Source organism: Triticum aestivum, chromosome 3B (assembly GCF_018294505.1).
Source record: "Triticum aestivum cultivar Chinese Spring chromosome 3B, IWGSC CS RefSeq v2.1, whole genome shotgun sequence".
NCBI classification, from domain to species: domain Eukaryota; kingdom Viridiplantae; phylum Streptophyta; class Magnoliopsida; order Poales; family Poaceae; genus Triticum; species Triticum aestivum.
This window is the reverse complement of record NC_057801.1, coordinates 15,266,321-15,338,409: the sequence shown is the minus strand read 5'-3', so window position 1 is coordinate 15,338,409 and position 72,089 is coordinate 15,266,321. Positions and strand designations below refer to the sequence as shown.

The following is a 72,089-nucleotide window of genomic DNA, read 5'->3' as shown; positions in this document are numbered from 1 at the left end:
TAGTACCGCTCAACCAGGCGGCAGTAAAAAATTACTGCCGCGTGGGGACAGTAGTACCATGCTCCTACCAGCGGTAGTACCGTGACTGGCCGCGGTAGTACCGTGGCCTGTCGCGGTAGTACCGTGAGCTCAAGGCACCGAGAGTTTCAAACAAGAGAGGAACAAGCCTTTGCACGGAAACTTTCACACACAAGAAATCACAAGGAGAACAGCAGGAAATCACCAAGTGACGCAGTCTCTCGAGAAGAGAGGGCGGTGGCCGAAGCCACCTATGTTTGAGTTGGATGGTATGGCACCGCGAAGAATTATCCTTGGGCCCATGACCAAAACTCGTCTTTGAAGCACAAGTACCATCAAAAATGGCTAATGTGAAAGATATGATCTATTTATGCATAATGGGGGGAGGGAAAGTTCATTGAGGGAACAACACTCCCCCGATGTCCATGCCTACACCTAAACGAGACAACAAGTTGAGTGTGGTGGGGGGTGCACGGTTTCAAGTCACATTGCTCAAATCAATGATATTTAGCTCATGCCTTAACTCGCGAAATCTTGCTTCATCCAAGGGCTTCGTGAAAATATCTGCAAGGTTATCGTGAGTGTTGACATACTTGAGCTCGATCTTCCCTCGCCTAATGTGATCCCGGATGAAGTGATACCGAATCTCAATGTGCTTCGTCTTGAAGTGTTGCACCGGGTTGAGAGAAATCTTGATGGCACTTTCATTGTCACACCAAAGAGGCACTTTGTTACAAATGACACCGTACTCCTTTAAAGTTTGCCTCATCCATAGGAGTTGAGCACAACAACTACTGGCCGCCACATACTCCGCTTCGGTGGACGAGAGAGACACACAACTTTGCTTCTTGGAAGACCAACTTACCAAAGAGCAACCAATAAATTGGCACCCTCCGGAAGTGGACTTCCTATCCACTTTGTCTCCCGCCCAATCGGAATCCGTGAACCCTTCAAGCTTGAAGTTTGCTCCTCTTGGGTACCATAGGCCAAAGTTTGGGGTATGAGCCAAATATCGAAAGATTCGCTTGACCGCCACATAGTGACTTTCCTTTGGTGCGGCTTGGAAACGTGCACACATCCCCACACTCAACATGATATCCGGTCTAGATGCACAAAGGTAAAGCAAGGAGCCAATCATGGAGCGATATACCTTTTGATCCACCGCTTTACCATTGGGATCGATGTCAAGTTGGCACTTGGTAGGCATTGGTGTAGAAGCCGGCTTGACATCACTTAGCTTGAATCTTTTAAGCATGTCTTGAGTGTATTTGGCTTGGTTGATGAAGGTTCCTTCTCTTCTTTGTTTGATGTCGAAACCAAGGAAAAACTTCAACTCTCCCATCGAGGACATTTTAAACTTGGAGGTCATGAGAGCGGCAAATTCTTCATTGAAAGTTTTGTTAGGAGAACCAAAGATAATATCATCAACATATAGTTGGCATACAAACAACTCCCCGTTGACCTTCTTAGTAAAAAGAGTGGGGTCGATTTGTCCTACTTCAAATCCACGATCTTGTAGCAACTCGGTAAGGTGATCATACCACGCACGTGGGGCTTGTTTAAGGCCATAGAGTGCCTTATCGAGTTGATACACATGGTCCGGAAAGTAGGGGTGCTCGAACCCGGGGGGTTGCTTGACATAGACCAACTCATTAATGGGACCATTAAGAAAAGCACTTTTCACATCCATTTATTGCAACTTAAAGTTGTGATGAGAAGCATATGCGATCAACAAACGAATGGATTCAAGACGAGCAACGGGAGCAAAGGTTTCACCGTAGTCGATACCCTTGACTTGGGAGTAGCCTTGTGCTACCAATCTCGCCTTGTTGCGAATGATGTTTCCATGAGCATCTTGCTTGTTCTTGAAGATCCACTTGATCGATTGTAGCAAAACACGAGTTCGTCCGTCCCAGCACCCTGCGATGCCGTTTCCAGCAAAAAAGAAAAATTGTTGTCGCCATCCTCACAAGTTCTTTGTCACTATGGCAGCAAATTCGAACGCCTGTTCTAGCAAAACAAGAGTTGGTTCCAGCAAAAAGGAAAAATGGCCGTCCCTATCCTCACCGGTCGTTGCTCATTGCAACAAATTGGGGCAGCGGTTGCTGTCGCCGTAGCCGGTTGCAGCATCGCTGACCACCATCTCCAGCGCGCGTGGACGTCCTTTTCAGCACCCGCTCCGCATAAGCCATCCTCGCAGCCGCCCCAAAGTCGTGACCATGCAATGGTAGCAGCACGCCCCCCCCTCCCGCGTCACGCGCAACCGTGAGGATGGAGGACCTGCAGGCCATGACCTCCTCCACTTGCCGCGCGCGGTGGTGGGTGCCTCTAGAAGTAGGCGCATGTTTGCGGGGCAGGTTGGTGCGCCGATGGACGAGGTCATCGGCGGCGAGAAGGTGATTTGGGATGCCATGGGGAAGAAGATGCGGGGGTACGAGTGGCCAAGAGCGCTCGGTGCGAGAGGATAAGAAAACTTAAGCGGTGCTATGTGTGGGCCCTTGCGAGAGTGGGACATGACCGGTGGAACGTTTCAGCCGACGCACCGACTGGAAACGTTTCCCTATGAATGCACGCACGCATAACCACCGTATGAGCACATCTGAAAGACTGAGCCACATACACCTTCATAGTCAACGAAATCGTCTTCTCCAAATGAACACACATGATTGGAAGATCTAAAATAAATTCAGAAAAATGCAACCACCAATGTGATGTCTAGGACTTGATGCCTGGTTGGTTGATTTCACCACAAGAAACCTGACCATGTGATCTCAGTTCGCTGCCACCCAAGTAAGATAATGAAAATGAATCATGGGTCTACAACTCTTCATTCATATATTAATATTAAGAAAGGTGCTCATTCTGTAAACACTCTTATATTTTTTTACGGAGGGAGTACTATACATTGATGTATAGTTTTGTTATTCCATATGAACAAGAGACGATGCCCTCTGTATATCGCACACAAATAGACAAACAAAATACACAATATAGAGAGGAAACATCGCGGAAAATAGACGAGCACTAGGAAAAACGATACAAACCAGACAACTGCGATGAAATAAAATTAACACACGTACGTCCGCTTGTAGTAATAATTGATTTTGTAGCAGATGGAGATGCTTATTCGGTGGGTTCTGTAGCCGTCGTGTCAATCCATAACGGGTCACCCCCCGTGCCAGTGGAGACCGCGGAGGCGACCCTGGCCACGGCGACCGCAACCTTGCAGAAAAGGGAGACCTTGCTGATGCTGGATGACAACCCAGTGTCCCATGTCGTCGGCACGCTCTGCGGCGTGCCCACCTCCCATGTCCCCGGCGCGCTCTGCGGCATGCCCACCTCCCATGTCGTCGGCGTTCCCACCGCACATGCCGTCGGCGCGCTCACCTGCGCGACCTGAGAGCGTTTGTAGCAAGCTTCCATCATGCACGCCACATGCGTGTACGCATGCTGGCCGCCGCCGTCGAGGTAGCTGTAGCACCAAAACCTGTCGCGGCGCCCGCCCTGCCCTTGCCGGCACAACCCGCAGCTACCATGGGCAGGCGCCTCCCTGAGGAGGTCGAACACGCCGTCGTGCTGGACCACGCGCTCCGCCAGGTTGGCGCACTGCGGGTGGAGGCCGATCTGGCGGTGGCCGTCGTGGAACATGAAGCCGAGCACCTGGTCTCCGCAGGCGCCGCAGAAGCTGCCGCGGCCGGCCAGGGTGCCGCCGGGAGGGCTGTAGCGGAAGTCGAAGGTGCAGCCCTTGAAGAAAGGATGCGTGAGCGTCAGGTCCTCCACCTTGAAGGGGACGCAGCACACGTGAAGGTCGAAGTCGCACGGGTCGCACCGGTACCTGCGGTCGTCCTCGCCGTAATGCCGGCAGCCGTCGCACTGGAACAGCGCGCCGCCGGTGGCGTACAGCGTGAGCACGTGGCCTGGGTGGGACGGGTGGGTTATCCGTAACGGAGGACCCGTAGGGGGCGTCACCATGGTTGTCTTTGGAGCTCCCTCTCTCCCAAAGGAACTGGCAAGGCGCTTTGCCTTGCAAAGCTAACAAGAGAGCGACATGTATTTGTAGAAGAAATCTTTTGCAAATTAGCAGGTCGAGTACGAGTTGGCATGACCCTGTCAAATGTCTTTTGCTTCACCCATGAAACGCCAGCTTTGTTGCCAGTTCCTCAAAAATAAAATACCTTCACACTCAATTTTTTATACGAGTGACAGGTTCGCTACAAGTTGACATGTCCGCGACAACAATAGAAAAAACTTCGATTCCACTGCGAAAAGTCCTGGCTGTCATTTAAGACTTTTCTGCTTGCATTTTCCTGATCTAGCCTGCGTGTGTTTTTTTAAAAAAGGAGGATGACCCCCGGCCTCTGCATCTGCATCTGGGAGATGCATACGGCCACTTTATTGATTGTTCTCGAGGACCGTACAAAGTATTACAACAATATGCCTGAATCCACCATCTTGGCAACATATGCCGCCACTCATATCCAATATGATGAAGGGGTGCTAGCTGGGCCACTACTCTAACCACTCACCTAAGCCTAACATCAAAAGCCGGAAGCCGAAACTCATTCTGAAGCCCAGCCGAGCCACATACCGGGTGTGGGGCACAATCCGGTCAGACGCACTCGTGTGTCGTCGCCGCCATCTTACACATGTCTTCAGATCATATTGAGACTTCTACCTTGTCTGGCCACTCAGCCATCGACGTCACCATGACGCCGGACAGCAACCTCCTCCTGCGCGAGCCCATCTCCACGCATCGGACGTCGAGTCTCCACAGCGCCATGCCATCGATCTCCGCTGCCATCAATGTGTGAGATGAAGCACCGCTCCACCATCCCTCCAGCCAGCACTTGCTCCAAAACGATGCCCCCAGAAGGGAAAACGATAGAACGCCATCCTCATTCGATCCGGAATACCCAGATCTAGGGTTTCCCCCTGAGCACCCCGAGCCTGATGGCGCAGACTATCGACGATGCCTCGACCATCGGCAGTAGCTCCACCAGACGAGCGTCGCCTACGTCGCTGCAGCCTCCAGAATGCATGTGTCGACACCGAACCGCCACCACGTCCACCGCCGCTTGAGCAGCCCCCGAGCAACACCTTCAGGAAGGAGCACGCCACCGTGGTGTCGTCGTCGCTTGCAACAGGGAGGTCTGAGGTTTTCACCTGAGCTCCTGGGAGGGGTGGAAGGAAGGAGGTCCTCTCTGAAGCCTCCATCGAGGGAAGCAACACCCAAAGGCATTGTCATCGGAGTGACCGCCACGCCGGCCAAGAGATTCCCCCGGAACCCTTCCAGCCACCGGATCTGCAAGGCCAGCACCCAAGAACGGCGACCGAAGCCACCAAGGGCCGGATCCGCTGCAGATCGGGGTCGAGGACGAACATCGCCATGGCCACCAACATCTAGGGAGGAACCGCCGCCGCAGCCGAAGCCCACCACCTCCCCGCCATCCACATGGCCAGGGAAGTGGCCCACCTGTCCATGCCGGTGCCGCCCGCCGCCAAGCTGCGCCGCGTGTCACCAGCCAGGGCCGCCGCCATGGATCCGAGGCTCCCCGCCCGAGGAGGAGACGCTTGGATCCCCGCCGCTACCTTCACCAGTACCACGCGGTGGCGCCGGTGAATACCTCGGGCGGCGGCGGAGAAGGGGGACGCGCAGGGAGGAGCAGGTCGGGGCGATTAGGGTTTGCCCCCGAGTCTCCTCAGAGGAGGCGGCGCGGGGGGGGGGGGGGGGGGCGCTCTTTTGTATCACTGCGTGTTGATTGGTTCGGAAGCAAGAATGCTTACCCGCAAAAAAATAAAAAAGGAAGCAAGAATGCTAAACTTACGGATGAAACCTACGGATCACACTCTCCACCGCAGTAATCTCTTCCTCTGAATTTCACTATGTGTTCTCCTTCTCCCATCATTTTCAATCACAAAAGGGCGTGTCACCTGTAAGTTAATTTTTTAAGAATCATCTGCAGCTGTAGCATTGTTGATTTTGGAAGGGTCCCGTATATGCTTCACAGCTTCACAAGCTTTCTCTATCCCTATCGGATATATATGTGCTTGGTCTTTTTTCCATTTGGATATTTTATGTCCAACAGTGGCAAGTTGAGTACGAGTTGGCATGTTCCGTGCTATACAACTTGCCAACAAACATTTTGATATTTTGATACACCGTTTCTTCATCATTCACGACATTTCCAATGAATATTTTATTTGTTGTCAAAATTTGACATGGGAGCAACTACTTGGTCCGTTCCAAGGTTTTTTCATTTTATTCAGCCTACTTGGTGCGCGTCAACTCCCAAGACAAAAACTGCATTTGGCACAACAATTTGCCATACGTTGTGGCTACTCTTACATAGTTGTAGTGACTTCCAATTTACCTCTTGTTTCTTCAGTGACCTCTGTTAGTTTAGAGCATTTATAGATGGATATATCAAATCCAGCACCTTATATCTTCGCAGACGCGTTGGCAGACAGTGACCGGTCAATTCTCAAATCGTCGTGTGTTCCTCATATCGGTATCCTAAATTCATATTATGCATGAAACGTGAAAGAAACTAAGTAGATGATCAAAGACATTCCGGAACATAGAATAGACGGACATAGAAAAGAACGCATATCCACATAATCTGGATCATATTCGAGTAGGGTGCGCACACTAATTTGGTCTATATGGAACAGCCAAAATGATGTGATTTTTAACAGACAAATTGTCATAATTTTTTTTGCAGGTTATATACAGAGCAACTGGCTGGAATTTGTACGTGTGGTCGTTACTCAGCCATGCGGAAGCTAAGGAGCATATGGCTTTTGGGTGCAACAATTGAGAGACGGTAGCATGCGATATTTACAACCAATTTGGATGGTGGTCCAACAATAGGATATGTGTGCGGTCATCCGATCCTATTTATGCCGATTGTGGCGGTTTTTGTTTCATTACTGTTCTTTTTGAGACCTTGTACCGAACTACATACTTGTTGACCTGTCGCTTTAATAATATCGATGCATGCATCATTCTGATGCAGAGGCTAGAGACAATCCTCTTGTTATAATAAAACAAAAAAAACATGATCTGGACCAAAAGACAGAGTTTAAACATCATAGTTGAACCGACGGATATAGATCTAAACTACAATTACTAAAAATGCAAATGGGTTGAGGAGCGACGGTATGATGCTGGGGCTGCCTTCACCATGGGTGGTTGTGTACCATGTCGGAGTGGTGTTTACTTTCGTCCTAAACACTGCCTTGTTGATCAAACGATGTGGAAGCATGTCATTCCTTATAGGCGATAATTTGCCGATAAACCCAAGCGTGGCAGTTGAAGATAAGGTGGTTACCTAGATCTCAAAATAAGGCTAGTGATAGCCTAGCTACCTTTGGTAGAGGCCAGGGTAGAACTATGACCTGGCTAGGTTCCGGGCCGCCTGAGACCTTGGTTATCTCGCATGATGATTTTAATCCTGTGACTTTTGAGTAATACAAGTATTTATCCCGCAAAAAAATCCCACACGTGGCAGTTGAAGATAAGGTGGTTACAATCCTCATGTGCCCTAGTTGGACATTGAAAAAAAATCAATATTCTCTGCCACTCACCGTGACGATGATGAAGCATATCTTCTGTGTTTAACGATCCATGACATAAGCCATGAAAATACCTTGATTCTCATCTTGCAACAAATCCAAACCCAATTTAATAGAGATTGGAAAATATAGGTTGGAGTATCAGAGAATAAAAGTGTTTAGCACAACAGAAATCATCACCTCCCAGCCACTTCCACACATCGGGTAGTCCTAGGGAACGATCCTGTTTCAACAAAACATCCTCCAAGCAGTGGAATTTTTTCTTGATACTTGTTTTTGGGTTTTTTGCAGGGCAATCTGGTGGGCCCACACTCCCCACCTCGCTGCCCGAGTCAAGGTTTCGTGGGGGGCACAAGGGCCCCCTCTGTTGGCTCATGTGGTGGCTGGCTTCTTCCCGATGCAAAACTTTGTAAAAGTGTTTTTTCAATGAAACAGAATTTTTTTTCTGTAAAGTATAAAATCAAGAAGAAAACAACAATTGACACTAGGCACTAGATTAACAGGTTACCCAGATAAATCGACAAAAAGTTGTGGCAAGGTGATGCAATAATGATATAAAAGTAGCATCATGCACATAGCAAAAATTATAGATATGTTTGAGACTTACCATGGGGCGCACCTTGAGGTTTGTCGTTGACGACCGACCTAGTCATAGACACATGTTTGTCATGGCGGTTTGGAGGAGCTTGACCAAAGCCAGAGTGTAGTTGATGTCGATATTCTCGACATTGGCGAGCACCCCAAAAGTGGTGGCGACGGAGCAGGGGTCTGATGCGGTGCTTCGGGCAGACAAGATGGAGATCCCTTTCCGCAAGATTGCACTCTGTTTCTAGGCTCGGCACCACGGTAACCTCGGTGTGGGTGGTGGTGTGGACAAGGCCAAAGGTAGCCTGTGAGGTTTTTGGTGTGTAGCTCCCTGTTGCGAGATTGCCCTCTATTTCTGGGCTCGGCACAACATTAACCTTGGTGTGGGTGGCGGTGCCGACAAGGCTGAAGGTGGGATGCGAGTTATTTTGGGCGGCGATCCTTCCTACGAGAGAACGGTGCAAGCGACGTTAGCTTCTTCATGGTTGAATTCCTCAACGTCCATGTCACCCGTCGTTCCACCCTTGGCGAGGGCGGGAGCTTTGGATTCCGCCTCTAAGGGGGCATCCTTTTTCTTCGACCTTGTAGTTAAGGCATTTTCCTTCGATGCTTCCACATGTGTCGACGCTCTTTGGCTATTACCAATTAGCACTTACATGGTTTGGGTGACTTCTCACACGACAAGGACTCCCCACGGTCGGCATGAATGATGATAGTCAAGAACAAAGTATCGACATGGGGTGTGTATGATGGCCTTATTTTGAAGTTCGCTGAACACGTGACACATCAATGTTTTTATAATAGGGCCGGTCGCCCCATCGGAGCATGATCTACGTCCAATGAGAAAAGTCATCGATGGTGATGCTTGGCGCATGGCTTACTAGGTCCCTCGAACTCCGGTTCCCAACCTCCTGTTGAGCCAGGCTTAGGGAAGGCGTGAAAAAGTGCGGCCACCAGTTTTTTTTCTACTTTGAAAATGGTTGTGAAATAAAAAATCATGGTTTTCAAAATGTTCAAACATCTTAAAAACATCATGGAATTGAAAGATCGCGAATTAAAAAAAATCATGAATTCAGAGAAAAAACAATAAAGTGTCACAAATTCCAAAAACATTTATGAATCTAAAACAAATCAAATTTTTAAAAAGGCCAACATGTATGAAAAGATTTTGAATTAAAAAAATGTTCATGAAATTATAGAGAGTTTGTGACTTTGAAAATTATTCATTAATTTTCAGAAGTTCAAGGCTTTTACAAGGTCCACGAAAAGAACGTGAATTTAAAAACTTAGTCCATGAGTATTAAAAATAAGAGAAATCGAAAAGCATAAAAATTACTCGAATAACAAAAATGTTCAGAAATTTTGAAAAAAAATAAAAAAATGGAAAAGGTCGCCGGTGTGCAAAAGGTTCATGGATTTAAAAAACATTGCTGAATATGAATCCAAAAATACAAGAAAGAAAAGAGTATGTGAAACATGAAAACAAACTTTTAGGAACTTAAGAGAAGTTCATGAATTTGTAAAAGTTCAAGCACTTGACATAAAGGTAAAAAAATATGGGGAAAATTGTGAACTTGAGCAAAGTTCACGAATTTGGAAACACTTCACGCATTTTTTTTAAAAATAATAATTTTTAAAAAGCTCAAGAAATATGGAAAATAGTTTCAGGAATCTGAGAAAAGTTCAAAAATATAACAAAAGTACACGTGTTTGAAAAATGTTTGTGAATTTGGAAAAACAATCAAGAATTTGTAAAACGTACGAATTCCAAAAATAAAGAGCATGAAAACCAAAACAAGAAACATAAAGACAAAATTGAAAAACCGAAAGAAAACTAGATAGCAAACAGACAGAAAAACACATAAAGAACCAGCCACCAAAAAAATGGTAGATAAACCGCACCAATGTACACTGCTAAGTGCGCCGGCCCGATTCGATCGGGTGTGCGCACCCCATACGGATTAACCTCTATTTGTCATCTGTAACATGAAATAGGGATTTGGGGCGACTATTCCTCACTGATTCAAGATGTAGTGCACGCGTTAAGCAACCTCCAAAATCGGCCGGCGCAAAGAGGGCCACATGCCTTGAGAATCTCTAAATAATATAAGTATATTATAAATAATATTACATTTTTATTTCTTTTTTAACTTTTGCTGACATTCCTAAATAATATAAGTACATTATAAACCCACTTTACGTACCAAATTGAGAAATGTTAATTCCACATTTGTTAAATTTTAATCGTGTATAAAATGTTTCTAATGTGCATGCAATGTGTACAATGTTTGTTTTAAAAAGTAGACATCAAAACATATATTTAAAAATAATCATGTATTTAAAAATGTTAAACGTGTATAAAAGAATGAAAAATCATTTATGCAAAAAAGTAGACATCAAGACAAGTAAAGAAAAAAAATAGTCATGTATTTAGAAAATATTAAGCATGACCAAAATATTCCTAATGTATGCAAAAAAAGTATAATTGTGAATCATGTATGAAATAAAAATAAGTTAATCATGTACTCCATCCATCTCATAATAAGATCTTCTTACATCCAATATGTGAGTATATTTGATCTAACAATATCTTATATTATGGGACGGAGGAAGTATCCAAAAAAAGTTCAAAGTGAAAATAAAATATGTACTGATGTGCAGAAAAAATATACAATGTGTATGCAAAAAGGTAGGCATCAATAACATAAGTATTAAATATGTTAATCATGTATTTAAAAAACTGAGATGTGTATATAAATAATATTCCTGAAATAGAAAAAAAATCTACAATTGTATGCAACCAACAAGACATTAAAAATATTTTTTAAAATGTTAATCATGTGTTCCCTAAGTTTTACTTATATTATGGGACGGGGGGAGTTTGGATAATCTTAAACATGTGTACAAACAATGCAAAATGTGTATGAAGAAAATATGACAAAAAATACATGTTTTAAATATGTTAATCTATATAAGAAAAAATGTTGAACGTGTACAACAAAAATATTTTATGTGTTTGAATGAAATACTAAATGTGTATAAAAAAGATCATGTTCTAGGGATGAAGAGACCAAGAAAACTGATGAAAACCAAAAAAGAAACAAGGAAAACGGTCAAAAATCAGTGAAAACTAAAAAATGAAAGAAAAATAAAACAAAAGCAAACAAAAACCAGTAAAAAATAAAAATCAAAGAAAAAATAAAACCTGTGATAAAAGATAGAAAATCGAAATATAACAAAGAACAAACCCGAATAAATCCTAGAAAAGCAAAACAAGACTAAGAAAACCCAACTATAGCAGTGAAAATATGACTAAGAAAACCCACACTGAAAAAAATCTGAATAACCGGATAAAAAAGAAAAAAGTCAGAAAAGCACGCTTACTGCTATATGATAGAGCTAGGTCGGTCACGCCAGGCCTGAGGATAGGGGAGCGTACATCTCACTATAAACGCGATGTAGCTCCCCTTTTCGAACAAAATACGAACGTCGCTCAAGCTATAGTGAATTCATAAAAATTATCCGGGCTGGGACCCCAAACCCTATTTGGCGATTAAGGCGTGAAACAAAGGCTAATCTATGCGGGACGCACCAAAGGCGTAGCCAGGTTTGACGAACGCCCCAGGCCAGCTTCATGCTACATTGATGAACAGTGGTAAAAAAGTGTGTACCGTGGCTACAGTCATCAAAGGGAAGTGTTGCCACGCTCCGGACCAAGGCCCCTGTTGCCAGGGCCTGGCAACGTCGCTGGGACGCACACCCTTAACCGAAACGGGTCCGCCCACTTAGCACTATACACGTGGTAGGATTTTCCAAGCGATTTTATTGTAGTTGGTTCTTTTTTGTGTGATTTTCTTTTCTTTTTTTTCTCTGTTTTTTTATTTTTCATTCTTCTCCTTTTCCCCTTTTTTCTTCCTTTTATTTTTTGTTGACTCTTTCTTTTCAAATTCGCAATTTTTTAATTATTTATTTTTTAAATCAGCCTTTTCGAGTTTGCTTTGTAAATTGAATAAAGTTTTTTGAAATTCGTGAACTACTCTAAAGACCTAGAATTTTTTCGAAAATTGTGAACTTTTCTCAAATTCTAGAAACTTTTCCCCAAATTTATTTCTTGTTTCTCCAAATTCATCAGGGTTTTAAAAATCCACGAACCTTTTTCAAATTTGTGAACAAATTTTTATTCAAGATTTCTTTTTTCCTTCTCTTCTTGGCTTTTGGTTTTTCTAGTTATTTTTTAAATTTATGAAGTAAACTTTTCAGATTCATGAACAAATTTCAAAGTCGCAAACTCTTAATAATTAATTAACATTTTCCAAATCGATGAAATTTTCCAAATTCATGAAATATTTTTGAATTAGAACATTTTTCATATATGTTGGTGTTTCAAAAATATATCATTTGTTCTATATTCTTGAATTTTTTTGAATCACTGAAGCCTTTTCAAATTTACACCCTTTTGCAAATCGATGTTTTTTAATCCATGAACTTTTCAGTTCCATGAATTTTCTAAGTGTTTGAGTATTTTAAATTCAGGATTTTTTTTATATTACACAATCATGTTTTGAAATAGCAAAAACAGGTGGCTGGACTTTTTTTCATGGACTAGCAGCACAACATAGCTGAGAGTGAAAAAACAAGAGCAAGCAGGCGAGTGAACCATCGAACAAAGCGAGCGAGCGAAGTCTAATGTGTCGTGTGCCGCTACTTTGTCTACACTAGTAAGCGCGCACGTGCAACGCACGATCTCAACTAAAATACATTTGAAATATAATAACTCTATCACTATCACTATTTAACCATGGTATATTGATGTTTGTCTTGTATCAGAGGCATCACTACCACTATTTGTCCTATACCACGGACATAACTTCATACCATGTTCTGCCTAAGATTTGTCATCATTGTATCCAATTTTAATTAAATATGAGGTATATTATTTCCAATCAAGAAAATATCAAGCTTATTTCCTTCTATTTGGTTCGTATGAACGGTTCATTACAGTAGCCACCAAAAAATAAAAAAAAATTGATATGCAAGTCTGTGTGCAGAGGTAATGGAAATAAGTGGTTTCCAAATAAGCTGACCTAATGACATAATTCATCAAAGTTGTAAGATACAAGCTTGTGCATCTAAGGAACACAAACATTGTCGTCATGACCTTTGACTTTTATGAAGGTACCATAGGCCGATGATCCTTGGTTATAAAGATGACAAAATACACATGAAAATATATATTATCATTTGAAACTTGCACTATGTAAACTGAATTTTATCTGAACTAAAAATTGACCGGGGTTTCAAGTTGTGCTACCATTGACTGAATTTTACCCATTGAAGGAAAAAAAGTGGGACAATACTATATACCACGTTGTCTTACCATTGTGAAGCAATCATCTGTGGCATCACAGAAAATCCATCACTTTGATAAGGAGAAATAAAATCACAAAATGTAAGTATGTAGTATTACTATGGCCATGAGCGTGAGGTGAGTCTTGAGCAGCTAGAAGCAAATAAGGCGGTCCTACCTGGCATCCTCGAAGACCATCCTCCTCCACTTGGCCAACCGCTCACCGTCCATGTCGTCGACATTGACCGAAGCTTCGCCTTCCGCACACCCAATCAACTCTGGCAGCCATGGAGGCGACGACGGCTTCTGCCTTGTATTTTGTGTGTGGTACCAAGTAGAGTTGCATTCTTCCCCATCCATAAAGGCAACCACATGTTGTGGTGAATAATGGCCACTCTGCAATAAAACTAAGCAATAATAGTTCAAACCGTGAACAAAAGAAGCATTAGGAATAATGTTGGTACCATGGCTAAAGATGTCAATCTGATGAACTAATTCACCATCAATTTGATAGGTCGTAATATCAACTGTCAAGAACCATCAACTAAATAGAGTCATAAACAGTAAAACATAATCCTTCTGAACCGACTAACCTGAATACATTTTCTTAACTCTAAGATGAGCATTAGATATAAGCTTGGGAAATGAATTGACTCTTCAAAATAAAAGCAACGTTGCCAATTATTGATATGACAAGCATCTAGTTGATGTATAGGACAGACCCAGTGCATAGAAGCTCCCACACAAGGTGGGGTCTGGGGAGGGATTATAGGAACCTAGTCTTACCCCTGCAAAGTGCAATGCAGAGAGGCTGGTTCGAACCCAGGACCTCTTGGCACAAGTGGGGAGGACTTCACCACTGTGCCAGGCCAGTTGATGTATACAACCAAAAATTCAAAACAATTTGGTTTAGCCTATTCTAAAGTATGCTAATAAAAGAGAAGACAAATTTCTATGTACACCAACAGAAGGTAGACATGTTTATTCCATTTGAGATTACTACAGGGATGGTCTTTACAATCATGTCTCCACTTGAGAACAGTAGTTTATAAGAAAATAAGTACAATAAACAAATATATATTTAGTGAGTAAGCAATGCATTAGTACTGAATCAGTTGATAACAACATATAGTGAATGCTTGGAAATGCATGTGGACATAACTATTGACAGGAACAATTCCAATTTTGTGGCTTAAAATCTAATAAAATAAAAACACTCTCTTTGCTTTGGCAAGATATTCCAGATATCCATTAAAATAATCATATATCGACTATAAGTCGCCTACACAGAGAAACATCTGGATAGCTATTAGAAAGAAAAAAGTAGTCTTGAAACACAAGGTAGCTTAGAACCACAAGCACTACAGATAAAAAATATTGAGCATTCACCTCTATATGTCGGGGAAAATGGAAGGGATGTATCTCATAGAATTTTGAATTTATATTTTTAGCAAAATTCAGTACAGGTCAAATTTAGTAGCTTCAGAAAAATATACGATTGATACACATAATTTTTGCTTGTGCTTACAAACAATACAAATTGGCAATGTATGTCAGACTGCAAGTACATTATAGACAGGTAAAAGCATCTTACAGAGTTGTGTATGTTAACAGGAGTTTAATTTGTGAAGCGTTTGTCAAGTGCCCAAGAAAATAACATGAAAATAGATCGAAGCACACATACCACCGAGGCTGGGTGGAATCTTGTCTGTGCTGAACGCGACCTTCGACGCACAATAGACTGTTCGAAGGACCTGAATATGTACAATATCCATAATACCTGAATCTTGTTAGAGATATATGGCATGCCTCTAAAGTATCAAAATGTGTTTCTTGACAGAAATACATTGAGATAGCACGCAGACCAGGAAACATACAACATACTATCACCCAATGCGATGTAGATGAGCGATGAGTTCACGGATCTTCTCGTCTGACGCTTTGATGTAGTTTCTGCACAATAACACATTCTCTGAAGAAATATTCTGCACAATAACACATTTTCTGAAGAAATATTCCGCACAATAGATTATAGTTCGTGCACGATAGCTAAAAAAATGCAGAGTAGCTCAAAACATCAGCACAACAACACATTCTCCACGATATCACAACATATGTTGTGTGCATATATCAGACCAATGACCTTTTTTTGTTGCGAAGTGTATGAACCTTCTTTTCTTTGGAGAGTGCAACAAGTAGAACATCATCTTCCGTGTGCTTGTAATTGCCACTCGACTGAGAGACCAAAATACATATTTCTTTGAAAGTGCATCGATCACACAACACGCCAGCAGCAATGCATCAAACAACTCCACTTCTGAACAAGGCCATGACTCAAGTATCAAACACCACACAAGCATCGATTCAACACACACATAGATCCATCATGAGCTATTCAACACATTCTGGAAACTACACATGTTTAACCGGCAGCACCAGGCAGCAGCAACAAACTACAACTGTGTAGAACATCTGACTCGTTCCCGGTGCACATACACACGCCTCCGCTGAATACGCAACTTAAACATTCTTAGCCCTGGGAAGATGACTGGTTCTGCACTTCTGCCACAAAGGCTAGCTGACACCGTGCCGACGCGAGACAAGATCGGAGATAGAGATTGTGGGGTAGACTCAATCCATCACCCGTGTGTGCCATTCCGCTTGTCGTCGACCTTCGGCCGCCGCACCCCCTTCGGCAACCGACCCTGCTCCCTCAACCGTTCTTGCCGCGCCTGCCCTACAGCGGCCGCTGGAGACAACAAATACATGAGGAGCACATTAAGCGAGGGACATGACAGAGGCAAGAGTGCTTATCTGAACCCGCTGTCGTGCTCTCGTGCAGAGACCTCCGTGCTATCGTGTGTTTATTGAATGTCCAATGCACAAACAACAGAAAGAAGGATTGAGAGGGAGAAAGATCGTGCCCAGCCAGTGTGTCATTAGCAGGCCGTACCGTTCGACGAGGCGCCCTAGGGACACGGGCGGCAGCTTGACTACGACGTCGAGGAGCTTGCCGATGATCGGAAGCGGACACGCCCCAGGACCCCAGGTGGAAGGTGGCATCGGGATTTAAAACAAATCTGCGCAATGTTTGGGCTGAAGGGCTGCATGCATAGCTCCGTTAATGTCTCAAGCTTTAATTGTTTTCCTTGCATACAGGGTCATCAGTTAATCACCATCAAGAAAATAAGGAAACTGCTCCAAATTTGCTCCTGGGATAAAGTGATCATTGGGTGTTGGGTCGGCTGGCATGACGTGCGAGGGCAGGTCTGCCGGCAGAACATTTCATCTCAACCGTTGAACTCACAGATGTAACGTGGGCAGTTGGATGTGATTTAGCTTGCTAGATCGGACGTTCGTGGTTTCTCTGTGTGCACTTTACGGTGTGTCCATAGAAAAACTCATGTTTGCTTTTTTAATAGTAGTAGAGATGGGCGCCAGTTCCCAAACCAGCACTATAGACGCCATTGTTTGAAAATCATGAACATTTTTCAGTTTATGAAACTTTTTCAAATTCATCAACATTTTCAAATGTGTGAACTTTTCTCGAATTAGCCTTTTATTTTTAGCATCGTTTGTCTCGCTAAATAAACGTTTGATCTTTCTAAAGGACGCAAATTATGGCTACTTCAACCTTTTGATATTCATTTCATCCCTATGGACCTTGTAATTGATCAATAAATTGGAGTGTATTGGCTAAAAGATATTATTATTATCTAGAATACCAAAACAGGACTTCAGTGTTCTACTAGGAGGTAAGCGATGTGTTTTTTCTGGACGATTTGAGATGCGTGGAGTTGATTGCGAGTTGACGATTACCATATCACGATGACGATCATGTGCCATGCATGTAGCATGTACAACCCGGCCTAGCAAATTCCGCTCCCTAAACGTCCGCAGACAATGATCGATCACCATTCAAATGTCCACTTCAACAACCGTGTATCTCATATCTAGCCCCTCAAATCCATGCTATCCATGCGACATGAGAAACTACGTTGATCATCATACAAAACATAGCAATAGATAGACATAGACCAACATAATTTCCATATAGGCATACAAACATAGTTCAATAGACCAAAAGACGTAATTCATCGCTGGCATACAGATATAGATTCAAACTAAATTAACTGGATTCGAAAACGGAGAATGACATGTGCGTTAGAAATCACCATTTCCTCGCCGTGTCGTTGCCCTTGCAATGGGGTTGCGCTATAGGTTTACGGATGAAACTATTGCTTGGAGTAGCAAAGCTTTCAAGATTACAAGCCATGATAATCTTTTTGGGCTTTCTACTGACAAGACTTGCAACAAAAAGTAAGCTAAAAACTGAAAAAAAAAACTCTAACAAAAACTCTAAACACAAATCCTAGGCACACAATGCCTCCACAGCAACAGCGCCAAATCCTTTAGTGATACATAAATGGAGGAGAAAGGATTATTGCCTTTTTTCCTCAATGGTGACCCTAAGTTATTGAACCCACGGGAGGAAGGTGCACCTTAAGCTAGGGTTTCAAACAAGTTTTTGCTAGAGAATTAAATTCTAGCTTTTGACCGGATCATAAATCAAGCTGACACTTAAAACACTTATAATGAAAATAGGCATGGGTATGATGACTAATGCTTACAACCATATAATTGTGTCGGGACCATGATGATCTTAATTTGTGTTCTGGAAGTCATACATCCAGATGTGCTTGTCATGTATCGAAGTGTGGGATGTGTCCAAATTACGTCTTGACTGGCACTCGTCCTGCATCAAGAGTCAGTTGTCCAACCGAAGGCCATATCTGTCACACGGGGTTGCCATGATAATTAAGATTGCAATAATCAGACAAAAGCATTGGACGTTTAATGACTACACCTCTTGAATCCCCAAGGATAGGCTCCGCATCACCGTACTAAACCTTTCTGTCATTGGTGTTGAGAATAACACTTCACGGTCTTCCCGCCCTTAGCCTCTCCGTGGCTTGCACCCCATGATCCTGGGTACCTGCAGGGATGAAGAGCGTGGACGAGACATGAGAAAACTATGGAACAATTTTATGTTACACATACGAGAAGTTAATTCCATGTACTTCCATTGATCCCTCCAACAAATATATCGGGTTGCAAGGATCTTGCCTCAACTCGTGACCTTACCGACCTACTCACACATGAAGATCAGATCACACGTAAAACTCATCAAAGTACACATCATGAAGATCGATTGATTGATAATATGTCTTCAAATGGATGTCGTGTGTGATACACTATTACAAATATGACTAGATTGCTGAGAACTATGATGGTGGTGAAGGTTGTGTCTATGGAGATAGAAAATGGCGTCGGCTTATTCTGCGATGATGATGGCTATGGTGAGGATGACGAAGACTGGCTTGTTCTGCGATGTTCTGTTGCTCACTTGGCATTGACCCCCTTTATAAAGGTTGTTCAAGTGGGTGATGCATGGCACCTAAACGGCTGGTTAACAAGATCGCAAGCCAATTAAAAAAATGATTCATTCATTCTTTCACTCTCTGACGCATGTTACCAACAAGTTCCATAACTATTAAGGGCTTGATAGTGCTAACAGTATACTTGTAGAATACACTATATAGTTTGTGTTATGTGGTCGCTAGCTAACATACACGAGTACTTATCTTTAGCATGTGCATGGTTTATACGTGTGTGCCTCATAGCAAACAAATATATAGCTAACATACCTCTTTTTCCTTTTTGAAGACAGTCATATATATCTATGTGATACTAAATTCCATTTTTAATCCAACATAATGATCTAACCAATAGAAATATGGCAATTCTAACTGGTGAATGTTTATTGGGAAGGAAATCCCAGCAAACGCCCTCGCAGCGGTTGGATCATGATCAAACAATGGCCTTCATTTTCTGGGAAAAAAAATCTTTTTCTATGAAGGAATTACCATGCTAGTCCAAAGAAATTGCCACCCCTATAACTAAAATTGCGATGAATATCGTTTGCAAATACTATCCTCCCCAACAAATGTTTGCCGGTGGACTTAAGTAGCTATAAATATTAGTAAAGCAGCTTCCTTTTGATTTATCTTTCCTTTGGAACTTAAGTAGCTACAACAGCTTAAATTTTCGCAAATTTAACATGCTCCCTCTTACCCCTTGTTATCACATATGAGGTAATAAGATAAGAGTTAATCCGACCACTAATTAATATGATCAACGGCTCAGATCTACTACATACTCTTGCCTCTCACGTGAAAATAGGGGGTAAGTGGGAGAGCATGCTAAAACTGCTCTTAAATTTTACATATATAATACATGCATAGCAATTCAAATATTAATTCATTTGGTGTCGGTCCGCATCGCAGCATGGAGGTGTGGTATGCATCTTATATGTGTCGACTTAAGCTACCTGCACAGACGTGGACGTTGCATGATCTTTAGCAGGTTGGGTCGCTCACATGCATCAACTACTACAACCGCTTGCCAACCCACGCCTTTGAAAAGCTGATGATGATTGAACGGTTGATTTAGCTATAGTAAAGTACTCCAGGAGGAGTACTACTTACTTCCAGAATAATCCATGCAACATGCGCACGAACGAACCTAGCTGTTGCAAATATGCCCCGTCAATCTTATAACTAAGGCGAGCATCTGCCCATTTTAGGATCCAACACATGCGTGTACAATTTATATTCTGAAACAAATAAAATACATATTATTGCAGTCAACCACTGTTCTTACGTCAACTCTTCTTACGGTATATAAGTATTACCTCCCGTGTAAAATATAAGGTGTTTTTTTTCTGTATAATCAAACCTTTCTATATTTGATCAAATGTATAGGAAGCAACATCTATGACAACAAATAAATAAATACTATAAAAGTATATTTCATGATGGATATATGGTTCCTTTTTTTAGAGGATGGATATATGGTCCTGATCTGTTACTATAGATAGTCATACTTTTTCCCCAGGTTAAACTTAGGAAATGTTGTTTTTTATATAAAATAATATGTCTTATATCATTGAACAAAGTGGTTTTGTTCGAACCATGCAAGAGATGCAGTTGCATGTGATTAATGCAGAAGAAGGGAGGAGAACAAAGACTCCGGGTATAGGATAGAGTGATTTTTTTTCCCTCAGGAATACGTAAAATTTGCGTATCTTTTCATCGATTTTTTAAAATGAGAACAGAGTGATTAATTCATGTAGGATTAACGGTTACTAAATTTCCAGTATATCTCTCTTGAAAAGGTAGTAACCGAGAGAAATTGTTAATCAACAGCTCTGGATTGATAATTGGAACCAAGCAATGAACTAGCAGCCCACGTTACGCTTCGGCTGCAGGCTGATCGCGCTGACCATTCAACACGCACACATGCGCCCCACGTCGGCGCTCCTTTGCACATGCGTGCATATGATATGCATGTTCTACCTACAACACACCAGTACATATATACGCGTTGAGTATAAATTACCTAGCTAGCTAGGCGTATTATACATGTATTCTCCACCTGCATTTCCGAGTTTTTTTTAGTTAGGCATAGCTCCATGCGCCCAGTACGTCGGCCAAAGATGATTGCAACTGGCCGTACTTGTCAATGGAAAAGTCCCAAGTGGAAGGTGTGAGTACGCCATCGCTCTCTCGTTTACGTCTCCGGCGGTCCGGCTGCCTAACTAGCTAGCAGCCAGTCATGCACGGCAGGGTTCCATCCAAAACCGCCCGGTGGCTTGGCTTGGCCTGTGATGGATGTGACCACAAGCTTGAAGCTTGTCACATGCCATGGTGCTTTCAACAAACCCAGCAGAGCGCTACGTGTCCAATTATATTAATTAAAGGTGTGCAGTCGGCTTAATTTTGGCTCATCGATGGGTTACAACTCACAAATAACTCGGCCGGGCAACATGGATCCTTCTAAAGAAATTCAAAAGCAGCATCAGAAATCAGAATCTGATTAGCTGCATGCATGTGCAAATCGAGGGCTAGCATGTGCCGAGGATGCTGGGGTAAGGTAAGGTAGGAGAAAGTTTGGATTCCCATCGTCCAAACCTCTCCATTGGCCACAAATATGTGCATACATACGGAGGGGAAGTACCAATAAACATGCACGAGTGAGACTACATAGACCGAATTTTTGCATCGATATGTCCAAGGATTGGAGTGCAGGGCAGTGCTTTGCAGTAGGTGGTCACAACTCACTGTCCATGTGCAATGGGAAGTCGGTGACGTTGCGCCTGTCGTCCGTCTTACTTGGAACCGTCTCTCTCATGCACTGAATGATGACATTTTTTCCTTAAAAAAAGAAAGAATGACGATGTTTTCCTGTCATACAAGTACAACTTATGAAAAACAAGAGGCAAATGTTCATAAAACTACATGTGTACCAAGTTTTTCTAAAATTTATCAAATATGTATTTCGTTTCAACATATAATTTTAAAAACACAGAACACTTCAGTATGTAAATATCTAGAAGCAAATGGACATCAAGGGTGGGTACTTGAGTTTAGGGCATAGGTACTTGTGCATTTTGAGAAGTTCTCAAAATGTTCATGGAGGTGACCATGTTCAAACATGAGCACCAGCAAAATTCATGCATACTATGATCCAACTAAAATTAATCTACTGGAAATCCATCAAGTATGCATGAGAACTTAATTCATGAAAAATGAATTATAATGAACTGGAAATGCTACTAGGCCATAACTAATATGCATGGGGCAGGCATTTTTGCAGCAGGAGGTCTCTTCTCATAGGCAAAGGGAAATAAATGGCATGGCCTCAGAGTCTTGCTTGGAAAGCCAAGTCTAGAACGGTCTTTTTCATGAGTGATAATGATATTTTCTGGCAAATGCACTGACCGATCTGGCGGTGTTATTTGAAAAAAAAAAGGTGGCCCAAATTTCTCAGTGTTATGTACTCCACACATGGAAAGAAACAAGTCCCGATTTTGTGAGCCGAGTTCTGTCAAATTAAGAGGGGTGAAATGAAGTTAGACTTAAAACAAGACTTTGATATCTGAGGCCGCACGATGACATAAATAAATTACCCTCATTTTGTTTTTGCGGGGCACAATACATCAAAGTATAGATAAATGGAACTACAGATAGTACGAAAAGAATGGGCAGAAAAAGGAAATGGAGGAAGAAAGAAAAGGAAGTATGTGCCTGCAAGAAAAGCATATTGCAATGCTTTGCAAGTTATGAATTAGGCAGGGGGTGGGCCCTGGATGACACACCCTGACAACTCATGACTGAAACATCCAAATTCTTCCAATCAGATATTCCACGGGTTTGACCTGGTTGGATCAACCACCTCACCTCCATATTCAATCAATCAATCAGTACCTTAGGGATGGTTGGAACATGACCTCGTTTTCCTTCCATCCCCTCTCCTATGCCACCCCCCATGGCCATGCCCTACTCAATCATGAGCCAAACCGCTCCCATGATGGCTAGCCAAAACATGGCATCGCCCCAGTATACTACTACCAATTTAGTTTGATCTGGAGGAACTTTCTGCCTACTTCTGATTTTTTAACTGCAATACTTGTTCTTACTTCTTTTTACAGTAATCAAACATTGGTAACATACTAGTTATACAACTGAGAGCACAGCTAAGATATGTACTGCATAATTAATCAATTTGCAGACGTAGCAATCAGGAGGTGAGGGAGAGTTGCTTGGGCAATTTGGCAAGGTCTTCCTCCTTTGCTCTGACGTGGGCGGCCATAAAGTCCATTATATTCCTCACAAAGAGAGGGCGAACTGGTCCGTGTGGAGGTGTTCTTGGAAGGTTCTCCCGCGTCAGGGAGTAGTTGGCGCCATCACCGTTACCTTCTTTAGCTAGCTAGCTAGCTAGGACACCTGCACACGCGCATACATACACGAGAAAGAGAAAGAGAAAAGGTTCACTCACGGGAGGAGGAGGAAGAAGAAGATAGGGGGAGAGATAGATCGATGGGGGACGACCATGGCGCCAAGCTGGTGAAGAGCCTGCGGGGCGCGGCGCAGAAGTACGTCGGCGTCGGCTTCTTCCTCGGCTTCTTCCTCGTCCTCCTCACCTACTTCACCCTCTCCGAGCAGTTCGCCATCGCCGCGCCCAACGGTGCGTCTCGCCCGCCTGAATTCTCACTTGCTTTTCCATGGGTTCATTTCATTGTGTTCACCTTTTTTTTTGAGCAAAATTTATTTTTGTTCTCCTTGCTGCATGCTTTATCGGGGCAAGCAAGCATCTGTGATTCACCTCAAAAGCTGCGATTTGTTTAGGCCCAAAGAATTGCTGTGTTAGTTTTGTTGTCCTTTATTTGAACAACTTTTGAATGTTTATGAACGCAAGACTTGGTCAAAGTATGGACATGTTCTTGCCTGTTCTTGGTTATCTGAATTTAAGGACATAGTCAGGGCACCGGTCACCAACCTGAAACTGAAACTGATGAGAATTTGGCTTAAAATTGCAGCTATCCGAAGGACCTCAGCGGCGCACCCGACGCCGACCGCCCCGGCCGTGGCAGAGAAGACGGTGCAGCAGCAGCAGCAGCTCCCCGTCAAAAGTAAGTAAACCAGCTCCCCGGCCGTTCTCCTGATGAACGAAATTCAGCCGGATTTTCTTGTTCTGACCATGTATGTGTTGTGTTGTGTTGCATGGAACAGAGGAGGAAGCACCTCTGCCGGAGCATGAACAAGTACAAGAGAAGCCACCGCCTGTCGACGAGGAGCCCCACACAGAAACAGAGGAGCCCCACTCAGAGACAGAGGAGGACCAGAAACCCATCGGTAGGTAGTTGCTAACCTCTTCCAAATACATCGATGTCAAGAGAAAAGTCGACAGTTTCGATTGGATCTCCGGCCAATCAATCTAAAGAAAGAGCTTTTGGAGCCGGGGACGTGTCTGCCGGTGCAAACTTTGCTCCGTCAGAATTCCACTGAACCTGAACTGAATGGAAAAATGATGAAGTAATGATAGTTTGATGCTTATCCATGCAGATGACGCTACCAAGATCGTGACGACGGCGGAGGAGAGCGCGCCGGCGAAGAAGCCGGCGTGCGACATCCAGGGGCCCTGGGCGTCCGACGTCTGCGACCTCGCCGGCGGCAGCGGCGGCGTGCGCATCCACGGCTCCACGCATACGGTGCTCGTCCCGCCCACCATCGAGTCCGGCGGCAGCAACCCCAACCCGCAGGAGTGGCGCGTGCTGCCCTACTCCCGGAAGCACATGTCCGGCATCAAGGAGATCACCGTGCGCGAGCTGCCCACGGCGGCCGACGCGCCCCGCTGCGCCGTCACCTCGCAGGTCCCCGCGCTCGTATTCGCCATGGGCGGCCTCACGGGCAACTACTGGCACGACTTCAGCGACGTCATGATCCCGCTCTACCTCCAGGCCTCCCGCTTCGACGGCGAGGTGCAGCTCGTGGTCACCAACATCCAGCCATGGTACGCCGGCAAGTACCGCCACATCATCGCCCGCCTCTCGCGGTACGACGTGGTGGACATGGACAAGGACGACCAGGTGCGCTGCTTCCCGTCCGCCATCGTCGGCATCCGCATGCACAAGGAGTTCAGCATCGACCCGGCCAAGGAGCCCACGGGCCACTCCATGCCGGAGTTCACCAAGTTCCTCCGCAACGTCTTCGCGCTCCCGCGCGCCGCGCCCATGCGGGTCACCGCCGGGCTTATAAGCGACAAGAAGCCGAGGATGATGATCATCTCCCGGCGCCACCCGAGGAAGCTGGTGAACGTGGCGGAGGTGGTGGCGCTGGCCAAGCGGATCGGGTTCGAGGTGGTGATCGGGGACCCGCCGTTCAACGTGGACGTGGGCGACTTCGCGCGGGAGGTGAACGCCGCCGACGTGCTCATGGGGGTGCACGGCGCCGGGCTCACCAACTCGCTCTTCCTGCCGACGGGGGCGGTGTTCATCCAGGTGAACCCGTTCGGCAAGATGGAGCACATCGGGGAGGTGGACTTCGGGACGCCGGCGGTGGACATGGGGCTCAAGTACATGGCCTACTCATGCGGCATGGAGGAGAGCACGCTGGTGGACACGCTGGGGCGCGACCACCCGGCGGTCAAGGACCCGGAGTCGATCCACCGCAGCGGGTGGAGCAAGGTGGCGGAGTACTACCTCGGCAAGCAGGACGTGAAGCTCGACCTCCAGCGGTTCGAGCCCGTGCTCCTCAAGGCCATGGCCATGCTCAGAGAGTAGACGCTCCCTCCGATCAATCTTGCAGCCTACACACATTGGTTGCTCATACGCACTAGCATAGAGCTGTTCCATTTCTTCTAATTTATTCCTATTAATTTACATATTTTTTTGTGGATGAACTGATCAAAAGGTTTATACAGCAAGTATATATGTGTTCCACTGATCCATCCAGGGAGCAACACGAATTCTTGATTATGGTGACATCATCAACAATCTCTCCTAATAAAAAGAAAGAAAATTTAAGACAGCCCAAGTAACATGAACAGTTAATTTTCTTTCCCCGTATAAAAACTGATTTATACAGAGTTGGGCCAGAAAATGTTCCAACAGGTTCTGAATTATTTGGAAAACGTTATAAGGGAAACATTCGCTGGGAGTGTCTTCCCAGCGTACACCCAAACTTGTCGTTTTCGTATCAACTAAAGTTGTCATGGCGACTTTGTAGGATTTGTCATGTAGGCCTTGAGGGCATTCCCTATGTTCCCTGAACCAATTTTTTTTAGGGACCCATATAAAAAGCCACCCCCCCTCCCCCCTCATCTAGGGGGAAAATAACTCTTTCCGTAGATCTTCCCCTTACAATCCCACGCGAGCATGTTGCTGCCATACCCATTGCGACGCCACCCACCTGCCCGTTGTCCACCGCCGCCGCCCTCCCACCACTGCCAAAACAACTTTTAGGGAAAGTTTTTAAGGGTACTTGTTGGAGATGCTCTTAGATCCACAAATGATGCTAGTATTATCTCTTGGAAGGTGGGAGTAATAGTCTATTAGTAAAAAGCCCACGGTTAATATAGACACTGCACAAATTAAAAAAATGAATACAATAATTTAACATGCAATATGAATTAAGAAAAGACACGACAGTGGTATTTAATTGATTGTGTATTCCAATTTTTTGTTCACAACGTGGAGTATTCTCTTAGAGACTATGGAGTATGCTTTCCTTATTGCATCAATCCAAATGAAAATTAAATAATCACATTAGTATGTTACTAACTGGATGAATACCGCAATAATGTAATATTTGAAATGTGGATACAAACATGCAATATGTTTGTGCCGGGAACAAAAACATATACAATTTTGATTCAAATCTTCAAACATAAATTTATAGTGCAGTATCTAGTTGTACAGTTTTTGTAGTTGTATCTAGTTGCACAACTACATAATCCAAGGTAAGCAGAAAGTTCTTTCAGATCAAACTTTATTCGCGCTGCAGATTAAACTAATAATGTTAATACTGGGTCATGCCTTGTTTGGGCTAGCCGCTATAGGAGCAGTTTGGATCATTATTGAGTAGGGCATTGGATGGCATCGGAGAGAAAGATGGAAGAAAGGCGAGGTCATGTTACATCCCTTCATTGATTGAAGATGAAATTGAGATGGTTGACTAGGTCAAACCCGTGCAATATTTTATTGAAAGAATTTGGATGTTTCAGTAGAGAACTAGGTCAAGAGTTGTTTGGGATGCCATCCAGGGCCCACCTCCAGCCTAATCCCAAAACCTACAAAGTGCAATATGCTTTTCTTGCAGGCACACACTTCCTTTTCTTTCTCTTTATTTTTTTGTACTATTTGTAAACCAACTTATTTATTATCAATCTATTGAGGGTGATTTATGTTGTCAAGAGAAATCAAATCACACTAATGTTTGAGTCAAGTAGATTTCTCACCTCCTAATTTGACTGAATTTGGCTCACTAAACTGAGACTTTTTTTTGGTGTACCCTTTCTTAAAAAAGGACCGATCAACCGTACCACACCGACAGATCACTGAACCTATAAAATTATTTGCCTGAAAATATCATTATCACTAATGAAAAAGATAGTTCTGGACTTTGTAGATTTTTCTTCCACATGGCTTTAGGCCATGTCAATAATTTTCCTTTTCCCATAATAAGTGAACTCCTACTGGAAAAAAACACGCTCCATGCATATTAGTGATGGCCTAGTGGCATGGCCAGTCCATTATAATTCCTTCTTCATGAATAAAAGACCCATGCATACTTAATGGATTTCCAATCATTAATTCTGTTTGATCATATTTTGCATGGATTTTGCAAGTGCCTGTTCTTGAACATGGTGCACATCCATGAACATTTGGAGAAATTTTCAAATTGCACAAGTGCCCGAATCATAAACTCAATTGCCCACCCTTTGATCCTTGATGTACAATTGTTTTTACATATTTACATATGACGTACTATGTGTGTGTTCAAAATTTGAAGAAAACATACTTATTTGTTTAATTTTTAAAAACTTAGGCATACATGTAGTTTCATAGACTTTTATGGCAATGCCATTTTTTTAATAGGAGCAACCATGCATGCATAGTTTTTAGTATGTTTTCTTCAAAGCAAAAAAATGTTTTCCTAAGGTGTACTTCTATGAGAGAGACGGTTCCAGGTAAGGAGGATGACCTCACCGATTTTGCATTGCTCATGGACAATGACCACCTACTGCAAAGTAGTGCCCTGCAGTCCAATTCTAGGATGTATTGATGCAAATTCTTGGACATTTTGTTCCTTCCGTATGTATATATTTGGTTGCTGCCAGTGGCGGAGCTATGTAGGGGCAAAACAGTGCCATGGCCCGCCCAGCTTAGAACGAAAACAATGCAAAGTGTGAGCATGACTGGGCTATTTCTGAATTTTTTGGGTGGTGTTCTTCAGATTGGCCCGCCTGCTCTTAGTTTGTAGCTCCGCCACTGGTTGCCGCTATATATTTGTGGCCAATAGAGAGGTTTTGATGGGAACCCAAACTTTCTCTATATTGTGGGACGGAGGGAGTAGGTCGCAACTCACGGCTGGCAGTGCATAAATAGAAATCAGGCAACATAGCCGGAGAGGAGAAAGTATGTACATGGACAATGACCACCTACTGCAAAGTAGTGCCCTGCAGCCCAATTCTTGGATATATGATGAAAATTAAACCGAGTGCACACATTCAACTGTGTTCTGCTTGGTTTGTTGAAAGCACCACAACGTGTGACAAGCATGTCACGTCATAGGCAAAGCCACCGGGGGCAAAATTTCATGTTTTGACCCTTTTCTGATACCTATTCGAGATCTGACCCTAGTTTGAATTTTTTTCGAGATATGGCCCTTTTGCTACCGCCAGGGTCCATGACAGTAGGGTGTAACAGCCTACCGCCAGGGACCTTGGCGGTAGAAAACATCCCTACCGTCAAACATAATGGCGGTAGCATATACAACCCCACCGCCAAGATGCTTGGCGGTAGGCACGAGCACGCACTGTGTTCAATACTTAGCAAAATTTTGCGGTAGGACATGCAATCCTACCGCCAGGTACCTTGGCGGTAGGCAGTTATACCCTACCGCCATGGACCCTGGCGGTAGCAAAAGGGTCAGATCTCGAAAAAAATTTAAACTAGGGTTAGATCTCGAATAGGTATCGAAAAAGGGTCAAAACACGAAATTTAGCCGCCACTGGGCGGCCGAATAGAACCCTGCCGTGCATGCATGCCTGCTAGGCAGGCAGGAGACGTAAACGAGAAAGCGATGGCGTACTCGCATCTTCCACTTCGGACTTTTCCAATGAAAAATGCATCTAGTTGCAACCACCTTCGGCCGACGTAGGGGCGTAGAATACATCATACAGTTTATACTCAACGCCTCTGCAGGTACCATGTTGTAGGTAGAACATGCATGCATGTTTCATGTGCTATTCATGTGCGGAGAGGGGTGCCGACATGTGTGTGAGTGTTGGACGGGTCAACGAGCCAGCCAACGTATACCGTAACATGTCCATTCCTTGCTTGCTTGGTCCAACTATCATCCGAGAGCTGTCGAGGAACAAATCATCTTGATTGTACTACTCCCTGCACTCACAAATATGAAATATTTATAGTGATCGAAATGAGTGAACAAACACACTAAAATACATCTACATACATCCAAACTAGAAAAAAAGTTGAAACATCTTATGATATTGAACAGAGGGAGTACCGGAAACTTAATACTAACCGCTGTCTACGGGAATTACACTCCATGCACGAAACAAACTTTCTCTAAAGATAAAGTAAATTACCATGTCCATACAATTAGGTCATGGGCCAGAAAAAAAAACTAAGCCTATTGGGCAACAACACAAGCATGTCCAAAAATAAAAAGAAAAAAACTAACAAAAGGCCACAAGTGGCCAAGGGATCAACGCCTAACCGATCCCTGTCCTACTACTAGAGAGCGGGTGCCAGCACTACAAAAAGGCCTAGAATTTGATAATCGAGTCAGTGGTCCATGCAAAAAGACCAGCTCAATGACCATCCTGCTATGCATCGCCCGAAGTGTTCAGGGCATTGCCGCGAACACTCACCGGAAGAGGCGTCACTTCCTAGCGGTACAGCTGGGCTAAGTATCCAGGAACTGACCCAGGCTGGGGCTGTCACTCTGGCCCATGGCCTCACAAACAAAGCTCTAGAGGAAGCGAGCAGCAGGATAGGCGAAGAAAATGCAACTCCCAACTCGGTGACAACACAAAGAGGGCATAGCCAGTCACTAGGCCCATGCAACTTGGCCTCCTCCCTCTGCAGGGGGGGGGGGCAATCGTGCCCGCATTTGTGCATGGCATAGGCCATGATATGATGAGACAATAGAGAAGTCCCGACACAACATCGGCGAGAGAGTCGGTCGAAGGGCGGCCCAAGCAACGGTCTCTTCGAGGCCAAATGTTTGTGGAACAAGATGTTCCATTCCTATTTTGGTAGCTAGGGCAACCAAAAGCATCGGGTCCAAGCAGATCGGAAATATATCTGAAAACTCGGTGCAAAGCAGCTATCTGCCAAGCCACGGGTCCAGCTAGAAAAAGGGTGCACTACTAGGGATAACCCTAGTAGTAGCGCTTGTTTTGTATCGGTACCCGTAAGACGTTACAGCTAACTGGTAGCAGTAGCGCTGGTTTTCCGGCGCTACTGCTATACCTAGTTAGCAATAGCGCTTGGTAGCAAAAAGCGCTACTGATAATAGTAAGTAGCAGTAGCGTTTCTTTTGAAAAGCGCTACTGCTAAATTTTCCTGTATTTTTTAAAATGCAGCTTATTGTCGCTGTATTTGTATAGGTTTTATATACAATATTTTCATCATATGATTTTATGACCATGATTAGTTATTATATATAACAGTGGGTGAAATGAACATGTATTAGATTCAAATGGAGGCAACATGTGGTGCATGTCCAAAGTACTACTACTCCAAACTTGATTATTTCAATAACAATGAAATAAAATGTCCCAGAAGTCTTAAAAATAACATCAAGCTTCAAAGATGTTCTCAATTTTTTTTGAACAAAAAGAAAACACTAGAATGTATTCATGAAATATAAAAAGGTTTTTTATTTTAAAAACTGTCTTTGATATTTGAAAAGTATTCTTGAATTTGAAAATGTTTGTATATTGTCAAAAATGTTCACAAATTTTAAAGTGTTCTCAAAATTTATAAATTGTTCATGCATCTTAAAAATATTCATGATTTGAAAAATGTTTACGCATTAAAAAATGATCGTTAAATAGAAAATGTTTAAGAATGTAAACGTGAAAGAGTAAATGATAAAAATGAAGGAGTTAAAACTCAAAAAAGAAAAGACAAGTAGAAGAGAACACTCAAAAGAGAAAACAGAAACAAAATGCGTAGGGGAAATAAGAAAACCATGAGAAGAACAAAAAAATGAGAAAACAAAATCGATCGAAAAGGCTCAGCAACGTGGACAGAACCATTGTCCTCGCGTGTGTGCATTTTGGCGACATTTTGATGCATTGCGCGTCATATAGGAATTATTCTCCTTGTCTGCGTTTAGAGGTCACGGGTAGGTACCCCTTACCATGGGGTGGTTGCGGGTCGGTACCCCTTTCCATGGGGTGCAAGGCCCTCCTTGGATTCCAACCTTTTCGTATTAAGAACCTTCTTGGATAGGCCTCTTTCCAATATGTTTTTTCTGTTGCATGCTTTGTAAATATTCATCAGCGATGGCTTCTCAACATAGGCCCACCTCAGATGTCTTGGAAATACTGGTAGAGAAAACCCTAAGCTCTTAGCACCATATTCCTACACACATGCATATAAGATAATTTTTGACAGCCCAAGTATTGAATACAAAGCACAACACACTGATTGATCAATATCACGTGCTTGACATAAGCCCAGAACTGTGTGGAGAATTTTCAGATGGACATGAACATGCAAATGATTTCGATAGGTCATCCATGAGAGATAGCTTTCATTAAGGCCAACATGAGAAGATTTCCAAGGCAGAACTTATTTCAGGGTTTGAACCCGCCTCGTTGAGGCCTTGTTGGTGGGCATTTTCGTCCTATCTTGAAAGCATTGTCGGATATCACCCTTTTGTGTAGTGGTGTTTTGTCTACTACAACATCTTCATTGAAGTCGGTACTCGGTGGAAGCTCATCAGGATGGCATCTTTGAATAACCTTGATGTTACTTTTAGTTTATCATGAATATTTATTGTCATTTTGTTTGATCTCATGTACTATGTAGATCAATTTGGTAAAAAATGTTTTTTGCACAATATGTGATATTTTGAAGTAGTTAGGGAATTTTTTGGTTACTTTTGACAAGATTGGTGTCGGGTGAGTTGAGGAGAGGCCAAGCAGTTGGTATCTCCGGAATAGGTACACAATTAAGACATGTTCTGGTACTTCTAGAGATAATCAATATAAAATCCAGTTAACAACCATATGAATTATCACTACTAGGAAAAAGGCTACTAGCAGCGCGGGAAAAATGGCTACTAGCAGCGCGGGTACCTGCGCTACTAGTATCGTGCTACAACTAATAGTTAGTAGTAGCGCGGGTAAATCCACGCTACTACTAACATTTTAGTAGTAGCGCAGGTGCAAACCCACGCTACTAGTAATGAAATAGTAGTAGCGCGGCAGGTTTTTCCCCACGCTACTACTAAAAAGTAAGTAGTAGCCCGGTTTCAAACCCACGCTACTACTAACGAAGTAGTAGTGGCGCATTTGGTTTTTCCCACGCTACTACTAACTAATTAGGAATTAAAAACAATAAAAGCCACCAATTCCATTCTATGCATACAATTCCAACAAATAAAACGAACACATATTTGCAATAAACCAGCAGCACTACACATCATTACTAATCCAAGATTTATAATAAACCAGCGGCATTAGAGCACATACTGTAAGAGCATACAGAATTGTCATGGTTTTCAGGCCTTCAATTAAAACACCTATACTTCTTGCCAAGTCACTTACTCCCAGCTAGTGCAAACATAGTTACAAGCAAACCAAAATGCATAAAAACACCAAACAGTGGCATCTCTCCAAATGATCTGCTCCCTTTGCATCCTTGCAAGCATCTTCACGATAAGCAAATCCATAGGAAAAAAGTCAACTTAGCAATTGCTCCCTCTGTCAACTCTCCAGAGTAGATTTTATCCATTGCCCTGGCCATGTTCAAGAAACACTAAATTAAGAATATTTCTACTCTAAATATAGGAGGCATCAGGACAGAAAACAAAAGATGAGCAATATTATATGAGCAGAATAAAAAGGAGTTTGGACCATAGCATGGTTAACAATAGAATATAGTGCTCTAACAAAAGCAAGAGTGCAACACATTGCCCTGTTCCCTTTCAAATATCAACACACTAAAAAAAGGCAATAAACATAAACATATAATTTTGGACTACAACAAAAATCAGTTAAATGGTTCAGAAAAATATAGGGAGATGTCATATGCAGTAAGTGGATGAAGCACATATCTAGAGACATTTTTTGAATTAACTGGTAGAATAAAAATCAGGTGCATTGGTACAGCAGCATAGTACTAATGGATGGCTTGAGGGTCAAAATAGCCAAGATATTTATGAGCAAGCCAGAAAGTGGCATGTCCAAATTAACTACTGGACAAAGAATGCATTTAGGTCTGTTCTAAATTGAGTTTGAAGCTAGTCTTCTAGCATATAACAACTTCTCACTGACGAAGATAATGCAAAAGCATAGTAAGATTAAAAGATAGCTGGCATGGAGTTGGCCATTCACATTCAAGTAACCAGTTCCATCGTGATACAGTAGAGGTCCTTCCCCATTCTAGTCCCTCTTAATTCTGTCGGTCAAGGTGCAAGATTTTTCACTGACAAATAGAGCATAAGACAGAGAAGCCATGTTAGTCATCTCCATGGTCAAATTTTGTGCTGCGAGATAGTTTACAAGTCCATCAAATGCAGCAAAGGACAACGATAGAGCAATATGAAATCAAGCATTGATCACATGGTTCATAGACCGAACCATCCATAACAAAAAGAAGCACGTGTAGTGTAATACACAGTCCATTTGTGCAAAGTTGCCCAAGGGTGAAGAAATGCTTACTGGACAGAGCTTATATTTCAGTTACAAAGAAACCCTATGAGACAGGCATTGTAAGTGCACATATATTTCAGTTACAAAAAGATATTCAGTTAAAAAGTGACAAATAACTGAATGAAACTCAAACTATATATTTCAGTTACAAAAAATATTTCAGCTTAGGAATGTAGTGTATAAATCAGAATAGATAGATGACACTACTGAAGCTTACAAGCAAATACATGGGGCTTACAAAGATGAAGAACATGCAGTCCTTCAAGTAAATATGAAGACAAAATGAATGATTTACTTGTTATTCTATTTGACCCCAGTATTTGTCATGCATACAAAATACATATGTGTATTCGACAAAATCTGCAGCTATGCATTATCGTTGCTATCAAAAAGACATTGTAGGCCTATCTTGGTTGTAAATTACTGTGATGTAAGATGCCACCAAAAAATGTATCTCCATCTTGTAATTTAGATTTTTATTGACACTATACATAGGTCAGAGAAAACACTATAATTCAACCAAAAAACAATAGCTTTGCTTAAGAACATGATACTGAGTACTTACAATTTATCTTAAAATTTCAGGATCAAGAAGCTGAAGGAAACAAAGGCGAAGTAAGAATGCGAGGACGAGTCATACCCGCAAGATGAAGAGCATGCATCCCTTCATGTAAGCCAAAAACTTCAACTAACAACTTCAACTCTGCTCTCTTCTTTCTTGTGAGGTCATGGAAACGCCACAACTGACTTTGCTCATATAAGAGGGGCCAGGATTTCGTGGTTAACAAGCCCCTCATACATAGATCTCTCCGACGGCACACGCATTCATCTAAATCTCAGAGCATGGTTAGATAAGATCCAAATACTCAGAGGTGGAACTCTAAATCCCCTTGGAACTGTAGAAACGCAAAACTACTGTGCTTAACCCCTTGATGCAATGAATAAATTCTAGCATATGTCCAAACCATACAAGGATGTGTCATAATTTTGTAGGAGGTCAAAAAGCGAATTGGCAATATTGTCTTTTTCTTATAACTGAAATACATGTATCATGTTGTACATGTCCCAATTATGAACACAATAATTATCGTGGTCTCGAAATTCCACTATGATGCAACATCATCATCAGCTTCTTTTCAGTCTGCAAATCACCTAAAAACTCACTACCCATCAGCAAAATCAACTTTCTAAGAATATTACCGTGTTACTCCACATGCATAAGGATGGTTCTTTCTTTATTCATCATCTGCAGAAGTATGTCAAATATAATCAAAAGTTTGTAGAAAAGAAGCCTGATACGTCTCCAACGTATCTATAATTTTTGATTGCTCCATGCTACTTTATCTACTGTTTTGGACTACATTGTGCTTTATTTTCCACTTTTATATTACTTTTGGGACTAACCTATTAACCGGAGGCCCAGCCCAGAATTGCTGCTTTTTGCCTTTTTCAGTATTTCGAAGAAACAAAATATCAAACGGAGTCCAAACAGAATGAAACCTTCGGGATCGTGATTTTCCAACCGAACATGATCCAGGAGGCTTGGACCCTACTCCAAGCAGTGCCAGAGGCGGTCACAAGGGTGGAGGGCGCCCCCCTGGGCGCGCCCCCCTACATCGTGGGCCCATCGGAGCTCCACCGACGTACTCCTTCCTCCTATATATACCTACGTATCCCGAACGATCAGAACAGGAGCCAAAAACCTAATTCCACCGCCGCAACTTTATGTATCCACGAGATCCCATCTTGGGGCCTGTTCCGAAGCTCCGCCGGAGGGGGCATCCACCACGGAGGGCTTCTACATCATCACCATAGCCCCTCCGATGAAGTGTGAGTAGTTTACTTCAGACCTTCGGGTCCATAGCTAGTAGCTAGATGGCTTCTTCTCTCTTTTTGGATCTCAATACAATGTTCTCCCCCTCTCTCGTGGAGATCTATTCGATGTAATCTTCTTTTTGCGGTGTGTTTGTTGAGACCGATGGAATTGTGGGTTTATGATCCAGTATTATCTATGGAAAATATTTGATTCTTCTCTGAATTCTTTTATGTATGATTGAGTTATCTTTGCAAGTCTCTTCGAATTATCTTTTTGGTTTGGCCAACTAGATTGGTAGTTCTTGCAATGGGAGAAGTGCTTAGCTTTGGGTTCAATCTTGCGGTGTCCTTACTCAGTGACAGAAAGAGTTGCAAGGCACGTATTGTATTGTTGCCATCGAGGATAACAAGATGGGGTTTTTATCATATTGCATGAATTTATCCCTCTACATCATGTCATCTTGCTTACGGCGTTACTCTGTTTTTACTTAATACTCTAGATGCATGCTGGATAGCGGTCGATGAGTGGAGTAATAGTAGTAGATGCAGAATCGTTTCGATCTACTTGTTTTGGACGTGATGCCTATATACATGATCATTGCCTAGATATACTCATAACTATGCTCAATTCTGTCAATTGCTCAACAGTAATTTGTTCACCCACCGTAGAATACTTATGCTCTTGAGAGAAGCCACTAGTGAAACCTATGGCCCCCGGGTCTATTCTCATCATATCAATCTATATCACTTTATTTACTTGCTTTGTTTTTACTTTGCCTTTACTTTTTACTTTGCATCTATCTATCAAAAATACCAAAAATATTATCTCTATCAGATCTCACTCTCGTAAGTGACCGTGAAGGGATTGACAACCCCTAAGCGTTGGTTGCGAGTTGCTATCGTTTTGTGTAGGTACGAGGGACTTGTGCGTGGTCTCCTACTGGATTGATACCTTGGTTCTTAAAAACTGAGGGAAATACTTACGCTACTTTACTGCATCATCCTCTCCTCTTCGGGGAAATCCAACACAGTGCTCAAGAGGTAGCAAGAAGAATTTCTGGCGCCGTTGCTGGGGAGGCTCACGCAAGCAAGTCAACCATACCAAGTACCCATCGCAATCCCTATCTCTCGCATTACATTATTTGCCATTTGCATCTCGTTTTCCTCTCCCCACTTCACCCTGTCGTTTTATTCGCCCTCTCTTTCCCAATCTCCTCCTCTCTTTCCCGTTTGCCTTTTCCTCGTTGCCTTCCTGCTTGCTCTTGTGTTAGTTTGTCATTTTGATGCGATGGCTCTACCTAGATTTGGTGACCTTCACCTTAAAAGGCTAGAGGAGATCGAAAGCAATGTTAGAAAGTTTATGGTTTTACAATTTGAGCACAATAATTTCTTTAGAAACGAACTTAAGGAACAAAAAAGTTTTGTGAGCTTTATGAATAAAGAACTCGATGATATGTCTAAAGAATTCAATGGTATAAGGGCTCAAATTGCTCATCTTGAAAAGATGACCGCTGAAATTTCGGATATGCAAGCTACCTTAGTCAATAAGATGACCGCTAAACCGAATCCCTATGAAAATCAAGATGAAGATCTAAAACTTATTGATGTGTCCCCCATTAAATCTTTGTTTTGTAATATGAATCTTGATGAATCTGAAGATTATCTTCCTTTACCAAGAAGGCATTTTAAGAATTCGGAGTTTCTAGATCTTGATGATGAAATTGATGAAAGTGGGATTTAAATAAATAAAAACCGTGATATTACTAAACCCACTATTTTGGATCTCAAGGAATTTAATTATGAAAATTGCTCTTTGATTGGTTGTATTTCCTTGTTGCAATCCGTGCTAGATTCTCCTCATGCTTATAGTCAAAATAAGGCCTTTACCGAACATATTGTTGATGCTTTGATGCAATCTTATGAAGAAAAACTTGAGTTGAAAGTTTCTATCCCTAGAAAACTCTATGATGAGTGGGAACCTACTATTAAAATTAAAATTAAAGATTATGAGTTTCATGCTTTATGTGATTTGGGTGCTAGTGTCTCTACTATTCCCAAAACTTTATGTGATTTGCTAGATTTCCGTGATTTTGATGATTGCTCTCTAAACTTGCATCTTGCGGATTCCACTATTAAAAAACCTATGGGAAGAATTAATGATGTTCTTATTGTTGCAAATAGGAATTATGTGCCAGTAGATTTTATCGTTCTTGATATAGATTGCAATCCTTCATGTCCTATTATTCTTGGTAGACCTTTCCTTAGAACGATTGGTGCAATTATTGATATGAAGGAAGGGAATATTCGATTCCAATTTCCCTTAAAGAAGGGTATGGAACACTTCCCTAGAAAGAAAATAAAATTACCATATGAATCTATCATGAGAGCCACTTATGGATTGCCTACCAAAGATGGCAATACCTAGATCTATTCTCGCTTTTATGCCTAGCTAGGGGCGTTAAACGATAGCGCTTGTTGGGAGGCAACCCAATTTTATTTTGTATTTTTTGTTTTTGCTTCTGTTTAGGAATAAATAATCCATCTACCTTCTGTTTGGATGTGGTTTTATGTCTTAATTAGTGTTTGTGCCAAGTAGGACCTATAGTTTAACCTACGATGATAGTTGATTTGATTCTGCTGAAAAACAGAAACTTTGCACGCACGAATATAATTATGATAAATCACAGGAACGTGCTTTTGCGTTGATTATTTTTGATTCTGATCAATAAACAAATTGTCCAGGACTTCCTATTTTGGTAGAATTTTTAGAGTTTCAGAAGTTTGCGTTAGTTACAGATTGCTACAGACTGTTCTGTTTTTGACAGATTCTGTTTTTCGTGTGTTGTTTGCTTATTTTGATGAATCTATGGCTAGTAAATTAGTTTATAAACCATAGAGAAGTTGGAATACAGTAGGTTTAACACCAATATAAATAAATAATGAGTTCATTACAGTACCTTGAAGTAGTCTTTTGTTTTCTTTCTCTAACGGAGCTCACGAGATTTCTGTTGAGTTTTGTGTTGTGAAGTTTTCAAGTTTTGGGTGAATTCTTTTGATGGATTATGGAACAAGGAGTGGCAAGAGCCTAAGCTTGGGGATGCCCATGGCACCCCCAAGATAATCCAAGGACACCAAAAAGTCAAAGCTTGGGGATGCCCCGGAAGGCATCCCCTCTTTCGTCCACTTCCATCGGTAATTTACTTGGAGCTATATTTTTATTCACCAACATGATATGTGTTTTGCTTGGAGCGTCTTGTATTATTTGTGTCTTTGCTTTATAGTTTACCACAATCATCCTTGTTGTACACATCTTTTGAGAGATCCATACATGAATTGGAATTTGTTAGAATACTCTATGTGCTTCGCTTATATCTTTTGAGCTTGATAGTTTTGCTCATAGTGCTTCACTTATATCTTTTGAGCGTGATAATTTTTGCTCTAGTACTTCACTTAGATCTTTTAGAGCACGGTGGTGGATTTGTTTTAAAGAAACTATTTGATCTCTCATGCTTCACTTAGATTATTTTGAGAGTCTTTAATAGCATGGTAATTTGCTTAATGTTAATATACTTGGTGTTCAAGATATGTGAAACTTTCTTTTGAGTGAATTGAATACTAAGATAAGTTTGATGCTTGATAATTGTTTTGAGATATGGAGGTGATAATATCATAGTCGTGCTAGTTGGGTGATTATGAATGTGAGAAATACTTGTGTTGAAGTTTGCAAATCCCGTAGCATGCACGTATGGTTAAAGTTGTGTAACAAATTTGAAACATGAAGTGTACCTGGCTTGTGCATCCTTATGAGTGGCGGTCGGGGACGAGCGATGGTCTTTTCCTACCAATCTATCCCCCTAGGAGCATGCGCGTAGTACTTGAATTTTTGATGACTTCTAAATTTTTGCAATAAGTATATGAGTTCTTTTGACTAATGTTGAGTCCATGGATTATACGCACTCTCACCTTTCCGCCATTGCTAGCCTCTTCGGTACCGTGCATTGCCCTTTCTCACCTTGAGAGTTGGCGCAAACTTCGCCAGTGCATCCAAACCCCGTGATACGATACGCTCTATCACATATAAACCTCCTTATATCTTCCTCAAAACAGCCACCATACCTACCTATTATGGCATTTCCATAGCCATTCCGAGATATTTAGCCATGCAACTTCCACCATCATCATCATGACATGCATTACTTTTGTCATATTGCCATTGCATGATCTTGTAGTTGATATCGTATTTGTGGCAAAGCCACCATGCATTATTTTTCATACATGTCACTCTTGATTCATTGCACCATCCCGGTACACCACCGGAGGCATCCATATAGAGTCATATCTTGTTCTAAGTATTCGAGTTGTAATCCTTGTGTTGTAATCAATAGTAGTGTGATGATCATCATTATTAGATCATTGCCCAAATAAAAAAAAGAGAAAGGCCAAAAAGAAAAAAAGAAGGCCCAAAAAAAAGAAAATAAAAAGGGCAATGCTACTATCTCTTTTTCCACACTTGTGCTTCAAAGTAGCACCTTGTTCTTCATGTAGTCTCATATATTGTGCTTCAAAGTAGCACCTTGTTATTCATGTAGTGAGTCTCATATATTGTGCTTCAAAGTAGCACCTTGTTTTTCATGTAGTGAGTCTCATAAGTTGTCTTTTTATACTAGTAGGAATTTTTCATTATAGAACTCGGCTTGTATATTCCTACGATGGGCTTCCTCAAATGCCCTAGGTCTTCGTGAGCAAGCAAGTTGGATGCACACCCACTAGTTTTCTTTTGTTGAGCATTCATAGCTCTAGTGCATCCGTTGCATGGCAATCCCTACTCCTCATGTTGACATCAATTGATGGGCATCTCCATAGCCCGTTGATTATCCTCGTCAATGTGAGACTTTCTCCTTTTTGTATTCTCCACACAATCCCCATCATCATATTCTATTCCACCCATAGTGCTATATCCATGGCTCACGCTTATGTATTGCGTGAAGGTTGAAAAAGTTTGAGATTATTTAAGTATGAAACAATTGCTTGGCTTGTCATCGGGGGTATAGAAGTTGGGAACATCTTTGTGTGACGAAAATGAAGCATAGCCTAACTATATGATTTTGTAGGGATGAACTTTCTTTTGCCATGTTATTTTGAGAAGACATGATTGCTTTGATTAGTATGCTTGAAGTATTATTATTTTTGTGTCAATATGAACGTTTGTCTTGAATCTTTCGGATCTGAATATTCATATCACAATTAAGAAGATTTACATTGAAATTATGCCAAAGTATCACTCCGCATCAAAAATTCTTTTTTATCATTTACCTACTCAAGGACGAGCAGGAATTAAGCTTGGGGATGCCTGATACGTCTCCAACGTATCTATAATTTTTGATTGCTCCATGCTACTTTATCTACTGTTTTGGACTATATTGGGCTTTATTTTCCACTTTTATATTATTTTTGGGACTAACCTATTAACCGGAGGCCCAACCCAGAATTGTTGTTTTTTGCCTTTTTCAGTATTTCGAAGAAACAGAATATCAAACGGAGTCCAAACGGAATGAAACCTTCGGGATCGTGATTTTCCAACCGAACGTGATCCAGGAGACTTGGACCCTACTCCAAGCAGTGCCAGAGGCGGTCACGAGGGTGGAGGGCGCCCCCCTGGGCGCGCCCCCTACCTCGTGGGCCCCTCGGAGCTCCACCGACGTACTCCTTCCTCCTATATATACCTACATATCCCCGAACGATCAGAACAGGAGCCAAAAACCTAATTCCACCGCCGTAACTTTCTGTATCCACGAGATCCCATCTTGGGGCCTATTCCGGAGCTCCGCCGGAGGGGGCATCCACCATGGAGGGCTTCTACATCATCACCATAGCCCCTCCGATGAAGTGTGAGTAGTTTACTTCAGACCTTCGGGTCCATAGCTAGTAGCTAGATGGCTTCTTCTCTCTTTTTGGATCTCAATACAATGTTCTCCCCCTCTCTCGTGGAGATCTATTCGATGTAATATTCTTTTTGCGGTGTGTTTGTTGAGATCGATGAATTGTGGGTTTATGATCCAGTATTATCTATGGAAAATATTTGATTCTTCTCTGAATTCTTTTATGTATGATTGAGTTATCTTTGCAAGTCTCTTCGAATTATCTTTTTGGTTTGGCCAACTAGATTGGTAGTTCTTGCAATGGGAGAAGTGCTTAGCTTTGGGTTCAATCTTGCGGTGTCCTTACTCAGTGACAGAAAGAGTTGCAAGGCACGTATTGTATTGTTGCCATCGAGGATAACAAGATGGTTTTTTTATCATATTGCCTGAATTTATCCCTCTACATCATGTCATCTTGCTTATGGCGTTACTCTATTTTTACTTAATACTCTAGATGCATGCTGGATAGTGGTCGATGAGTAGAGTAATAGTAGTAGATGCAGAATCGTTTCGATCTACTTGTTTTGGATGTGATGCCTATATACATGATCATTGCCTAGATATACTCATAACTATGCTCAATTCTGTCAATTGCTCAACAGTAATTTGTTCACCCACCGTAGAATACTTATGCTCTTGAGAGAAGCCACTAGTGAAACCTATGGCCCCCGGGTCTATTCTCATCATATCAATCTATATCACTTTATTTACTCACTTTGTTTTTACTTTGCCTTTACTTTTTACCTTGCATCTATCTATCAAAAATACCAAAAATATTATCTCTATCATATCTCACTCTCGTAAGTGACCATGAAGGGATTGACAACCCCTAAGCGTTGGTTGCGAGTTGCTATCGTTTTGTGTAGGTACGAGGGACTTGTGCCTGGTCTCCTACTGGATTGATACCTTGGTTCTAAAAAATTGAGGGAAATACTTACGCTACTTTACTGCATTATCCTCTCCTCTTCGGGGAAATCCAACGCAGTGCTCAAGAGGTAGCAAAGCCGACAATGCTAACAGAACTAAGAAGACAGCTATGGTACACATCATATCCAGTTGTCCTATATAGAACCTCATGATTTCGAAACACTGAAACAATTTGGAAGTTTGAAAAAAAATTGACCCGTGATCATTAACTAAATATCCACGGAATGATCTCCAGAGAATGACAATTATCTATAATAACAAAATTCAAAAGGGAAAACTGTGAAAAGGAACTGCCATATTTTTTTTGCAGCACTACAGGATTATGATTACCTATGATTAAATCAGCTGACGAAGGACCCACTCCGTACTAATATTTAAATACACATAGAACTACAATAGACCGGAAGCTAAAATAGCAAGTAATTAGTAGGTATTATCCGTGAAGAACATAAGTGCAGTTTGGTTATAAATGCCTTAAAAGTAAAATCTTACTAAAACACCACTGATAATAGAACAACATGCAATATGTCCTAGGAGCTGTTTGCTATGGCTACTAAAACACCACTATCTGTATTAATATTTAAGTACGCCCAACACTACAACATTATGATATACCTATGAGTAAAGCTACAAACTTTCAAAACATGTATTTCAGTCCTTGATTTCTCTGTGCCTTTCAGAAAATTATTGTCTATCTATTGCGTTGTACTGGTTGGTACAACATGCCTCATTCCATCCAGAGAGATTTTTCTCTTCCACTTAAATTGAATAATTCATTCTGTGTCGATGATGAGTGATGCTAGTCCAGGGATTTGGTTAGAAAAACACTCATTATAAACACATTGTTATGCTACATCCTATGACGCCTATGCTGGTCCAGTATTACCACAATGTACTATCTAAAATCATAGTCACCAAAAAACTAATCCAATCAGAAATTCAGAAATTACCACAGTGCTAAATCTGCTAAGCCGTAGAAACGTGACAATCAATCAAACAATGTCCCTCTCTCAGATTTCACCAACCTCTCGATTCAATCCCCACTGCTAACTGGTAGTTCGAGACAGAACAACACCTACAGGAGCAACATGGCACGAGACAAAACGAAAACGGAAGGGTGTCTCCGGATCTGCGCACCTGTGATGAGGTTCATGTCGAAGGGGACGATGCACTCGTCGTAGCCGGTGTCGTCGTGCTGGCCGGTCTTGGCGGGTAGGCCTGTGCCGTGGCCGCTGTAGTGGAAGAAGAGGGAGTCCCCGGGCCGCGCATCAGCGACGAGGCGCGCGAGCTCGCGGCGGATGTTGGTGCCCGTGGGCTGCTGCTGTCGCGGCGCGGCCGGGTCGGCGTCGGAGAGGACGCGGATGGCGGCGCCAACGTCGTCGAAGCCGAAGCGGTCAACGAGGGGAGGAAGGGATTTTGCTGGATCAGGGTGTGGAGGGGAGGGAGGGGCGGAGCTTGGGGGAGTGTTGCCCGCGGTCGGTGCTCGCCGGAACCGGCCGGCATGGGTGGGGGCGGCGACGAGGAGTCGTGGGGAGAGGAGCCGGAGTGGAGTGGACCGAGGAACAAGTGTCGGTGGAGTGGATTGTGGGGAGAGAGTATTTTTAGGATGAGGGAGAGAGAGAGAGAGAGTGGTGGGATGGGAGTGGATCGGGCCGGGGTTCTTAGTAGTAGCGTGGGGTCTTATCTGCGCTATTGCTACTTACTTAGTAGTAGCGCAGGTTTTATACCCCCCGCTACTACTATTGCATGCCCCGGGGGCATGGTGGAGATCACTTTAGTAGCAGCGTGGGTTTATACCCCTCGCTACTACTATCAACTTAGTAGTAGCGCGGTTTTTATGGCCCTCGCTACTACTAATTAGCAGTAGCGCATCTTTTTAGACAACGCTACTGATAAACTTCTGTGTATAAGGTTTTTCCTAGTAGTGTATAGAAGATTGAATCCCAAATAATCGTACATATCACAAGATGCATGATTTCGATACAGAAATTACATATCATACATGTGTTCGCATCATACTATTACCCTCATCCCACCAAGCAAGACCGTTAGCTGGGATTCGAGGACATATTACCAATAGACCTTCCATGTAAATTTCAAAAATATATTTATTCTAGTACTCTAGAAACCTTTAGAAACTTTTTTGCTGATCCATAAACACAATACCAAGTTTTGACATCCAATGATGCTGTGGGCAAAAGATGCATATAAACACATAATGTGATGATATTTTTTTGTTCTAATTTATAATGATAATGATAGAAGAGTTTCTCATTCAAAACTAAACGAACAATATGTTTTCAGAAAAAAATCAATTTAAGCTAAAAATATATTTATTTGCTAGATATTGACAATATAAGAAATATGTAACTTATAAACATGAGAGTGTATATATTGTTAATTCTTCTTATTATACCTAAAGTATAATTCAATATAATATATCGAATTATGTACATTAATAGGAACAACATATCTTTAATGATGATATGACTAAACCCCACAAAAAAGACAATGATATGATTGATTGTGAAGTAAAAATGTGTAGTATAAATAGGTAAGCACATTTTGATTCGGTTGGAGTTTACCAGATTATATGATACATTTGAGATTACATCTGCCACCTAGCATATGTTCTGTTCGTCCGTTTGATCCAGAGAGAGGACGAGATGTGTCAACTGAGGTGGCGAGAAATATTACGGTGCCTCAACAGGGAAGTAGGCGACATAGCCAACGGAGTGCTGGTGCCTATGTCATGGTGTTAGTGCGGTAAAGCTGGAGCGAGCGGCGACCCATATGATATGAATGCAGAAGCCTCCGATCGCCACACGCATGTGTCTTCTCTAGAACATTAAAAAGATGCTTCCGATCGCCACACACGTAAGGATCCGAATGCAGCAATTCAATACAGAGATTAACCTGTCTCCTGGTTCCTTCTCTTTAGCTTTCTTCTCTTTGTTACTACTGAAAAAATAAATGTAAAATTTTATAAGTCTTCAACTCTATAGATTAAAACAATAACAAATAGAATAATAATAATAATAGACAGTAGAATATGGGTACAGAGCACCACCACCACAACAAAAAAATCTGATCCAACAGGTATTATATTTGTAAACCATTCCTAACATAAAAATCAGACTGATGAACTGACGCAGACAACAACAAAATTAGATACATTGTTCTCATGGTTTAGTAGACTATCTACTATGTCGTACAGAGCACCACAACAACACCCTAATCCAATTCAGAGGAAGGTGTTCGCATGAACCCACATCGTAAAAGAACTTACATGTGATGCAGCTTTGTCTGCTGGTCGTATAGCCTCTTCGTTGGATCAACTTTAGCATAAAAGCAAAGGTTTGCAGATCCGTATTTACATTCAGGTAAATTTTCAACAATACCCTACACAAATTAACACATCTCATCTCCCAGACAAATTTTGCTATCAAAATCTACACTTGAGAACAGCTCCACTAGTTAACTTGCATATTTACCTAAGACTTCAAATTTAGAACAAACAACATGTAAAGCAAAGTAAAGCAAACCTACATAGTAAAAAATGAGTTCGTACCATTACCATTGGAGTGTACTAAAATACAAACAATCTTCATGACTACATAACTAGATGGAGTGCAATGCTATATATGCGCACAGTACAACAACATGACTAAAACAATAACCGAAGCAAAAAACATCATGATGTCACCCCAATCAAATGAAGAACAAGCACGAAAAATCCCCAAACATTATTTTCTCGTGAACCAGCTCTCATAAGGGTGGACAACAGAAACTCGTATACACAAATATTATGTTCCACATCCATAAATCTTTAAGAAATATGAAGTTCATATTTTCACAAACTTGCAGAAACAAGCAGTAATTCTGAACCACGGAAACAACAAATGTATCTAAAGGAAAAAGAGAAGTTGGAAGTACCGTACCTTCTTACTATCTTAGCACTGATGATAATCTTCATGTACACTCCAATGGTAATGGTACAAGCTCTTGGAAACTCTCTCTTCATCGTACATCATGGTGTAAATGGTACTAGCCAGCAGCTGTTTTGGCTAATCAGTGGCAATTCTGCCATCCTTAAGAAGTGGATCAATTAGGTTGTGTGCGTACACAACACGATTGTCCACAAAGTAGAGAGTAAGCGTGTCAATGGCATAGTAGTTGACAGAAAGGTAGCCCCAAGGGCTTTTCTCATGTTCCCTGGTTCTAAAAGAGCGAAGTACAGCAGATGTTACAAACAAATGATTTAGATTAGTTACATTATCGTATTACTCCCTCCACTAAGTAATAAATATGCAGAAACATATTTAGATTAGTTACTATCGTATTGCTTCCTCCAGCGAAAAATAGATTTATTAGATCCATGCAAATAGAATGAGGAGGCATCTCTCAGCGCTACTATGAATAACCAATTGATAGGATTTCTGGTACGTAGAGTTACCTACCTCAGGTCACCTACACTACACTACACCTAAAAATGAGCCTGTTCACGCCCAGAGACTTGGACACGTCGTGGGGTGACTGCCACCATCCTTGACTCCGGAACGTCGACCACCTGCATTCCGTCGGTGGCCACGGTGGCCGTGCTTATCGTGGCCTCTCGCCGGCAGGTTCGCTGCATAGTTCGCCGGCTCCGGAGTAGTACCATAGTACTCCCTCCGTTCAACTAAAATCACGACGAGTAATTTGGAACGGAGGGAGTACATTCTACAAGGGTACTGTTGGCACTATCAACCCCTTAATAGTTCCTGAACTTGTTGGTAACATGCGCTTAGAATGAATGAATCGTATTGTAGACGCACGCATGTGATGTGCTTAATAATTAAACTGTGCTGCACTTGGTGGGTTGTAGTGGGCCCCTGAACTTATTAACCGGCCGTTGCGATGTCATGCATCATCGACTCATCCTGATCGTTACTTCCTCGGTTCTTAAATATAAGTACTTGTAGAGATTTCAATATAGACTACATACAGATGAATATAGACAGTCTTTTTAGAGATTTTAATATGAACTACATATGAATGAATATAGATGTATTTTAGCATGTAGATTCACTTTTTCTGTTTCATATATAGTTTATATTGGAATATCTAAAATGATTTATATTTAGAAACGGAGGGAGTACATGACTATCTTCGAGCGAGCTCTCGACTAAAAAGGCAGCACGTTAATACAAAACAATAAGTGGGGCTAGCTGGATGCTTGGATCGATAGCATCAGCACGTACGTTAACAAGGAATTGGAGTGCACATCAGAATGAATCATAGTACTAGTAAGACATGTACTACCATATAATTAAGATGGTAATTATAGATCACCTCCTATTTAGAATTGTGTTGAGGTGTGAGTAGCATGCATGCATGCAAGCACCGATCTATATTAAGAAAGGTATATGTACGTATGTACGAATGCTAGCGTACGTAGGCTGTTTAATCCGGCACCGAACCGAGGAACGTACGCGGTTACTAACCTTGCCGGGAGCTCCAGGGAGGTGTGACAAAACCAAAAATGGGATGGACGGCAACCAACTACTCCCACCCGGACCGACCAGACCACACTGTCGCGTTCGATCCTGACACTACACGAATGCACCGTCGGTCGATTGGCCCAAGACTCCAAACTAGATCGTGATTCATGAATATGTGATCGGACTGACAGCTGAATCCGATCAATAGCTACCTATTTTGTGTCCAGATATAGGATACTTTTCTGAAAGGCGTTTGCCGTGACTTTTTGAAAGGCGTTTGCAACAAAAGGTCTGCAAAGAGTTTCGCAACACTGCCTTTGTTGCATTGGTGAGGAAAAGGGACGGGCCGCTGAATAGCCCCAGATCAAACGGCTATGGAGGCGGTGGATCTTTTAAAAAGATGTTATCAGAAAAAATGTAATGAGAAAACTTAAAATGTATTCTTGAATTTTTAAATTAATTTTTAATATAAAAATTGCCTATTAATTAGAAAAATATTCTTGATTTTAATAAATTGTTCACGTATTTAAAAAAATAGTCAAAAATTAAGAAAGTGTTCTCAAAATTTAGAAATTGTGACTGTATTTTAAAAATTCATGATTTTCAAAAATGTTTAAGAATTAAAAAAGGTCTTTGAAATGAAAAGGTTTTAGAATTTAAACAAAAAACGAAAAGAAAAGAAAGAGATAAATGATAAAAACGAAAAATGGGGCACATGCAAGACGCCGCTTGTCGCAACCTGTGAAGGTGCGAGTGATCTTTGTAATGAGTACTTCTCAATTAGTGATTTCGTTTGGTGCCTAGACCGCTCAATCGCGAAACTGGCGCCCGCACAAAACACTTGTGGGCGGTGGCCCACTAGTATGCTGCGCGAAGCTCAGTCAACGGCTAACTAGTTAATCGATCAACTATTGACTTTCAGGCAAAAAGCAATAAAAAATTCAAAAGGAGAACAAAAAATTTGTGAACTGAAAATCGTTCAATTTTTATAAAAGTACATGGGATTTGAAAAAATATCATGGGAAAAAAGTTCGCAAATTTTAGAAAAAAAATCATTGATTTTCATAAAAAATCACATTTTCTAGAAAAGTTCACGAAGTTGAAAAAAAGTTCACCAAATTTTCAAAAAGGTTCAAGAATTTGAAAAAAATCATTGATTTTGAAAAAAAGATCACCAAATTATTAAAAAGTTTCATGAATTTGAAAAGAAATTCATCGGTATTGAAAAACGTGCGTGCATTTTGAAAAAAGAAAAATAAGAAAAAGTAAAAATAATAAATAAAATAAAAAGGTAAATAAAAAAACAAAACAAAACCATCATGAAAAAAACCTTATTGAAAAAAGAAAGAAATGGTTGGGAAGCTTATGGATATGCCCGCCACCAAAACGTACTCCATGCGGTCTATGGTATGGGTTGACCCAGTCAGTGTGTCTGTGCTTAGCAGGCGTACTATTTTCCAGCGGGTTTTCAATTTTATTCCACGTTTTCATATTTTCAGTTTTCGGTCAAAATATATTACTTCAAGAAAGAAATGTTCACAAAGGTTAACAAAGTTAAGAATTTCCAAAAATGTCCATGTTTTTAATATCCATGAAATAAAATGTTCCCAAAGATTAAAAAACAATAAATTTTGGAAGATATCCTATAGAGTTTAAAAGTAAAAAAGTAAAAAAGTATTCATCCAATTTAAAAAAATGTTTCCTTATTTTTAAAAAGTGTCAGTGAATTTGAAATTATTCCTGAGTTTTATGATATCTTCATATATTTTTAAATGCATTCACAAATTAAAAAATATTCTCAAAATTTAGAAATTGTTTATGTATTTTAAATATATTCCTGATTTTAAAAAAATGTTTACGGACTCAAAAATGATCTTTAGATGGAAAAAGGTTTTAGAATGGAAATAAAAAAGGTAAAGAAAAGAAAGAGATAAATGATAAAAAAGAAAAGGTAAAACTAAAATAAAAATGTAAATGTATGCCCGCTTTCCAAGACGCTTTTTCAGCTGCATGCCCGCTTCGTAATTGTATTCATCAGTGATGGCGTCTCAATGTAGCGGAAACAGTGGTAGAGAAAATCCGATGCTTTTAGCACCATATTCCGACACACTTTTTTTTTGGAGGGTTTCCCCTCTGATTTGCATTACAGAAACCAAGCCAAAGGTTCAGAGCTACGAGTCTGTTACAAGCCAGCCAGCAACCAACATATCTAGAAGAAAGTCTAGCCGCCAACAGCGACTATCCTCTCCCTGCACAAACTCAAGTCGAAATATTCCGACACACATGCATATAAAATACTCGTATACTAGAGCATTCTGAGTAACCAAACATGCAGTAATTAAAAGGACACCGGGAGCACTAGTAGATGATTTCATCCCTGTTAATGGAAGATGGGATAAAGAACTGCTGTCCTTCCTCCCTGAACCTCGTCCCCGCCTCTTGCTGTTTCAACGGAATTTACCTCGTTTGAAGTACTCCACTAGAATGGCAGCGACGGTGATGAGCTCACCGCCGTCGCTGAGCTGCTTGGCATGGCAAAGTGGGCTGCACCGCTGGCCCGCGTAGCATAGCGTCTCCACCCACACCTGGGCGAGCAGCTCCAGCGTGCCCACTGCGTCATCTTGGACGATCTTGGCACCAAGCTCGCATGTAGGGGCGTGAGGCGAGGAGGTACAGCATGTAGTTGGAGAGCGCCTGGACCGCCTCACTCATCCGCTTATGCTCCTCGCTGCTGCTGCTGCTCATCATGGAGTAGATGTAGATGTTGGTGGCGATGTGCCAGACAAGGATCTTTTCTTCCACGCTCCAGGTCAGGCCCTCGTACAATCCCCACCTCCTGAGCTCCGCTTGACCCCGTGAATCAAAATGTACAAGGCTGTCGTGGTCATGGCTAAAGAGCCTGAGGTCACCCCCCTTGCTCAGGATGTAGTCCACCACCAGCTCCTGGATGAGGGGCGAGACAGGGATGGAGCTCGAGTAGGCCATAGCGTTCCACCACACCTCTCTCCCCATCCAATTGGCCATCCTGCTTCTCTTGCTGACCCTGCTGCGAGCGGCCAGCTGCAACAGGTTGTGCTGCCCCATGGAGGCCGACCAGTACCTTGCCCAGTCCGCCGCGCGGACCAGCCGGCGGACGGACAACACCATACGGCCGAGCGAACCGCTGACATGTCTTGGTACCCATGCTGCGGCCTCGAGCCACCATGTTGTGGTGCCGCCGGGTATGTAACGCAAGGTGTCGCGGAGGGAGTAATGCGGCCCATGACTTATGAGGAGCACGCATGCCCAACTCGAGAATAAGCTTCTCAACGCCGACACCACCTCCAGAACAAGGGCACCTACCAGCAGGACATAGGTGACAGCCACATCTACCCGATGTTGATGTTGGTGACGATGATGTTGATGGCGATGGAACAGCAGGAAGGCGACGGTGGTCGCCACAGGCGAGAGCATACGGATGCAGAGGCCGTACCAAGTGTGCATCACCTCAGCCTTGGTGTACAGTACGTCGTACATCAGGGACAGCTGCATCTCAACCACCTTGTACAGACGGCCCTCCTCCCGGAGATACGAAGCAGAAGCATGTCCGTATCCTACTTCGTTGATCAGCCCCTTGATCATTTCCTTGGGAACCCCAAGCGTTCGGTGAGCCATCAGTAGGCAATCTTCAGTGTCCCACGGACGCTTTTTTAGTATGACTTCCAGATTGTTGTGTGAGCGAACGACGGCCGAATGCTGTAAAGCTTGGTAGTTCTTCCCCACCGGGTTGCTGCCAGCGCACCGGAGCGCCCAGACCCTCTCCGCGTACTTGACGACACCCACCACAAACATGAGGATGCCGGCCCACCGGAGCAAGGCCGAGCCCGACTGGCTACCAACGATAACGGAGGTGTAGAAGAGGACGTAACCAGCGGCTGTCACCTGCACGGCGAACGTCTGCAGGTGCCGCAGCCAGAGCCGGTTGTCCTCGACGGCGTAGGCGGTGATGTTGTCCTGCCCGCCCAGATGGAGCAGCAGGAACGGCGCCCAGAAGGCCATCAGCTCGTGGTCGGGAGACCGGCTGGCGGCGGACAGGTGGCCCAGCACGTAGATGGCCGTGCCGTCGGCCAGCATGTACGCCGACCAAGCCAAGAACCTTACCGCGCCGGAGTCCACGCGCCGCCGGAATTCCGCCAGTATGAGCAGCGCCACCTGGAGAGTCAAGCTGAGCAGCACCAACGCCTGGATACCCCATTCTTTCCATGCTGCGATACCCCATTCTTTCCATGCTGCTCCTCCGGCCATATCGATGTCGATCTGCAGCTCGACCCTGCTTCTGAAATCACCACAAGTACAAATTACAGACCCACCATTTGATTAAGGGGGAAATTGGAAATATAACACATGCAATCTAGGTTTGACACTTAATTCATCCAACTTTCAAAAAATGACACTGCAGCAACGAATTTTTTCAACATTTGACATTTTCCCCTCTTTCTTATTTCTCAGGCCATTTCCCTCTCCTTTTCTATTTATAAAGACCTAAAGTGACCATTATGTCCCTGACCCCATTTGGAAGATTACTGTGGAGTAATACTCTTCTAATTAATCAAGGCAGGAGCTACTACGAGCTCGAAAGAATGCAGCTGCTGCCGCTACGCCGGTGAGCTGCTAGTCCGGCTAGGTCCGTGGCTGATTCTACCATACGTTGCCACGGGGGTACGAGGTAGACAACGCCGGCGTTGCCCAGCCGGAATCCGGGAGCGATAGCGAAGCGGACGACCATGCCTCCTGCACTGGCGTCGCGGGGCGCGCCGGCCACGCTCTCCATGTACTCCGGGTGGAACTCGGCGCGGCGGCCGGCCTCGAAGTGGCTGGGCAGCTGGTAGCTACACAAATCCAGGAACCCTCCGCCGCCGCCGACGCTGCCATAGCAGGCAGCAGCTAGAGCAGTCCGAGGCCGCCTGCACGGTGCCCTGCTCCTGTTCGTCCTACTCCTGGCCGGCGCGGCGGCCGCCGAGACGGCGCCGGAGGAACCCACGTTGCCCTCCGCAACTCCCCACCGCCGCGTCAACCGATGCTGGGGCAGCTGCTGGACTAGGTGCTGGTGGCGCTGCTGGACTCGCACTGCACGGAGCTGGCGGAGCTGGTGGAGAAGGCACTGCTGATCCAGACGCTGGAGGACGCCGTCGGGAGGCACAAAGTTACCATCTTCGCGCCGCGGAATAAGGCGCTGGAGCGGGACCTCGACCCGGAGTTCAAGCGCCTCCTGCTCGAGCCCCGGAACCTCAAGTCGCTCCAGTCGCTGCTCCTCTTCCACGTCCTCCCCTCCCGCCACCCCGCGGGCTCATGGCCCGCGGCCACCCCACCCACTCCGGCGAGGAGATCGAGGTCGCCGCCATCACGCGCCCGGACGCGGTGCTCAAGCCGGACGGGGTAATCCATGGCATCGAGCGCCTCCTTGTGCCGCGGTTGAAGTCCCAGTTAGGCGATTAAAACGGATCCGATCACATGTAGAGTGGAGTGATCTGCCAGCTAGCTAGCGTGGTTCCCTACTAATCGAGATGATTGATTACTGGTGCAGTTTCCCCACTAAAGATGGGATGGAGGGGCTGTTTTTCTGGGAAGTCCCCAAAAAATTTTGGGAGTGAGAGAATGAAAATTTTGGGGATCGGTTAGATAGGTATTTTTCCGTGAAACTGCTACTTTTTGGAACTTGAGATTTTTTGGTCTTAGCACTGAAATGAGAATGTTGAAAAAGGAGTATCAACTCAGATCTTTACAAGTAGGATATAAAGCTGAGTGCAGAACTAATTAAGCACAAGAGAACCCCAGCCTTTGGATATTGGGTTTGACGGATACCATCTTCTCACAGATGGTTGACTGTGTGACTGTAGTAAGAACTCTGATCAAACATGGCGGATGTGATGGAAAAAAGAGCAAAAAAAAAAAAAACCTCTCCCATAAACCCCGACACTAATTTGAGATCTAGGGAGGATGGAGACGTACGGTCAGGTTGGGAACTTCTAAGAGGCCGGTCAGATCTAGATCTTCTGAGCAGCACGGCAACATACAGAGGCAACCGGCAACCGGGCGGTCACTAGTCCGACCCGGGTGCAGAATTTGCTATTCTACACCCTGGTAGTCTAATAGAGTTTATACATATATATTATGCCAGATGCAGATCCGTAACCTCTAGCGATTACAGAAACATAATGCTCGAATCCATCTACGAAGCGAACGCCCGACTGCCGGCTCGGCTGGGCGCACGAGGAAGATTAAGTGAGAATCACTCACCGTGATGTGCGCCCTGTACATGAGTCAGGGGCGGCGTGCGCTACAGCGCTGCAGAGTCGGCGCTGGTGGTCGGAGCCGGGAGAGACGAGCAGAAATGGTCGGGGCGGAGCTTGCCGTAGGCAGCCGTAGGAGCGCAAGGCAGGGCGGCGTCGAGGTCGGCCTTGAGTCGTCGGAGGACGCGCCGGAGTTGTCGGCGGGGGAGGCTATGGAGGGAGGGGGCGTGGAAGAGCACAATGCCAAGCCTCAGTCGCGAGCACCAGACCGGGAGAAAAGGGGACGCAGTTTTTGGGCAGAGAAAGCAAGTGAGGGGAAGAGAGAAAAGGGGGCGCGGTTTTTGGGCAGAGAAAGCAAGTGAGGGGAAGAGAGAAAAGGGGACGCGGTTTTTGGGCAGAGAAAGCAAGTGAGGGGAAGAGAGAAAAGGGCACGCGGTTTTTGGGCAGAGAAAGCAAGTGAGGGGAAGAGAGAAAAGGGGACGCGGCTTTTGGGCAGAGAAAGCAAGTGAGGGGAAGAGAGAAAAGGGCACGCGGTTTTTGGGCAGAGAAAGCAAGTGAGGGGAAGAGAGAAAAGGGGACGCGGTTTTTGCCATTCGCGCTCCGCGTATATCAGGACCGCCCAATCTCTGCTCATGATCTGACATGCATGTTACTTCCTCTGTTCCTAGAGATTGCAAATAGACTACCACATACGGATGTATATAGACATATTTTAGAGTGTAGATTCACTCATTTTACTTCGTATATAGTCACTTGTTAAAATCTATATCTATATCTATATCTATACCTACTATTAAAGGAGATAGGTATTCTTGGTTTGGTCCTGCATTGTTTCGTTCCGTTTTAGATATTTTTACATATGCTATGTTTTAATTGGAAACTGAGATGTACATGAAAAAAAGGAAAAAAAAACTAAACGAAACGGCCCGCCGGGCAGCCCATGTTTGAACTGCTGTTGGCTCAACCTACGGTATGCTATGTTTTAGTTGAAAACTAATACGTATATGAAAAAGAACGAAAAAACTAAGCGAAACGGCCAGCCGATCGGCTCATGTCTGAGCTGCTGCTAGCTCAACCTCTAGCAAGCCAAAAAGAATTGCTGCTCGCGCAGGTGTCGAACTTGCAACCCCGACAAACAGACAAATCCTCTCCATCAACTTATCCAGTTATCTCTAAATTGTCATTTTCTATTTATACATTACTTTTGACAAAGTTATGTAGGCTAGGTCCTCAGTGCGCGTGTGAGGCAAAACAATGTCTACGTGTAGGATCCTTAAAATTACGTGTACAGGTAGATTCTTACAAAAAATCATGCATATGCACAAACTTGCTATTTTGAATTGCCATGTGAAGAAACCTGATTTTCTTTTCTTTTGAGAAAGTGAGGAAACTTGATATGATGACCTTTTTTTATCTTTTTTGGGGGGTTGATGATATTTTTACCTGATACACCGTACTAATTGATGGCAGGTCTGCCTTAAAGAACGTGTGCCGATTCAAACTGGGCCTGCTTCGCAAGAGAGAGAAAATGATCAATCGGTTTGCTACCTGATTAAATAGGACCACCTTGGCTTTTATACCAAATTTTACAGATTTATATGCATGCACGAGTTGTCTTGAACTTGAAGACAAACAAGGCGCCTCAAGAATAAGAACAAAAAGGATGAAGTGTGTGTCTCATTCATCCGATGGGCATAAAAGGAAAGAGAAATTAATATCAGGAATTAAATATCCAATGAGGTGAGGGGTCACGGCATAGATTCTTGCAGGACAGATAGCAATGACACAGCCATGTGGACTAATAACACAATTAAAAAATACGAGGTAGGAGGGCATGACATGAGAGTCGATTTGGGAAGTGAGATGGGCTAAAACACATTTAGCAAGATTTCTTCATGACTCCGTGCACATTCCAAAAAATTGCTCCAACTTCTGAATAATGCCTTGGTATGTAGGATTTGAAATGAGGCCTTTTAAATAACGGAGTAGCTGTACAAAAATTGTACCAAAAATATCATACGTGATGGTTTTTAATGTACGTCTTATAGGCATTTCTGGTAGCGTTTGTCTTACTGCCGCCATTGGATGGCACCATTCGGATATTGTTATGCCGTGTTGTTGTGGTGGACATGTTAATTATCTCTCCGTTACAACGCACGGATATATGTGCTAGTCTCTATAAAGATAAATATTTAGGAACGAAGGAAGTAGAAAGCTGACAAGGGTCCTACTGTATACCTTGTATCCTCCTATCCTTGATTCCTTCTCCTCCCTATTATTCTCAAGCTACATCATACACGGACAGCTAGTGGCCTGATGCAAGATTCCTCTAGCTTCACATGCAAAACTGCGCTCTAGGCTGCCCTATTGGTTCGTACGCATTTGCCACAGCCTCTCCCACTCTGCACGACCTATCGAGCACCCATCCCATCAGCATCGTATGGCATCTGACGCGCACTACTACTTGATCCTGTGATTCCGAACAAAGCCCAGTCACATAGTACTAATATCCCAAAAGTGCAGCGCAAAAAACTTAAAAAGTGCTGCATAATTATTTTGAAATAGTTTGGATAGGTTCTTCAGTTCCGATGCATTTTCTTCAATATTTGAAGACAAAATATAAATATATAGTCCCTTACTGTGCAAATAAGGTTTGAACTAGGTGACCAGAAAATGGTCACCTAGTAAAATGCTTGCTAAAGCAGTGAATAATGATCTAATCAAAGGTGTATGTTCTGATATGATTCTCAGTGGTGTAGTTTGTCTACAGTATGCAGATGACACCATTCTCTTTATGGATAAAGATGAGAGAAAAACTGAGAATCTTAAGAAAGTATTAACCTGTTTTGAAAAAGTCTCTGGAATGAGAACTAATTACTCTAAGAGTGAAATAATCCCAATAGGTATAACAGCCGAGGAGGTTGTGTCCTTCTCTAATATCATGGGCTGCACTGTGGGTGCTTTGCCCATCAAATACCTAGGAATTCCCTTACACTATGATAAGTTGAGGAGAGAGGATATCCAACCTCTCATTGACAAGATCCTCAAGAAAATGGCTGGCTGGAGAGGGAAGTTACTCTCCTACTCTGCTAGACTCTGTCTACCTGCTATCCTTCTTTAAATTTCCTAAGTGGGCTCTAAACCTGATTAACAGCCAGCTGGCTCACTACCTTTGGAGTGATTTTGAAGGAAATAGGAAGTTTCATCTTGCCAACTGGCACTTGGTTTGTATGAAAAAGAGCATGGTGGATTAGGAATGCCAAACATTAGAGATGTCAACCTCTGCCTACTGGGGAGTTGGGTTATATCAAAGATGAGGTGAAATTGTGGATATCTTTGGTACATACCAAGTATCTTAATAATTCTCCCAACATCTTTGCTTGCAATGCTCAGCACACCTCCAGGTTCTGGCAAGGGGTCATGTGGGCTGCCAAGGCCCTTAAATTTGGCTATAGGTGGGTAGTTGGGAATGGGAAGAAGATTAGGTTTTGGGAAGATATTTGGTTTGGTACCTCTCCTTTTTCTGTCCAGTTTTGGCCCCTTTATGTCATCTGCCACCAGCATGGTGAGACACTTGATAAGATTTGGGACCAAAACACCATTAAGTTGACCTTTAGAAGGATTTTTACCCCTACCATGATGGAGAGCTGGTACTGCCTTGAACAAATTATTACTAGCACAAAATACACCAGTGGTGAGGACTCCCTGATTTGGCAGCATGAGTCCAAGGGGGAGTACACAACTGGGTCCTTGTATAGTATAATTAACTTTAGAGGTGTTCAGCCAATTTACATTCCTTCAGTTTGGTATATTTAAATCCCCCCTAGAGTCCAAGTTTTTCTGTGGCTTCTCTCTCACAATAAACTGATGACCAGAGAAACCTCTCTAAAAGAGGCACTGAAAAATCTCATGAGTGTGTTTACTGCTCTGATAGAGAGTCTATACAGCATTTATTTTTCGAGTGTGTTGTTGCTAAGCAAATATGGAAAGCTGTTTCAGATTTCTTCTCCTGCTCCCTGGGAGCTGATTACCTTTCCATTGCTGAAATTTGGATAGCCAATAAGAAACACACCGCTCTAAATTCTATTTGTGCATGTGTACTTTGGGCTATGTGGAAACATAGAAGCTCTTGTATCTTTAGAAATGTAATGTGGATTGATTTGAAATAGATCTGGAACTTGATGCTGGGGCTCTTGAGGAGATGGTTGATTCTTCTCAAGGACGCACCTCGTCTAAAGATGGAGGAGTTCATGACCAGAGTTTCCTTGATCCTGAACACCCCTTTCCAGCTCACAGCGGGGTAGTTGAACTTGACAAAAACACTGAGGGGTTTTTTAGTCAAGTTCTTCTCACCAAGCTGAACCTAGGGAGGATGTCAACTCCATCATCTGGCGCCTTGTCGTCATCCCCGCCCAGGAGCCCAGGCAGCTTCACTTGCAAGCACACACTGCTAAGACTTGTGACGCCACTGGACCTCCCGGGCTCCCCTACCCAGCCGACAAAAAAGATCAGGCGTCCCGGCGTTGCTCCCACTGGAATATGGAAGATGAAGATCTCGCAGCCGACAGAGAAGACCAAGCAAGACAATCGCGCCGTCCTGGAGATCCCAGCCCGAGCAGGCCGATCTGGATGCCCTGTAATAGCTAGGCTTTCTGGTCTTTGGTCTGTAATAATGCGCACCTTTCCTTTCTCTTTTTCCTGAACTTGCTTTGCAAGATGTTGTTACCTAAATTCTGGTTTCGTTATTGAATAATGGAACCGGGGGGCGTTGGCCCTCCTATTATTCAAAAAAAACAGAAAATGGTTCACTTAAAGGATACAAGTTAGACATACAAGAATCTGGATATGCACACGCGTGCACACACGAAAATACGCAGTGTAGATCAGAAAATAAAATCCGAGATTTATAGTCTTTAGAACAAATCCATATCACCAAACAACCGACAACAAAAATGACATTCTTCAAGATCCAACATCCATCAGCCCAGAGACGCACTGGAGTTTGAAGAAAGTCTGAAATTAGAAGGTAGAAAAGAGAGCAGGAAGAACCAGAGAAGCTAAGAAATGGAACATCGTCATGCAGAGTCTAGAGCCCGACAACTCCGATGTTGCTCGCACACGGCTTGCCCAGATCCGGTAGAAAATCTTGGCATCCAGGGGATTGCTGGTTTGGATTCTGGAGGAAACTAGGAGGGAGCACATAAATCCTCAACGCCTGCTCGAGGTGGATGTGGCCGTCATCCTCGTTGGAGGGGCACAGGGTTGATCTGGATAGAGGACGAAAAGCATACGGTGGTGGTCATTCCCTGTCCAGCCTCCTCGATGGCTACCAGGGCAGAGGAGAGAATCGACAACATGGTGGTGTTGGGTCTTCTCGCCCGTGAGCAGGTCAGCGGGATTGGAGGCAGGATTTGTCAGCCTCGGTTAGATCATTGCCAGAGAAACCCAATTCTGAGAAGTGGTGCGCCGCTGCTCCACCAGCGATGTTCCACCAACACTACCTCCAGCAGAACGGCGACTGGATCTGAGAGGGGAGGAACTGGAAGAAAGGGACGCTACTTAGGTGCCGTAACTGCACCTGCAGTTGGGCCAATGGCATGTGGGCCAGCCGGCTCTGAAGCTCAGTCCAGGAGAAAGTGGGGAAGATGCAGGTGGCCTGTTTCCTAAGAAAAGGATCGGGAGCCGGAGTGGGGGTTAAAATATTAGGGTGGTTGGGTGTAGATACGGTAGTACTACTATTACGCAGTGGAGTGAGATACGATCTGACTGTATTAGCTTCGTATAGTTTGGAAAAGTGAGGAGCAATTGCGGGACCCGGTGGACCAGCAGGCTCGAATCTATATGCACGCGCACGGTCGTGATACGCGCTGCGTATGGAACGCGAAGGTAAACGCCTTTATCAAAGAGAGAAAGAGAGTCGCCCAAATTCAACTTCTTTTTACATGTCCGACTGGTGGAGCCGGGCTTTTTCTTCTGTTTTATTCTTCTTCCCTTTCTTTTTTCAATTGATTTGCAGAAAATCAAAGGATGGAAGCAAGGGGATTTGGGGGAAAAGAAAAGGGCAAATATTTTTGAAATTTTGCAAACTCTTGTGATAGATTTATTTTTTTTACCAAAAACAATATTATTATTTTAGTTTTATTCAAATATGAAAAAGGCAAGAGGGCTTTATAAAACTCTAGAATAAAATAGTAAAAATAAATAGGGTTGGCCTAATAAATTACATTTAGCAAAAGCATGCCAAAAACATGCAATGTGATGATGATGCAAAAAATATATAACAACCAAATCTTGTCAGGGTATTATCCCGGAATGTTATAGTGATATACTGCATTGTAGGCGATAGTTGTTACGTCACGTGCATCAATTGCGGCCTTGCCGGAGCCACCGCCGGTCTATAGTGGTCGCGGGAGATAAGGGCATCAGTCGCGACCGTGAAGAGCACTAGCCTTGCGTCCGTGAAGGCGCTAGCCGTCGTGAGAGATACGAGCAACGTCAGCCACTGGGTTTGCCCGTGATAGATACATATCCGATAAAAAAATAACCCATAGCAACACACGAGCATTAAACTAGTTAACTAAAAAAGTCACATCAAAATGATACGAGAGAAAAAAGTTAACTCTCGATATTTGCATAGCTAGGGGACATACGTGTGTTTAGCCTTGTCTTTTAAGGTTAGTTAGCTTTTATGTCCGACATTTTATAAGATGTTGTGCAGCAGATACTGTTTAGACAAGCCAGATTATACCTAACGGACCCCCGAAAAAAAGGTCCTAGATGTTTCCAGTCCAACGTAGATGGAACGAACTAGTAATAAGCACGACATGTACTAGTGGTCTGGAGGAGCCCGCCTGTCTCATGTTCCTTCTTTTCTTTTTGCCCAGCAAAATTGTTTCCTACATTGACCAACAGAAAGGTGAAACCAAGCTGGCAAATCATAAATACAACAAAGAAAATAAAGAAAACTTAGTTGATACATAACAGCAACGTTTCATTATCTTCCTGTTCCAACTTTTGAAAAACAAATCACCTTGCCTAATCTAATCTACGTGACTTTGCCTCAATTAAAGAAAAGTAACATTTCAAGTCCACTAATTGTATCCAAGTCTGGTTTTGGCCCTTGATGTCTCATCTTTTCTCGTTCCCTCTTGTGTACTAGCAGAATGCCCGTGCGTTGCCATGGGCTTTTAAAATACTTTGCTGAAGTCATATAAAGTTAATGCATACTAAATTTTGCAGGTAGAGACAATATAACGCGGTCACAACTGTATAATAACTGAAGTCCACTTCACTTGTAATAACAAAATAACAAATTGACAATGTATACGTATAAAGTGATGATTTAACTAAAAATCTATTACAAATTATTGAGATCTACTTGATGCGTTTAAGAAATTCTCACAGCCCGCAAAATAACCGCCAAAATGCGGGCTGGCGCGGAAAATCCCGCCCGAACAGACCCCGCGAATGCGGCCGGCCCTTAAAAAATTTTGAGGGGCGCGGCAAAATCTCGGCCCCGACCCGCAAATATGCAGGTGTCCGCCTCGCCCCTACGGTGCCCCGTATCGCAGGAAGGCGGTTGGCGGGAGGGACATTTCAGCCCTCACCCTTTCCCCACCTCCTTCCACCGCCGCCCGCCATTGGTTCGCCTGTCCGCTGCCGGCGATTCCAACCAAATCTGCCGGCGAAATCGCGCCACGGGGCACGTCCCCCACCCTCTACCATCGATACGCTGCACCAACCTCTACCACCCACAATAGTTCTCTTCATAAAGGAACCAGCAGAAGAAGTATCAAGCATGGAATGATCATTATGAAAAAGCCGAGCATAATTTTTTTGAATATTATTTCTCTTGAGAGCTCATGATTGGGACATCTCTTCAACATATACTTAAGCCTCCCCCAAGCTTGAGCGATACTTTCTCCTTCACGAGGCCAAAAACTATATATACAATTCCGATCACGATGAACCAAATGCATAGGGTAAATTTTCTGGTGAAATTCCAGCTTCAACCGGTTCCAATCCCATGTTTCGGTATCATCACATTTCCTATGCCATGTCAATGCCTTTCCCTCCAAAGATAAGGGAAATACTTTCTTCTTAACTCCATCTACGGATTGACCTGCAAGCTTAAACAATCCATAAATTTCATCCACAAAGAGCAAGTGCGTATCAGGATGCACCGTTCCATCTCTTGCATAAGGATTAGCTAGCAGTTTCTCTACATACACTAGTACGCGTTGGTGCTATACAAAGGTTTTAAATCCCTTTCTGCGGCGGCATTTGGAACCGTCATCTAGTGAGTGTGGGCGATTAGGGGGTCCTTCCCACACGGCCCAGAAACCGTCAGGGATAGGCCCTCCTGGGACACGAAATGAGTTCGTGTGCGATCGGGTGACCCACGGAAACCCAATCATTTCCGTAGGTATGTACATCCCACACGGTGAATCCCATAAAACATTTCCGTAGGTATGTACATTCCACACTGTGAATCCCAGAAAAAAAATTCCGTAGGTATGTATATCACACACAATCAATCCAAAAATACGTTTCCATTCTTATGTACATCCCACACAGTCAATCTAGGGAAAACGTATTCGTTTGTATGTACATCCCACACAGGTTTATGTATAGGCTTGTGTGTGATACGTGTAACTATCACACACGCTCTGCCTTAGTTAACCGTTTGCTTTTATCAACTATATCACACACGATTTGATAAAGAAAACTGTGTGGCATTGGGCTATCCATCACAAGCGTTTTTACTGCTAAAACCGTTTGCAAAGTTCCATGATCCATTTAGCAGGATTATTAATTTGCAATTAATAATTCCAGTATTATGCAAATTCACATTTCATATCGAACAACTATTTGCCAATTTCATATCAGGCACATAGATATATTTTAACATCACAGTACGATAGCTACCGGAAAACAACAAAGTACAACATATAGATAGTTCAACTTAATAAGAACTATATTAGAACAATATATTCATTTTCCTAATCAAGATCAACCAGGCTCGCCTTATCCACCTCTGCTTTCAGTTCAATAAGGACCTGTTTTGCACTGGCCAACTGGGAAAGTGTCTCCTCCTTCGCAACACCATCTTAGCAAAGTATGATTTAAAAAAATCCGAGCTCCTTCTCTACCTTCCTCTTTTTATCCCGCATCTTTAAATATTCTTCACCGTTGACAACACTATCTTTAAGCCTACTCTGTTCTCTTCCTGATACGTGCTCTAGAGCTTTGCTAGGCACATCTTCAAAGAATGTGGCCACTCTTGATCAACCCACTTCAAGTAAGAACACTTTCATTCATCCTATAATATTTAAAACTAGATCACTAACAATTGTAGGTAAAATGGGGTTATAGCAACATAGAAAATCACCAATACTTATTTTGAATAACTGAAGAAACAGGTTAATTATGACATATCTTCTCAAAAAGATCAATGTGCAAATGAATTAATTGCTACTGACACAACAACCAAATTCTGAAACATCAGAAGCTATAATTAACTACAACAACGCTACAAATTCTTACTCATGTACTATAAATAACAAATTGAACATTTTAAGAGGAAGGTAAATATAACTGCAACAGCATAGCGACAGTGTTTGGATGACAGCAAATTGATACTAACAGGTGTGTACATGCACAAATTTAGTAACACAAAACTAATAGCACTAAGGCGTCCACTATGTATGCCAAAATCGGTGTAAAGACAACTATTGCTACATCTCGCACTGGCGCCCTGCACTGGCGAGCCGAACAGCGGAAAAAAATTAGGGACCCGAACTCCGGAACACCTAGTTGCTCCGACGCCCTGTTTCTTCGTGGCATAAAGATTTAGTATTTTACAGCTTGGCTGCTCGGATGTGTGGACAAGTTGACTCCACAAAGTGCTCAAGCGGTGCCAAATAATATTCTAATGGCACCACTGATGAGATGGCAACTTTTTTAGATACTAGGTACAAACTGTGACACTGTCTTAGGAGGAGTTTGGTTGAAGGTGCGGTATGAATGGGTTGGGACCGTGACAATGTCTGAATAACATCTAACAAATGATTTGTAACAACGAAAGAGGATCTAACCTTGGTGGTCGTTCCCTGTCCAGCCTCCTCGATGGCTACCAGGGCAGAGGAGAGAATCGACGGCATGGTGGTGTTGGGTCTCCTTGCCCGTGAGCAGGCAAGCGGGACTGGAGGCAGGATTTGTCAGCCTCGGTTAGATCATTGCCGGAGAAACCCAATTCAGAGAAGTGGTGCGCCGCTGCTCCACCGGTGCTGTTCCACCAACACTACCTCCGGCAGAACGACGACTGGATCTGAGAGGGGAGGAACTGGGAGAAAGGGACGCTGCTTCGGTGCCGTAACTGCACCTGCGGTTGGGTCAATGGCATGTGGGCCTGTCGGCACTGAAGCTCAGTCCAGGAGAAAGAGGGGAAGACGCGGGTGGCTTGTTTCCTAAGAAAATGATGGGGAGCCGGAGCGGGGGTTAAAATATTGGGGTGGTATGATGTAGGTACGGTAGTACTACTATTACGCAGTGGAGTCAGATACAATTTGACTGTATTAGCTTCGTATAGTTTGGAAAAGTGAGGAGCAATTGTGGGACCTGGTGGACCAGCAGGCTCGAAATTATATGCACGCGCACGGCCGTGATACGCGCTGCGTATGGAACGCGAAGGTAAACGCCTTTATCGAAGAGAAAAAGAGAGTCGCCCGAATTCAACTTCTTTTTACATGTCCGACTGGTGGAGCCTGGCTTTTTCTTCTGTTTTATTCTTCTTCCCTTTCTTTTTTCAATTGATTTGCAGAAAATCAAAGGATGGAAGCAAGGGGATTTGGGGGAAAATAAAAGGGCAAATATTTTTGAAATTTTGCAAACTCTTGTGATAGATTTAATTTTTTTATCAAAAACAATATTATTATTTTAGTTTTATTCAAATATGAAAAAGGGAATATGGCTTTATAAAACCCTAGAATAAAATAGTAAAAATAAATAGGGTTTGCCTAATAAATTACGTTTAGCAAAAGCATGTCAAAAACATGCAATGTGATGATGATGCAAAAAATATATAACAACCAAATCTTGTCAGGGTATTATCCCGGAATGTTATAGTGATATACTGCATTGTAGGCGATAGTTGTTACGTCACGCGCATCAATTGCGCCCTTACCGGAGCCGCCGCCGGTCTATAGTGGTCGCGGGAGATAAGGGCATCAGTCGCGACCATGAAGAGCACTAGCCTTGCGTCCGTGAAGGCTAGCCGTCGTGAGAGATACGAGCAACGTCGGCCACAGGGTTTGCCCGTGGTAGATACATATCCGATAAAACATATAACCTATAGCAACGCAAGGAATTAAACTAGTTAACTAAAAAAGTCACATCAAAATGATACAAGAGAAAAAAGTTAACTCTCGATATTTGCATAGCTAGGGGACATACGTGTGTTTAGCCTTGTCTTTTAAGGTTGGTTAGCTTTTATGTCCGACATTTTATAAGATGTTGTGCAGCAGATACTGTTTAGACAAGCCAGATTATACCTGACGTACCCGCGAAAAAAAGGTCCTAGATGCTTCCAGTCCAACGTAGATGGAACGAACTAGTAATAAGCACGACATGTACTAGTGGTCTGGAGGAGCCCGCCTGTCTCATGTTCCTTCTTTTCTTTTTGCCCAGCAAAATTGTTTCCTACATTGACCAACAGAAAGGTGAAACCAAGCAGGCAAATCATAAATACAACAAAGAAAATACAGAAAACTTAGTTGATACATAAAAGCAACGCTTCATTATCTTCCTGTTCCAACCTTTGAAAAACAAATCACCTTGCCTAATCCAATCTACGTGACTTTGCCTCCATTAAAGAAAAGTAACATTTCAAGTCCACTAATTGTATCCAACTCTGGTTTTGGCCCTGGATGTCTCATCTTTTCTCGTCCCCTCTTGTGTACTAGCAGAATGCCCGTGCGTTGCCACGAGCTTTTAAAATACTTTGTTGATGTCATATAAAGTTAATGCATACTAAATTTTGCAGGTAGAGACAATATAACGCGGTCACAACTGTATAATAACTGAAGTCCACTTCACTTGTAATAACAAAATAACAAATTGACAATGTATACGTATAAAGTGATGATTTAACTAAAAATCTAATACAAATTATTGAGATCTACTTGAGGCGTTTAAGAAATTCTCGCAGCCCGTAAAATAACCGCCAAAATGCAGGCTGGCGCGGAAAATCCCGCCCGAACAGACCCCGCGAACGCGGTCGGCCCTTAAAATTTTTTGAGGGGCACGGCAAAATCTCGGCCCCGACCCGCAAATATGCAGGTGTCCGCCTCGCCCCTACGGTGCCCCGTATCGCAGGAAGGCGGTTGGCGGGAGGGACATTTCAGCCCACGCCCTTTCCCCACCTCCTTCCGCCGCCGCCCGCCATTGGTTCGCCTGTCCGCCGCCGGCGATTCCGGCCAAATCTGCCGGCGAATTCGCGCCACGGGGCACGTCCCCCACCCTCTACCATCGATACGCTGCACCAACCTCTACCACCCACAATAGTTCTCTTCATAAAGGAACCAGCAGAAGAAGTATTAAGCATGGAATGATCATTATGAAAAAGCCGAGCATAATTTTTCTGAATAATTATTTCTCTTGAGAGCTCATGATTGGTACATGTCTTCAACATATACTTAAGCCTCCCCCAAGCTTGAGCGATACTTTCTCCTTCACGATGCCAAAAACTATATATATAATTCCGATCACGATGAACCAAATGCATAGGGTAAATTTTCTGGTGAAATTCCAGCTTCAACCGGTTCCAATCCCATGTTTCGGTATCATCACATTTCCTATGCCATGTCAATGCCTTTCCCTCCAAAGATAAAGGAAATACTTTCTTCTTAACTCCATCTACGGATTGCCCTGCAAGCTTAAACAATCCATAAATTTCATCCACATAGATCAAGTGCATATCAGGATACACCGTTCCATCTCCTGCATAAGGATTAACTAGCAGTTTCTCTACATACACTAGTACGCGTTGGTGCTATACAAAGGTTTTAAATCCCTTTCCGCGGCGGCATTTGGAACCGTCATCTAGTGAGTGTGGGCGATTAGGGGGTCCTTCCCACATGACACAGAAACCGTCAGGGATAGGCCCTCCTGGGACACCAAATGAGTTCGTGTGCGATCGGGTGACCCACGGAAACCCAATCATTTTCGTGGGTATGTACATCCCATACGGTGAATCCCAGAAAACATTTCCGTAGGTATGTACATTCCACACTGTGAATCCAGAAAAAATTCCGTAGGTATGTATATCACACACAATCAATCCAAGAAATATGTTTCCATTCTTATGTACATCCCACATAGTCAATCCAGGGAAAACGTTTTCGTTTGTATGTACATCCCACATAGGTTTATGTATAGGCTTGTGTGTGATACGTGTAACTATCACACACGCTCTGTCTTAGTTAACCGTTTGCTTTTATCAACTATATCACACACGATTTGATGAAGAAAACTGTGTGGCATTGGGCTATCCATCACAAGCATTTTTACTGCTAGAACCATTTGCAAAGTTCCATGATCCATTTAGCAGGATTATTAGTTTGCAATTAATAATTCCAGTATTACGCAACTTCACATTTCATATCGAACAACTATTTGCCAATTTCATATCAGGCACATAGATATATTTTAACATCACAGTATGATAGCTACCGGAAAACAACAAAGTACAACATATAGATAGTTCAACTTAATAAGAACTATATTAGAACAATATATTCATTTTCCTAATCAAGATCAACCAGGCTCGCCTTATCCACCTCTGCTTTCAGTTCAATAAGGACCTGTTTTGCACTGGCCAACTGGGAAAGTGTCTCCTCCTTCGCAACACCATCTTAGCAAAGTATGATTTAAAAAAAATCTGAGCTCCTTCTCTACCTTCCTCTTTTTATCCCACATCTTTAAATATTCTTCACCGTTGACAACACTATCTTTAAGCCTACTCCGTTCTTTTCCTGATACGTGCTCTAGAGCTTTGCTAGGCACATCTTCAAAGAATGTGGCCACTCTTGATCAACCCACTTCAAGTAAGAACACTTCCATTCATCCTATAATATTTAAAACTAGATCACTAACAATTGTAGGTAAAATGGGGTTATAGCAACATAGAAAATCACCAATACTTATTTTGAATAACTGAAGAAACAGGTTAATTATGACATATCTTCGCAAAAAGATCAATGTGCAAATGAATTAATTGCTACTGACACAACAACCAAATTCTGAAACATCAGAAGCTATAATTAACTACAACAACGCTACAAATTCTTACTCATGTACTATAAATAACAAATTGAACATTTTAAGAGGAAAGTAAATATAACTGCAACAGCATAGCGACAGTGTTTGGATGACAGCAAATTGATACTAACAGGTGTGTACATGCACAAATTTAGTAACACAAAACTAATAGCACTAAGGCGTCCACTATGTATGCCAAAATCGGTGTAAAGACAACTATTGCTACATCTCGCACTGGCGCCCTGCACTGGCGAGCCGAACAGCGGAAAAAAATCAGGGACCCGAACTCCGGAACACCTAGTTGCTCCGACGCCCAGTTTCTTCGTGGCATAAAGATTTAGTATTTTACAGCTTGGCTGCTCGAATGTGTGGACAAGTTCTCTCCACAAAGAGCTGAAGCGGTGCCAAATAATATTCTAATGGCACCACTGATGAGATGGCAACATTTTTAGATACTAGGTACAAACTGTGACACTGTCTTAGGATGAGCAAGGTAGTCAGAATCCCGACTCGACTGCTAGAATCCTACGACTTCACGACCCTACAGAAGCATGTCGGTCCAAATCCCACTATGAATCCAGATCAGGTAGAATCCATGTTGAGTCGCGATCCAAATCATAGAATCCTGTATAAAACTGTACAATCCCGACTATGCTATGGACTATGTTCGATTCTACTAATTTATCTAAGCCGTTTGTTTAGTTGTAGCAGAATACAATGCAATCATCCAAACCCTTTTTCATATACCTCATGGATCTTTATTCCCCTCCCAAGCCCAAACGCTCAGCCGCCGGCACCTTTGATCTAGCTCTTTGAAACCCTAGATCAAAACTGAGGATCAGGCTTGTCAACACATGGAATTGGTGTGAAAAGTGGGATCCTTCAAGATTGATCGGAGAAGGAGAGAAAGACCCTTCAAGGTTTAGCACTGCAGCTCAGATAGACAAGTGATCGACTATTCACACACTCTAAAAAGAACCTAAGTAAATTTCGTGCATTGAAGGTTTAAATATTCTATATATTTCTCTCTCATATATGTTCCATACATGCGAGCTAGATGGCAGGTTAGCCACAAAAATAGGTGGAATACAACTAGCATTGATGTGTACGTTCTTTGCTCCATATTTAGTGTCAAAACTCTATAGAACGCATATAAATTTGTTGTGTGCATACAAAATATCTTATTTGAGTAAATCTAGTAGAATCCTCGATTCTACGACTCGATCTTACGACTCGATTCTATCTGAGGAAAATCGATCCGACTACGAATCCCGACTCTGACTACCTGGATGAGTTTGGTTGAAGGTGCGGTATGAATGGGTTGGGACCGTGACAGTGTCTGAATAACATCTAACAAATGATTTATAACAACAAAAGAAGATCTAACCTTGGTGGTCGTTTCCTATCCAGCCTCCTCGATGGCTACCAGGGCAGAGGAGAGAATCGACGGCATGGTGGTGTTGGGTCTCCTTGCCCGTGAGCAGGCAAGCGGGACTGGAGGCAGGATTTGTCAGCCTCGGTTAGATCATTGCCGGAGAAACCCAATTCGGAGAAGTGGCGCGCCGCTGCTCCACCGGTGTTGTTCCACCAACACTACCTCCGGCAGAACGGCGACTGGATCTGAGAGGGGAGGAACTGAGAGAAAGGGACGCTGCTTAGATGCCGTAACTGCATCTGCAGTTGGGTCAATGACATGTGGGCCAATCGGAACTGAAGCTCAGTCCAGGAGAAAGAGGGGAAGACGCAGGTGGCCTGTTTCCTAAGAAAATGATGGGGAGCCGGAGCGGGGGTTAAAATATTGGGGTGGTAGGATGTAGGTACGGTAGTACTACTATTACGCAGTGGAGTCAGATACGATTTGACTATATTAGCTTCGTATAGTTTGGAAAAGTGAGGAGCAATTGTGGGACCTGGTGGACCAGCAGGCTCGAAACTATATGCACTCGCACGGCCGTGATACGCGCTGCGTATGGAACACGAAGGTAAACGCCTTTATCGAAGAGAAAAGGAGAGTCGCCCAAATTCAACTTCTTTTTACATGTCCGACTGGTGGAGCCGGGCTTTTTCTTCTGTTTTATTCTTCTTCCCTTTCTTTTTTCAATTGATTTGCAGAAAATCAAAGGATGGAAGCAAGGGGATTTGGGGGAAATAAAAGAGCAAATATTTTTGAAATTTTGCAAACTCTTGTGATAGATTTAATTTTTTTATCAAAAACAATATTATTATTTTAGTATTATTCAAATATGAAAAAGGGAATAGGGCTTTATAAAACCCTAGAATAAAATAGTAAAAATAAATAGGGTTTTCCTAATAAATTACGTTTAGCAAAAGCATGTCAAAAACATGCAATGTGATGACGATGCAAAATATATATAACAACCAAATCTTGTCAGGGTATTATCCCGGAATGTTATAGTGATATACTGCATTGTAGGCGATAATTGTTACGTCACGCGCATCAATTGCGGCCTTGCCGGAGCTGCCGCCGGTCTATAGTGGTCGCGGGAGATAAGGGCATCAGTCGTGACCGTGAAGAGCACTAGCCTTGCGTCCGTGAAGGCTAGCCGTCGTGAGACATACGAGCAATGTCGGCCACAGGGTTTGCCCGTGGTAGATACATATCCGATAAAAAAAATAACCTATAGCAACGCACGGGCATTAAACTAGTTAACTAAAAAAGTCACATCAAAATGATACAAGAGAAAAAAGTTAACTCTCGATATTTGCATAGCTAGGGGACATACGTGTGTTTAGCCTTGTCTTTTAAGGTTGGTTAGCTTTTATGTCCGACATTTTATAAGATGTTGTGCAGCAGATACTGTTTAGACAAGCCAGATTATACCTAACGGACCCCCGAAGAAAAGGTCCTAGATGCTTCCAGTCCAACGTAGATGGAACGAACTAGTAATAAGCACATGTACTAGTGGTCTGGAGGAGCCCGCCTGTCTCATGTTCCTTCTTTTCTTTTTGCCCAGCAAAATTGTTTCCTACATTGACCAACAGAAATGTGAAACCAAGCTGGCAAATCATAAATACAACAAAGAAAATACAGAAAATTTAGTTGATACATAACAGCAACGCTTCATTATCTTCCTGTTCCAACTTTTGAAAAACAAATCACCTTGCCTAATCCAATCTACGTGACTTTGCCTCCATTAAAGAAAAGTAACATTTCAAGTCCACTAATTGTATCCAAGTCTGGTTTTGGCCCTGGATGTCTCATCTTTTCTCGTTCCCTCTTGTGTACTAGCAGAACGCCCGTGCGTTGCCACAGGCTTCCAAAATAATTTGC

At 42.9% G+C, this 72,089-nt stretch overlaps 2 protein-coding genes across 2 annotated transcripts; one reads left to right on the top strand and one right to left on the bottom strand.

The window, feature by feature from the left end:
• Positions 1 to 23,257: 23,257 nt before the first annotated feature.
• Positions 23,258 to 25,874, top strand: LOC123068285 (beta-1,2-xylosyltransferase XYXT1). Its single transcript, XM_044490816.1, has 4 exons — positions 23,258 to 23,614; positions 23,967 to 24,059; positions 24,160 to 24,282; positions 24,493 to 25,874. Exons 1-4 carry the CDS (start codon positions 23,467 to 23,469, stop codon positions 25,707 to 25,709), a joined length of 1,581 nt encoding a protein of 526 aa, XP_044346751.1. The 5' UTR covers positions 23,258 to 23,466; the 3' UTR covers positions 25,710 to 25,874.
• A 24,389-nt stretch (positions 25,875 to 50,263) lies between these two features.
• LOC123068284 (uncharacterized) lies at positions 50,264 to 54,937 on the bottom strand. Its single transcript, XM_044490815.1, has 2 exons — positions 54,486 to 54,937; positions 50,264 to 52,524 (listed from the first exon to the last, which is right to left on the bottom strand). Exon 2 carries the CDS (start codon positions 52,491 to 52,493, stop codon positions 50,826 to 50,828), a length of 1,668 nt encoding a protein of 555 aa, XP_044346750.1. The 5' UTR covers positions 52,494 to 52,524; positions 54,486 to 54,937; the 3' UTR covers positions 50,264 to 50,825.
• Positions 54,938 to 72,089: the final 17,152 nt, after the last annotated feature.

Excerpts from the sequence above, each read along its gene's own strand:
- LOC123068285 (XM_044490816.1), top strand. The coding sequence starts at position 23,467 with ATGGGGGACGACCATGGCGCCAAGCTGGTGAAGAGCCTGCGGGGCGCG. Across the intron at positions 23,615-23,966 it reads CGCCATCGCCGCGCCCAACG|CTATCCGAAGGACCTCAGCG; the intron begins GTGCGTCTCGCC and ends TTAAAATTGCAG. Across the intron at positions 24,283-24,492 it reads GGAGGACCAGAAACCCATCG|ATGACGCTACCAAGATCGTG; the intron begins GTAGGTAGTTGC and ends TTATCCATGCAG.
- LOC123068284 (XM_044490815.1), bottom strand. The coding sequence starts at position 52,493 with ATGGCCGGAGGAGCAGCATGGAAAGAATGGGGTATCGCAGCATGGAAA.